At 27.5% G+C, this 59,471-nt stretch overlaps 6 protein-coding genes across 7 annotated transcripts; 2 read left to right on the plus strand and 4 right to left on the minus strand.

The window, feature by feature from the left end:
- Positions 1–1,645: 1,645 nt before the first annotated feature.
- PolE2 (DNA polymerase epsilon subunit 2) lies at positions 1,646–9,255 on the minus strand. 2 transcript variants are annotated; one of them, XM_089224229.1, is made up of 10 exons: positions 8,956–9,255; positions 8,216–8,369; positions 7,938–8,107; positions 7,605–7,857; positions 7,362–7,489; positions 5,374–5,515; positions 4,391–4,644; positions 4,052–4,235; positions 3,713–3,937; positions 1,646–1,903 (listed from the first exon to the last, which is right to left on the minus strand). In XM_089224229.1, the coding sequence occupies exons 1-10, from the start codon at positions 9,024–9,026 to the stop codon at positions 1,742–1,744; spliced, it is 1,743 nt and encodes a 580-aa protein (XP_089080355.1). In that variant the 5' UTR covers positions 9,027–9,255; the 3' UTR covers positions 1,646–1,741. The 2 variants fall into 2 exon arrangements, with proteins under 2 accessions (XP_089080355.1, XP_089080354.1); XM_089224228.1 differs by having other exon boundaries at positions 4,052–4,274; positions 8,956–9,254.
- A 3,862-nt stretch (positions 9,256–13,117) lies between these two features.
- Adsl (adenylosuccinate lyase) lies at positions 13,118–33,572 on the minus strand. Its single transcript, XM_089224230.1, has 9 exons — positions 33,268–33,572; positions 16,276–16,479; positions 15,242–15,366; positions 14,960–15,117; positions 14,468–14,619; positions 14,144–14,361; positions 13,891–14,071; positions 13,399–13,575; positions 13,118–13,333 (listed from the first exon to the last, which is right to left on the minus strand). The coding sequence occupies exons 1-9, from the start codon at positions 33,406–33,408 to the stop codon at positions 13,244–13,246; spliced, it is 1,446 nt and encodes a 481-aa protein (XP_089080356.1). The 5' UTR covers positions 33,409–33,572; the 3' UTR covers positions 13,118–13,243.
- On the plus strand, positions 18,709–20,988 carry Ssk (smooth septate junction protein snakeskin). The gene is made up of 3 exons (XM_015513532.2): positions 18,709–18,983; positions 19,466–19,672; positions 20,180–20,988. The coding sequence occupies exons 1-3, from the start codon at positions 18,933–18,935 to the stop codon at positions 20,402–20,404; spliced, it is 483 nt and encodes a 160-aa protein (XP_015369018.1). The 5' UTR covers positions 18,709–18,932; the 3' UTR covers positions 20,405–20,988.
- Positions 25,377–30,236, plus strand: LOC107167471 (uncharacterized). The gene is made up of 3 exons (XM_089224232.1): positions 25,377–25,773; positions 26,462–26,629; positions 28,092–30,236. Exons 1-3 carry the CDS (start codon positions 25,702–25,704, stop codon positions 28,293–28,295), a joined length of 444 nt encoding a protein of 147 aa, XP_089080358.1. The 5' UTR covers positions 25,377–25,701; the 3' UTR covers positions 28,296–30,236.
- A 1,437-nt stretch (positions 33,573–35,009) lies between the features above and the next one.
- On the minus strand, positions 35,010–38,276 carry LOC149057296 (putative RNA-binding protein 46). The gene is made up of 4 exons (XM_089224231.1): positions 38,070–38,276; positions 35,372–35,615; positions 35,215–35,309; positions 35,010–35,149 (listed from the first exon to the last, which is right to left on the minus strand). The coding sequence occupies exons 1-4, from the start codon at positions 38,237–38,239 to the stop codon at positions 35,020–35,022; spliced, it is 639 nt and encodes a 212-aa protein (XP_089080357.1). The 5' UTR covers positions 38,240–38,276; the 3' UTR covers positions 35,010–35,019.
- Positions 38,277–39,226: 950 nt separating this feature from the next.
- On the minus strand, positions 39,227–54,674 carry LOC107165344 (uncharacterized). Its single transcript, XM_015513530.2, has 3 exons — positions 54,474–54,674; positions 48,147–48,507; positions 39,227–43,501 (listed from the first exon to the last, which is right to left on the minus strand). The coding sequence occupies exons 1-3, from the start codon at positions 54,658–54,660 to the stop codon at positions 43,063–43,065; spliced, it is 987 nt and encodes a 328-aa protein (XP_015369016.2). The 5' UTR covers positions 54,661–54,674; the 3' UTR covers positions 39,227–43,062.
- Positions 54,675–59,471: the final 4,797 nt, after the last annotated feature.

The following is a 59,471-nucleotide window of genomic DNA, read 5'->3' on the forward strand; positions in this document are numbered from 1 at the left end:
AATTATTATAATATATATTGTGTAGGTAGGTACTAGGTATTTCGTTTTTGTCTGAATAATAATTTCGATTTTATATGTGAATAATGACATAGAAATATTATAATTAGGTATTGATTTTTTTTTTAAACAAATTATTTTAAAAATTGTTATGTATATATCGGACTTTATTACCTAGTAACAGTAATAACCGAGTCCTATATAAGACTTATCTACTGAGGACTTTTTTTTTTTTGGTTACATTTTTAGTTATAGGTATATATTGTTGAGTAAGGTTATTATTCACATTAAATTATGAATAGGTTATAGCTAAGTATAGTTACCTTGTTACCTACCTACTTTTAGTAAGTTGTATAATATAATAATAATACCGATAGATCACTCCATTTTACACCCCATGGGCTATATATACTACAACACATAGGTGGGGTTGTAGACCTAAGCCTGTAAGTAATAAACAATTTATTAAAAATTCCAATAAAACTAAATCCTTTGAATATTTGGCATGTTCAAGGGGTGGGTATCTGCTTTTATTAGATACATACCCTGTACTCACACCCATCTATCAAATTATTTTAATTAACAAATCTTGCTTGTCACTTATAATATTTTAGCTACCTACTTCAACAAATAGATAACTCCTTTAAGTCATAAAAAGGTATTTTAATTGTGCGTTAAACAGGTAGGTTCCTATGAGTTTCATTTAAACAAATTTATATTATCAGTAATAATTAATCACATATAAATAAAAAATTTAAATATTTTCTACATCAATATTGATGATTTAACAATTTTAATCCTTCTTTTTAACTAAGTTTTAGAGCATTTAAAATAATCATCGTCCAATGAAATGAACAAAGTTATTAATTATTTATCAATTAAAATTAGATAGGTAAGATGATATTATATACGATGTACCAATCTACCTGACTTAGTTGCATTATGTTTCTGTATAATGAGTACCTATACATACATTGTAATAAATGATAAGAAATCAATATTAAATATTATGTATACCTGCCTATTGTTAATGAACAATGCGTTTTTATTGTTTTTAATGCCTTATTGTTATTATTATAATTATTTTGGAGGAAACATGGTAGAAACTTAAGAATATGAAATTTAAGAAATTAAAAAAAAATTTGATTTAACAAATTAACTACTGTGTATACCTATTTTAATTAAAAATAAATTATTATTTCCATATTTAATAGGTACCGTTATTTGATATTTATTGTATACGTTACTAATTACCTATCTAGTATTTCTTAATATATTGTGAACAATGTTATTGGTAAACTATATCATATTCTCTTAAAAGGAAAATAAAACTTAGTGATTTAATTAATTAATCAAATGAATAATAAATAAGTTAGCATTTAAAACATATCTTTTACATACTGTGTTATCTTCAAAGGCTAGAAGTTTATATTTTGACCCTGTGAACAAGTGAATTAATTTGATTTTAGGTTTAAGAAACATTCCAAATATTGTTTATCAGTAACATCCAGACCATTTATAAATAATTTGAGTAATAGGTAATAGGCAGTCAACATTTTTACTGCATGGATTAGAGGGAAATATTGGGACATATTTAAACAAAATATACAAATTATGATTAGATAAAAATGACTATCTTTACAAGTAATACAAAAATATAAATAATTTATTATCGTATCCTAATATTCACATCACTTTATAATCTCAAATATCACTGCTAGAACATGTAACAATAGACATAAAACTAATTCACTTTGGGACGATTTCCAACTGTTGCTACAGTATCTTCACTGTCCATTAATGTATTATCTGCGTCATATTCATCGTCTGGTAAATTACTGTCTTCAATTCGTCGCTGAGCTGTTATGTACACTGAAAAAGTATACTTATTTTTGGAAAATGATGACTGAAAAACAAAATAGATAAAAATAGATAAAATATAAGTTTCAGTATATAATTCAAAAATAAATAACTTGTGTTTGAAAGTTGATGCACTTAATTTATTTTTCTCTATTAATAATATTTAAAAAAATTACTTTTGTTAAATAAACTTCCAAACCACATTATATAAACTAACAGATAAAAAAGTATGAATAATATCACTTTAAAAAAATATTACATGAACAATAATAATTTAAAGCATTAAAGAATATCTTATTTTTACAGTGCTTCAATGTTTCTATACTTATTATTTCATATGCAATTATCTCTACTTTAATATATAAAAATAAAAGTCTATCATTATATATATCTATACATATATTGATATATAAGTATATTGAAACGTGTTAGAGAAGTTTCAACCATACCGGAAGATTTATTTACCACTAGACACCCAATATTTCAAAAGCTATTTTTTAATTTTACTTATCATTATATTTAAATTGTTTTAAAAATCGTTACAGCAAAATGCACTGTAAAGCATCAAAATATGCCATATAATATGCATTAAAAATCATGAAAATATGCAAGAAAAAAAACTTTGAATTTAATTTAACAAATAAATTCATAATTTTTATTTGATTTATTTGACTAGTATTACTAGTTTATACATTTATAACTTAAAATAATTTAAAACAAGTTAAACACCTTATAATTATAATTATAAGTATCTACTTAATAAACAGAAAATTATTTTTAATTCTGAATATTATTTAATATTATTAAAATGAATAATCATTTCATTTTAGGCATTAAATGTATTATTATATGTTTTGCCAAACAAAATGTCATTTAATACTTTTTGTTTTTGCAATAAATTTTGAATTTTATCAAAACAATCAATAACTATTAAATAATAAAAAAATAAGTTTTCTATTAGTTTAAAACTAAATCAATTTATAAAAATAACTGACAAAAATCCCAAAAACGTGAAAATCAAAAATTATGCAATCAAATCTACATACAAGTTTTTTTTTATTATAAAATAAATTTACAATCTATAAACAACTTAATATAATAAGTTAATGTGATGATATTTACAACACATGAAAACTTGAGGAAAGGGGACATCCAGTGACACTACATCCAATTTAAACTTAGAGGAAGGTAACTTTATTAATATAAAGTAAGTACTAGGCATTATTTAATAAGCCACTCGGCCATTTGCATTTGAAACGATGGAGGGGGTTATCAGGGACTGTACTAGAAGAGAGTTTAGATATGAGCGGGCTTGATTAGTTAAAGGTGTTGTATGAAATTTTTATATTGATGAGAGGCAAGTGAGGATATTAATGGTATGTTGATGTCTTGATGTAAGTTGTCTTGTTGAGTTGATGTCTTCGGTTGCTAAAGAACTAACAAGTCATACCTTAAGATTTTATATAATCTTTTTAAAAAATGTTTTCATTGCTGTTATTAAAGAAATATGTTAATTCACTAATCGGCTCATATAAATTTTAAATATTTTTAATTTATAATTAATAAACAACTGGTTTCAAATTTGACTTTTATAAATCCAAATACTCACACAAATATGAAATAGAAAATTGTTATCATTCAAAAGTAAAAATCTTAAAAAAATGATAATCATAAAAAAATTAATTTGAAATTTTTTTTGTGTAATATTTTACACTAATTTTAAATGATTTCTAATACAATGAATGTTGTGGGTTAAATGGATCCCCCTATAAGTAACACATTTTAACTATTTTCAGATATTAAAATTATAAATTATAATAATCCAAGTTATAGTCATTACTAAATTAATACTTACCGGGTTGAAAAATACGCAACCTGAAGATGATGATATTTTTGAACTAGAACTATTGGAATCATTTGAACCTACAGTACTGTATTCTGGGGCGTTGGAATCTGCTATGCACACTACATCAGGCATTGGGTACAGACTCAAGGAATGTGATGCAAGTGGCCAGTATGTGGGACATACATCCAAAGGAACAGTAATAAGATGTGACTGGCTTTCCAAAGTTTTTATATACTGTATGCACAATGACCAATGTACACATAGGTTATCATAAAACATACACAAATGTTCACAAATTAAAATGAATATCAGTTAATTCAAACATAAGGTGCAATTTAGGTTACTTACATTTTTAATTATATCGTCATCCGACTCAGTTACTGTAGAAGGTTTTTTTTTATCCATTGATCCATGTCTGATATCATAGTTAACAGTTTTTTTCATTAGACCGTCAGATCGAATAATATGTATCTGTTGTGTACAGTATTGCATACGGCATGGATTAGTGGTAAATATACATCGTGGTACTAATCTACGGAATTCTTCAGTTAAGAACTCAGGTATTAAAGGTCTAAATAATAAATTCAATTTTAAGAGCTAAGAGACACAAATTAAACATAGTAATATATGTTCATTTAAATATTTAAAATATATAAGTGAGAACTTAAATATGAAAATATTAAATACCTTGGCAATATACTTGCACCTGCAGCACCACAATAACGATCTCCAGGACCAGATAACAACACAAACAAAGTGTGTTTGCAAAGTCCGGGGGTGTTGTCATGTAAGAAATGGCCGAGTTGAGTCAAATGATTTTTCAATTCCTGGGCATATGCATGTGAAGGTATACGACAAGACAAGTAGTCACCCATCAACACGATGGCCACTGGAGCAAGATCATTGAAAGAATTTAACAATGTATGAAATTTTCTTAGGACCTATACAAAATAAACACTGATAAGTTAAAAATGTACTACTATATCCCTCATATTTTAAAGTTTAAAAGGTTGAAACATTTTAATATAATTTTAGGACAAAATATTAAGTTTAATCTTCCTAAAAATAAATCAATGTAAAATGTTCTACTTGTTTTATTTTATAAGTTGGGCGTACACTAAAACCATATGAAGTATTATTAGTGTTTAACAACAACAAAAGATCAATAGAAAAACAAATAAATAATAAATACTAAATCATAAGAGTTTGTTCAACTAAGAAGTAATTTCTAGCTTCAAAGGAACCAACCTAACCATCAATGGACTTAATGGTTAACAAATATTTTAAATTTACTTATAATGTACATAATCATACTTTGTATAAATAATATCAACTTAATATTTGAAAGCATTAAAACACAACTAGTTAATTGTAACAATTCAGCAATGAGCGACCAGAACAAAATCATTCATTATTATGTGAATTTGTATAGGTGAACTACATATATTACAACATAAAATAAATTTTAGGAACAATAGGAAGAATTTTACTATAAGTCTATAAGATAAATCCATAATTACCTAACCTGAAAAGTCATCATATTATAAAATAGGAATAATTGAACTGAGTTCTTAATTCCATAAATGCAAACATTTTAGTATTTATATATTATTGTGAATCTATCTTCATCAATCTTACTGTATATTATAAAATATTGATGTTTAACTAACCTTAGGATCATCTAAAAAAACATCAGCTACAAATACAATCATTCGACTTTTACGCTTTTCATATTCCAACAATTTTGGATTACATGATTTTAAGTTGAGGTCATTGTTGTCACTAAAATTGTTTGATTCACCAAAATAAATTCTAAAAAAAAAACATCAGAATAATATAGTATTACATAAAAATATGTTATATTTTACAGAAAAGCTAGCTGTACAAAATGTCAAAATATATAATGTATTTAAATTGAGAAAGTTTCATAGTTAAGGAATACTGAGTTAAATTCAAAATCTTACTGAAATAATGAATAATTTAAAGTTTACATTTTTTTGTTCTTTTTATTAAATTTAACAATAAAAAATGCAGGTAAGTAGCTTAGCTGTACAGTAGCTTACAAGTAGGTTACTGTGATAGATGATGTTAAATATGAATTCAATGATATAATATCATTATGCATTATATTGCATACGAAAAACGATTCTGAGAGGAGACGGGAATGTCAGTCTAGGATATTTTATAGTTTCATACTATATTAATTATATTGCTATTATTTCAAAAAAGAAAAATAGATACTTATAAAAGATTCCAAATTAATCAAATCAGATTCATTATGTGCCTGACTAACTCAGTCATTCAAATAAAATTTGTTATTAAGTATTAACACAAGTAACTTGGTTATTTAATATGTAATTTTATCCGAATTTGAACTTAAAATAACTATCAAAAAAAACTCAGTTAGTATAGTTTTTAGATTTTTTTACCGCAGAATTAACTACTTATGTTGAACCTTGTTTTAAATTTTCAATACTGAGCTATAAAAGTTAAAAGTTTTATACATTTTTAATCACTAAAGAATTTTTAAATTGCAAATTGAACAAATTTGAACTTTCAATGGTTAAAAACAAAAAACGTACCTATGTATTTTTAATATTTTACAAATTATTATAAAAACTTATGGGAAACATTGTATTAAACTTTCAAGTATTTTTTTCGATGAACTTTATGAATTTTATTGAAATATATAAATTAAAAAACGGAAAATTTCAAGTGTCTATAAATAACTGAAAAATAATTTAAATAGTTTTAAAATTTTATCAAGTATATGAATTCATAAAATAAACATTTGATGTAAATTTCAAGTTTTTACAGTTATTTATTTTTGAATAACAATAAAATAAGAATATCGGTACAAGAGAAATTGAGTGAATAACCAATGTTGTAATTCAAATGCTCATAAAAATGTCATTTGACTTTTCTATACACATTTTTTATTTGATAAAAGTAGACAAACCCATGAAGATTCTATTATTAAATTTTCAAATCTTAAATTTAAAAAGGTAAATTTTTAAGAATTTCTAATTCAAAATAAATTGCAAATATTCGTGATTTTTACGTATTTAATCAAAATTTGAACTTTCCATGTTTATTAATAAATTGTAAACATGTATTTTTAATATTTTTTAACTACCATTGTAATAATATATTAGGAATCTTGTATTAAATTTTGAAGCTTTATTACCCAACAAATAAAATTTTACTGTCATTTATAAAAAAAAAAAAAATTAAAAATTTCAAATGTCTATAAATAACTTAAAAATATTTGAAATATTATGAAAATTATAACATGTATAGAAAATTCCAGTATAAACATTTGGTGAAAATTTCATGTGCCTATGGTAATTTGTTTTAAAGTTACACCAATTTCTAAAATTGATTTTCTCAAAAATAACAAAAAAGAAGATAGCTTTAATAAAAGATAATATGCATTGTAAAATCAAATAGTGATTAGTTAAATCTGTAAATAATTTTAAAGTTAGTAAAATGAATGTGATTTTATCAGTTGTGCACTACATGTTACAGCTTAAGTACATTATTTTGTTATTTTAATAAAACTGAAATAATATGTAGAATATTTAGTAATATTGATAATTCAATTTTAGTCAGATTAAGGTGTTATAGAGATATAATATTATAAAACATATTTTATTACTTGCTAATTTCTGCACGCTCACATGGTGGTAAAGCCATATTAGTGACAAAAAAAACTTGACGATCACTACAATAACGGCCTTCTGCCAACACACAACAATTCTCAGTAAAATAGCCTCTTTGGAAATCGTATAGTACACAAAGTTAAGGAAGTAATTAAAATATACTTATGTTTTGAACTATACTATAGCTAAAAATGTATCAAAATTAAGATATTGTTTATTGTTTTGACTTAAAAGGATATTGTTGCAGAAATATCAAGGGATATTGCTCCAGTAGGGTCTTCCAAATAATGTCGACCTCCTTCTTTCAATTGTACTAAAATACCTAGCAGAAGTATTGAATTACTTTTGGAACTGCGATCAAATGTTCTACAAGCTCCTGAACTCAAAAGATAATCAACATCACGTATTTTATCACCAATTGTCAATGGTTGATTGAGAGTCCCGTCAGTTATAGTCTTTATTCTAGACATGCGTTGTCTGATGACAGTATATCTATGAAAAAAAAAACAAATATATAAATACTTGAAAATTTACATGAATAGATAAATAAAATATAATACATAACTGTTTACCTGTCAACATATTGGGAAATTTTTGACTGGGCATCACCAAACATAGATGTTTCTGATTTTATTCTTTGAAACTTTTTTGTTGTTGGGCAGTATCTATAGCGAGGTAACTTAAAAGCAGGAGTCACGTGTAATATGTCTTCATCATTAAGGATTTGTAGATTACAACAGAACTATTAATATCAAGATACAGATACATGTTAAATAAGATGACAATATTTATTTTGAATAAGTATATAATTTGGAAATATAAATTATAATTGATAGTCTTGAAAACTCACCTTAAGAGCCTTGCTCAGTAATTCATAGCTTACTATGTTTCCATCATTGGTATTCGAAACGCGTACATAATCCACAATTTTTTCTAACCATTGATCACGATCTTCTCTGGACTCTAATGGTTCTAACTGTTGTACTAAGTATGCACATGCCCTCCTGAAAAAAAAAATGCATTTCCATAAAAAAATGTTTTGTTTATATTAAAAAAAATCAGGATCACTGATTGATGGTAATTTGTAGAAAACTTTATCTGGCTCGTTCACAGACAAAACAATTGATATTTTTTTATAGTAAATTTAATTTAATAATCTTAATTTTATTTTTATTTTGCTTTAATTGTTTTGGTTAAACATGAACAGTGAAACTTCTAAATATCAGAAACTCTCAGTCATTTAAATTTTATCCCCAATTTACTCAACAGAAGGTTTGATTTCCAAATTTTATGTTTATTCCCAAAATAACGTCCACTATTTGGAGGTCTCTGTTACAGGAAGTTACACTAAACATTAAATTTTGATGGCCCCCATTTACTTCCTTAATTCCTAATGAGCCTAAAAAAATATAAGTTGATGATTCTTGGTCTATATCAAAATATTGTTCAAAATATGTACAATATGAGTTATCATAAAGAAAGACCACAGGCAATAGACGCGAACGCTCCAATATACATAGGTACGCGAATTGAGTTTAACTCTGACTTTTGGGTTTTGTCCCAAAAGACATAGGCGACAATAGTACTTACTCTTGAATAGTAAAACCATTGAGTGAGAATGTGCTGACTATGAACTTGCGTAATTTTGTAGTTTCATTCATTTTGGTCTTGAAACTTGAAGCTTATAATAAATAATAATTTGAAAACAAATATAAACAGAGAATAAAAACCGAAAAGATTAGATAAATGATTCCAACAACCTCACACTGTACAGGTTGGTTATGGTTTTAAGTTTATTTATTCGCAATCGATAAATGAAATATGAAAATGTTCAACGACAATTTACTAGTTACTCTTAACATACGGACAATTTTACTGACAAGCGAGAATGATAAAATATTAAAATTTAAACAACAAATAATACAATTATTAATTTGGCGGGAAATTATGATTATGTTATCTTTGTTTTAGGTTAGGTTATCATTATAAAAAAAACAATGAAGGATAACAGATTATGTTCTTTCCTTTAAGTTGACAGTTGTCTAAGCTTTCGACTTTCGAGTTTGGAATTAGCTTAAATGAGAGTTTCCCTACTTCACTTTGAGTTTTAGATCATAATAATATAGTATAAGTATAGTTAGAAATTCTATATAATATCACGATCAAATGTTTCACTTTTAACTTTAAATTATAATATTAAAGCTAATACTATAGATTAAAGCAAACAATTTGTAACTCAAAATCAATTTTTCTGAGCACAAATTTGCTAAATTATACATTAGTAGAACAGATACAATCCGTGCGGTTGTATGGTCCTATTAGGTTAAGGACTTAGAGTACGTAACAGTGGAATTCGTTGTCTCCGTCTTACCATTGCGTAATATAGCAAATTTACGCTCAACAGAACACGTCTTGTAGCTCCTTTAGTTTAAAAATTACAGTGAATCGACCTATTATGAAACTTGATAGTAAGAACATTATCTGTGTTTGTACTTGGTTTTTTTACGATAATTCAATTTTTAAGTGAGTTATATGAACATTTTTAATGTACTGTATATTATATTATATGCTCATAACTCACTTAAAAAATGAATTATCGTAAAAAACCAACGTACAAACACAGATAATGTACTTACCATCAAGTTTTATAATGGTTCGATTCACTGTAATTTTTAAACTAAAGGAGCTACAAGTGTTCTGCTGAGCGTAAATTTGACATATTACGCACTGGTAAGACAGAGACAACAAATACCACTGTTACGTACTCTTAATCCAGAATTCTGTAGACTTAGTAACTTTGATCATATGTCAAGACCGAAGGTCCAAATCATCAATTTATTTAAGTCTCATCTTAATTTATGAATTAAATTTACAAAAAGATGAATGTATAAAATTATCTAAGGATATTAATGATTAAGTTAAATAACGATAGTTAATAATTATATATAATTTATAAACCTTTTACCCCATACAATGTGCATAATACCATTGACTCAATACCACGTATAGCATCAATTTTAATTTTTTTTTTTTTTTTTGTAGCCTGTATGAATTTTGAGTACTTATATCTTAGTTAGTGCTTTAGAAGAGCTTTATAGGTAAATCTTTTTTTATATGTTTTTTTTTATATTATACAATATGTAGGTAAAACGTAAGTAAATATTAGATTTCCTGATTAGGTACCAACTTACTATTCAAAACTTATTACACATGTTAAATAAAAGTCAGTTATACATAGGTTGATTAAGAAGGATGATCATTGATCAGTTAAATGTTGGCCCAAGACAAGGGCACATAATAAACTTTTCCTAAATACACGACTGGTAAATTGTTATACCCTATACTCATAGTATAATAACTCTATTTTTTACTTCTTCAATTTTGAAAGAACTTCTTTCATTTAATCATAACTACCAAACAATGATTTAAAGGGATATTATTTTCAGTAGTACAGTTGTAGTAGTAACTAGTTAGGTACCTTAATTTGGTATAGCACAATAGTTATTAGATTATACCATTGATATGGAATGTAAGGTAACTTAAGTTTGATTGGGTTGAGTTTCTTCCATAGGTTATATATCCTAAACAAATGATTTAAATATTATTTGAAGTTTAAATTTTTTAGAATTTTATTAAAAAATCAATAATTGCTTATTTCTTCAGTTTTAAACAATTTCTGTGATTATTATTAAATAAAATTTGTAATTTTATTTCCAATGAATAAAATAATACTATAAAAAAGTATAGACAGATTACATTTAAATTTTTTGAATATAATTACATTTTAAAACTGAATCATTGTTTGACATAACTTTTAAGCTATTGTCATTGGTTATAGAATAGGCACTAGACAGATAGCCCTGAGCCCATATAATGTAAATATTTGGCGACCACGCGTAAGATCACTAAGATCAGGATGCAACCACTATGGAACGCTAGTTTAGTTGGGATGCAAGGAGGACAGGTGGTATCTCCATCATAGTTGTTTGTTACGGCTATGCCCTATGCGTGAAATGGAGGAGGTGGCTTATCGCGCGGTGCCGATCTAAAAATAGAATAATAATAAGAAACTCAAGATATACTAAAATGATTGGAAATAATAATTTAATTTTTTATTTTATTATCATACATTAGTCATTACTATCTTATTCACTGAGATGTCTGGAAACAATTATTGGCTAGTGCTATATTTAAATTGTGGAAAATCTAAGAAAATATTTCCAATATTAAAAATGTATCGTTTTCCAAAAGACGAAAGAAAAGAAATATGGATAATACATTCAGATAAGTAATTAATTTAAAATTAAAAGTTTTCCATACCATTGCCAATAATTATAGTTTTTTTTATACATATTTTTTTATATTTACACTGGAAACACAAGTTTGTTTTCTATCGATCCAGATAAACTCCATAATAGGTACATTTGTCAAGAGCATTTCCCAACCGAAAGCTTTGTACAGAATTTTACTCAAAATCGTTTGATAGATACTGCTATTCCCTATAATTATCAATCTAAAACACAGCCATCTACATCATCAGGCATTAACCAATATGATGAATCTGAACAGGAGTATAATATAATAATGTCAACACCAGCTTAAACATATACACACTCAAAATCAGACATGGTAGAGTTAGTTTTTCCGAGCCCCCCTTCAACTTTTTCTACACCTCAAAAAATTAAAATAACAAATATAATTGACATGCCTTGCCCAAATTTAAAAAGGAAATCTGATTTGATAGAAATAGATACACCTAGAAAAATCAATTTAAAACAAAAAAACCAAATTAATTCATAATAAAATAACACATTTAAAAATTGTAAGAGTTAATACTTTTAAAATCCATAATAATGAAGAACTCAATAAATAACGGGTTAAATAGGTTATACTAACCTACCTATCGGCAGCTATAATAAATAAAATTGTAGTCCCCGAAAATTCCTATATTATGGTCTATCTGTCTATTCAATAATCAATGCTATTATGTATAATATTTAAGGTTGTTGGAAGCAAACTGTTTTTTCGTGGATGGACAAGTAAGCAAAAGAAAAAAAATATGCTTCCAGAAGTCAAATTTTAATTTAAAAAAAAATATTTGAATTTGTTCACTTCTTATATCTGTGTTTTGTAGGAATTAATTTTTTTTAATACTAAATTAAAAGTGAATTTTGAAAGAAAGAAAATTAATTGGTATTATACTAATTAATTATACAATGAATCAAAAATCCATTTCCCACATAACCTGGAAAAGAGAAAAGGAAATACAAATATGTATTCAAAATTAAAATCTGTCTTTTAGTATTGTGTGTATTTCTCTTTAGTTTTTTGGGATTTCATGTTCAACTTTTTTGATCGCAAAATATAGATATGTGGCTGCTCGTTTCGAACATAACAAATTTCCAAGAATCTTACCCATAGTTTATCTTTTACTACACAAAGCGCTGGGTAATCTGAAACACACTAATGATCAGTTACTACTTACTACACACATCACTCTCTATAGATGTAAAATATTGCATAAATCGGTCCCCTTAAAAATGATTTGGTTTTAATAACATTAAAATTAAACAGAAACATATTATAATATTATATATTTTAAAATGTTTGTTTATTTTTATTTTTATTTCATATTTATTTTTCTAAATAACACTTTGTGCAATTTCTCATAACTTTTAAATGCACAACAAGAGAATTTAAACATATTTCTTCAAGTTTGTGACATTTTTAAGGGGAAAATATAAAAAATAAATATGATTATTTTATAATTATATTATTAAAATATAAGGTCACTACTTATTAAGAAAATCCACTAATTTAAAGTGAGTAAACATTTGAAAGGTGAATTTCATTATGTGTTTATAAAAAGTATTGTGATTTAGATATCTAATTTTGTAGCTGTAGTTTTGATCTTGGAAATGTATTTATTGACCACAGGCTGTACTTCTTCTTTTAGAAAATGTTTTACCTTTCAACAATTAACCATGTTATTAAAATTTAAATAAACATTAAACTCATTGATTGGATATTTACCTGATCAGGTGCACTTCCAACAAAAGTAGATGGATCTAAAAGATGAGGCAATTGATCTAATATTGGTGCAAAATATGGATCTTTCACAATTCTGTCCAAAAGATCATTGTCTTTGCCTTCAAGACGAACTGTACTGGCTGCCTCAAGTGATAAAACTCTTATTTTTTCATGGCATACCTGGAATTTGTTTTTATTTAATTATACAATTGTATACAATAGAAAATATTTAGGTGGTAATATCAACACTTTTGTTTTATTATCAAATAAATATACTAATAAACTATTAAAAAATATTTTTCTAAAAGAAAAGTAATAATTTATGATGTAGTTAATTGTACAAATAATGAAATAAATCAAATAATAAATGTTTTCACGATTGTTAAGAATGTTAAGATCAACAATAGTCTATTATAGTTCTATACTAAGCTATGGCTCACATTATGTAGGATCAAAACTAAAAATATTAATGTTTGTGAAAGGGCTTATATTTACTTGTCTATCTCCTCCAACTTTGACCATTGCAATAATTATGTTTTCTGTAGCCATAAAGGGTAATACTTTCTCAATATTTCTTGATATCACTTTAGGAAATACAGATAACCCTTCGAGGATATTTTGTAATGTCAGCATTATACTGTCTGCAGCCAAAAATGCTTCTGATAAACATAAACGCCTAAAATGTCAACAAAAAAATTTGAAAAATTTTTTTTTTTTAATTGTGGTACAAAAGTAATTTAACACAGACCTATTTGCACTGTCGTCCAATGTTCGCTCTAACCACTGTACAGAGGCAGTAGATAAAGGGTTGTTAACCAGATTCATAAGATACCGAGCAATAGAGCAAACTCTTTCACTTCTCATTGGATTTTGTTTATAAGCCATTGCACTAGAGCCTATTTGAGTAGGTTCAAAAGGTTCTCCAATTTCATTCATGCCGGCCAATAGCCTCAAGTCTGTACACATCTGTATACATTACAAAATACATTGGTATTATTAAATATTTTTACCTGAATAAAATACCTATAATTTGTATGATATAGAATCGCATTATAATATTATTTGGATATACTTTATGGACAGCAGCCCCAAGAATGCTCAAGGATGAAACAACTTCAGCATCAACAATTCGAGGATATGTCTGACCCGTGACAGAGTATGAAGTTGGGAATCCAGCAAGCTTTGTTACCCTGTTGTCCAATTCTCTAACTTTATTGTAGTCACCTGAAGAACATTGAAACATAATATTAGGTATATAATATATACATAAATATTTAAACATCTATTATAAATTTACAACGGACTAGTAGTTATATTAAACTCAAAACTGTGCAGAATAAATCAGGGAAAATGTTTGGGTTTAAATTGTTCACTATCACTGTATAATTCGTTAACAAAATATTATGTGTACAAAATAATACAAACTTAAAATTTTAGAGCATTATCCGTTAATTTAAATCATATGGATATTTCCCATTTCCCAGAATTAATAAGTATACCAGTATATGAATGAATTATGCATAAATCGAAGGTAGGAGAAGAGAGCCTGAGAGTGATAAATTACCGTTGAAAAGTTGCAAGAATGATGCTTGGGTGCCAGTGGTTCCTTTGATACCGCGAAACTTGAGGTCAGCACGAACACGACTAATGTTTTTTTCGCACAAAATCAAATCCTGTAACCAGAGACATGCGCGTTTACCGACCGTGGTGAGTTGAGCGGGTCTGAAAATAGAAGTGCACGATTATGAATTGTTTTACTTTATAATTTAACTTTAAACGCACTAGATTTTCTATATATTATAATTTATAAGTACCTATTTATAATTCATATCGGTAATAAACTTACTGAAAGTGAGTAAAACCCAATGTGGCTAAATGTTTGTGTTTATCCGCGAATTCGCCCAATGTTTTCACGCAACCAGCCAGTTTCGGTAACAGTATATCGAAAGCATCCCTTACAACTATCAAGTCCTATGATTAATAAAAACAATTATTTACTGGTTCTATAAATCATAACTTTTAAGTACACCATTGTAACGGCTGGGGGACGCTCACGGAAAATTTGTTGATTGGGTGCAAAATTAATTTAAGCTTTGCACAATATTCGCATGTTTAGGTATGATATATTTCTACACATGAATCAGGATTTTATAAATCTCAGTAAGTGCCACTCTGTGAATTTACCTAAGACTGAAGTTATTAGTATGTAGATAAGTACCTATACGGGCTAAGCTCCTAAGACTAGTTCTGTGATAGTAACTGATGTTTGCTGGCCGCTGGTGATCATTCGCATATGGAATACCAACACATCGTGATTATTCGGATTTCCTGACAAGTTCTCAATGTTTAGCTACCGAATTATTTAATTAAATCGTTATAAGTTAACATAACAAAAACTAAATTATTTAACTGCTGTTTAATTCAATTTGTATGTATCGAAGCAATACAAAAAAAGAAGGTAGGAGTAGGTAAATTTGTTTTTTTTTTTTTATAAACTACGGCTCAAAATTATATAAAAAGGTATTTTTAAAGTTGTTGATAATTTTTGGAATATCTAATGAATGTTTTTTGCTAAAATAATCACTTAATTGAGAGCGCGTAGCACAAAAACAAAAAAATAAGCCACTTTAGGTAAGTGTAAAAACCATGGTTCATAGACTTTAAGAGCTATTAGCTCATTTTTGTGAAAATTATTTACCTACCTAGATGGCTAGATCTAATATCCTAAATATAAAATATAATATAAATAAAAAAAAAGGTTTTTTGCGTGATTTCACACCGGGCCCCAAAATATTTTTAAACCGGCCTGATATGACCTAAATACAACTCGACGCCCACCTGAGCTAAATAGTACCTACGGTCAACCGCGTTCGGACTTACGGCGTTGTCACCAATGTCGCACGAAGTAGCGCCTAGGTGAATGATGGGCGCCGCGGTCGGACAACACGCGGCATACGTATGCACGTGAGCCATGATGTCGTGTCGAGTGAGCTTCTCTTCTTCGACGGCCGCCGCAAAGTCCAAATTGTCCACATTGTCGCGCAGTTCTTTTAGCTGTTGGTCGGTTATGTCCAGTCCCAATTCCTGAAATCATACAATTCATTTGTAGTAAATTCATTTCAAGTAAAGGAACGTGTAATATAATATTATAGATAGAGATATTTTTGTATAGGTACCTACAAAGAGACAAAAGCTGCTCTACATAAATGCCTCTTCTTTGAGCAGTCATGCAAAGTACCTATGATCAAACTTATTGACATTGTCCCTACAACTGAAGGATAAATGCATTATCAATTGTGTAATAACCTTTCGAGTTTTGATAGGTATAGATAATATATATTTTACTTAACTATTAAAATAATTCAAAACATATCAATAATTTGAAATTTCAATGTATTTGCGTACCTAAGTGGCTAAGTCAAATAGATACAGCGATATTACGGTTAAAATATTATGCTGCTTGACGATTTGACGTAGCAATGTAGCATATTTACAACGCGTTATTCCGTTCGTCAGGTTATTAATTTAATGTTAGTGTAGATTTGCTAAATTTTCATTTTTTTTTTTTTTTTTTTTAGAATTTTATATGGTACCTATTAATAAAATAAAATAAATCCGTACAGAACACTCGTACGTGGTGATACTCCTGCAGTAAGGTATTTATATATTTTTTTATTTAAACAAATAAACCTCGGCTTCTATGGTCATTGGCGTACAAGGAGTTTAAGGTTAACAATTTTTAAAGACACAGTATTTATATATTATAGAAACAAGAACAGATTATAAATTATTTATAAGATTGGTTTTAATTAAAATCAATCACCATGTGACTTATGATATCTGGATGTAAAGCTTATGTTTATGTAGTGACTTAATTTCCACGACACAAAACGATTATAAGACAAAATGTAGAAAAAACAAATATTGTCTTTCTATAACTATAACTAAAAATAATTTTTATGTCTACATACAAATTTCGAATTTGTTTTTACGTAGATATTATAATCGACACTTTAAGGAGTGATGCAAGAGCATACATTACCAAACATCAGTCATCGGAATTCAGCATACATCTGACTATTATGAGTCATCCACAAGTATAACCGATGTGTTATAGGTACATAAGATTAGGTTGCAGGATTAACAAGTAAACCTACGTGTGATACATAATATATTATGAAATATTTTAATTGAACCTGAAATTTCAGTAGTTGCCACCCCTTTTAATTTAAGCCTTTGATGCGTACGCGTGTGTAACCGCGTGTATTGTACGCACTATGGTCGCCTGCATGCGTTGTATACGCCACCAACTATTTTATGCCACCCGAGACCTGAATATCATATTATATCGTCGTCATTCGGTGGGTCATATATTTAGACATACAATACATATATATATATATATATAGGTACATGCAAAATTAATGTAACGTATAATTAGGACTGTGTATCAGGGGACTGCGAAGAAGGTCACAACTCCCCATTGCTATAGAAAAATCCTTATGGAAGAGTATATATATATACTGTGTTCTCATTTTGAATCTTATGACAGGGTTATTGATAATTTTGAAAATGCTAATTGACATATTAATATTAACATCGTAATTCGTAATCCATAACAGTATAGACAATATTGAATGTAATATTGGTGAAACTATAAAAGTTATACAATAAGTTTCTTTCAGATTGGACATTTTTGCATCGGAGAAACTTGTCTGGCCAGATGAAAATATGTTTTATTGTTACAAAAATGTTGTGTGGTTAGTGCCTTAGTGGTTACGACTTACGGCAGCGATTAAATTTCAGTACTCTCGGTATACCTATGTAGTATGTATACACATTACACATACCTATAGGTATGCATTATGCACTCATTTTTTATAAACTAAATTCGAATTAAAAACGCAAACATTGGGGAGTTATTGCTTACTGCGAGTTAAAACACGTTGCACGGGCGTATCAACTTATAGACAACGTATATATTATATTATGGTACCTACGATACAGTAAATAATATATATCATTATATTACACAATATGTGGATACGTAAACATTTTTATGCTTTTTCTTGTGTACACAAATATCTAATCTGGTATTTCATCGTTTTTACATACACTAATCAAGTGCTAATACCGACAATACCGGCATCAGACAGAATTTTGAGTGCCTAGGTATATGATAACGTATAGTACATACCATTATAATATAATTGTATATGTGCCCAGCCCAGCCCATATATGCGATGTGCACGTAGCGTAGTGCGTTCACACCAAACCATCGGCGATAGGTATGGGTATGTCGTCAAATATACCGTCATAAAGATAACGCGGGAACGTGGAGTGGCGTAAAGCTCTCATCCGTCGCGCTCAACGCATCGCGCAATCGGCTGCAGTGGCCGCGAATTGCCATCAGTGGAAATATAATATCTACGAAATTTATTGTGTATGCGAGCGCGATTTGTCACACAACGATTTTAGACCGGAAGACGATTATATTATTTTATACATAGATATATAGTCACTGAAGCGAATTCACGATGGTCAACATAGCAAGCGTGGGCACGGTGGTCATCAAAGTCGTGAAATTGGTAAGTATGATTTACAGGGGGAATACACAATATTCGGTAATATTATGCATTTATTGCTCCTAAAGCGGTGTAAAAAACTTGAAATTCTTCAGAGAATAGTTAATAATATTTCACCCACCCACCCATCACCCGTTCACTATAAAGGCATTTACCTACTGTCATATTTTTAACTACACCTAGCTGCCTTAGCAGTAAATACTAAATTATTATCTACTTATAGTATTACCCAAAATCAGAGGTGACCGCCTCTTGATCATACCGTTCAACGAATACATTTTTTAAAGGGCCGAAAGCTTATATTATGTAGTTATGATATATATTATTTGTTTTAATTGAACAATATGCAATTTCACTATGAGCCATATATATGATATGCATACTAAGCATACACCAATGCTATATACGAATTACACGTAGACAAGTTATTCTACAATCGCAGCCCATGTATATTACAAATAAGTATATTTAAATATATTATATAGGTGTTGAACATAATCATTTTGGTGCTGTACCGAACCGGATATCGTGGTGGATTTTTGGGAGTCGGTGGTACATGGAACCTGAACGAAGAGAAAAACCCGGATGCGGAAATAGTCGCTTCCGGTGTGTTTGTCGGTTTCTTCATCTACACCGTCGTGATCTTGATATCGTACGGGTTCGGGTCAAACCACCAGAAGAAAACGTTAGTGGTGAGTGCAAATATCAAGTATAATAATTAGTGATTACTGATTACACATTAATCGTAGAAAAAGTAACAAATTTGTTGCACTTATACAGCTGGTTATGTGTGACAATAATTTATCGATTTTCCCTCTCCCCTTTTCCAAAAAATTAAAACTTGTAACTTCACAGGTGTGATAGGACATCATCGCATTATATTACAAAAAAAATTGTTGTTTTAATTTCAAGTCATCATAAATTGTCATAAATACGATTGCATACCTACTTACGCATACCCTCATATTGTCATATTATATTTAAAATAAAATATGCTTAAAAAAAAACCTGGGAAATAAAAAATAGCTGGCGCTATAGACAGAATATAAAATATAACAATATTGAATTTTCGACAGAACTAAGTCTATTTTTTAGTTTTTTTTTTTCTAATCAAAATAAGGACTCCACGCGTTGATTCCATTCGTTTTGTTCCTATACTACCTACCTATAATATTATATACTTTTTACTCTTTTTCTAGGATATAATAATGAATTTCGTCGGCATGTTCATGTTTATTGCCGTCGGCGGTATAGCACTTCACTATTGGATTGGTTATCAGAACGAAAACAAATATATAAGCGTGACTTCCGAACGTGCCATAGGCATCACGGTGGGCGTGCTGTGCGTTCTTTCCGGTGCTGTTTATTTGGTGGACACCGTACTGTCGTTTATACATTTCGCCAGAGAAATGGAGTTCGATTAGGAGGAGCGACTGAGGCAAATTTAAGTTAATTAAAATATAGTTACTTTATAAATAAGTTTGGCGGTTTTGCTCTTCGAGTGCATAATATAATATTAATAACCGCATATTCATGCATATAGGTACTCGTATATATGTATATACACACTGAAAATCTGTCTGTTTCAATATCATATGACGTAGACAATCCTAAAGGGTATATTACGAAACATGAAATGTGCACACAAGCAAATAGGCAACATGCATGAGTATGAATGATATTATAGTGTTTTAAAATCGTTCAAACATTATAAATAATATATTATGCGCTTTGTGAAATAATATCAAATAACTAATAATTAACTTTTTTTCTACTCAATATATACCTACTACTGATACTTATTTACACCTAACGACATTCCATCCATGTATAAGTCATAATAATGTTTTGTAAATATAAATATTAAATAGTCTTATATGTAGTTTATATTTATAAAATAATATGTAATATTAATATACCTAGTTAGTTATGTTATAATTATATTTAGATACAATTTATAAAAGTACAAATATATTACACCAACGATCGTTTGTATTTTAATACAGAATCAATTTGAATAATTTTTTTAATACATTTATTATATATAATATATATTATATGTATACCTATACATCATTCACACTAAATATGCATTCAACTGATCAGTCTAACCACGGAAACACCGATTTTAAAATAATGTAATATAACAAGCGCATAAATATTAAGAAATGATCATCGTATGGAAACATTAAACATTTACTGAAGTATTGATCCTTGGAAAAAAGAAAGGTATATTATTTAATCTGTAGTGTTGCAATATTTGTTTTTAATTGACATTCGTCAGTTTTTCTTAGGTTTGTTTTTTAGAAGCAAACGATCGTAGTACTGAAGTAGGTATAGATATACAATGGTAAAAAACAATATAAAGTAGTACCTAAATAATGAATGCCTAGTTTAAATAATACATATCTTCGAAAGCAATAATTACTAAGTAGAAAATATCATGTAGATTAAAATTTCAGGTTAAAACAACTGAAAATCGTTATGAAATTAACGTTCCACCGAGTATAGGTCCTACAAATAAACAACATAAATATATACGTCAAGGACTATACGGGTCCGGGAGGAGTATCGGAGAAAATTGTCCTCTGCAACACCGGTATAACATAATATATTAAAAAACAACCGTGTAAAATGAAACAAAATGTACAAACCAATTAATATTTTATACAATTAATATTGTATTTAGATAGATGCATAGAAAATAGAAATAAAAAGTTTCGTAATCGTTTTTTTACTAATACAATAATTCTGATTAATAAATTAAAACATTATTTATTTATGAACCTACGTAAATTATGGTGATGATAAAATAGGTATAAAACAATAATTGTTTGATAAAGAGTTATAAGAATAAACAATATAAGCACTGTATACAGTTAGAATTATTTATTTAGCTATTGTTTAAGTGTCTCAAACCTAGTAACTTGACTCCAGCATGATCTATAAAATGTATGATTTCTTAAAATATTTTGAAAAAGTTAAACTCAAATTTTCAGAAAAAATAAATCATCAAAATTAAAGTAGCAGAACAAACACAAATTACCCATTCTAGTTTAGTTACCCAGTATATATAATAAATAAAACGATTGTAAAATAATTACAAGTTTAGTCACTAAATATATATTACACCTATACGTATATGATGAATTTATATAATTATATAGATTATGTAAGTAATATTAAGTATAGGTATAATATCATTATCTGATGAACGCAAACCCATTTTTATTGTTTATACTATATTATATTATTGTTGTGATAAAAAAAAAAAACGAATATGATGAGTAGGCAATACAAATACAGAATATTATATATACACATATATATATATATATATATATATATATACCTAACATATAACTTAACATGTTTTGAAGCACATGAAAGATATATTGCCTAATGATTGCGCTATATTATATAACGATAGGTATAAGTATATAAAATCGAGGAAACATAATCAATAAACTCACAAATTTGTCCAAATGTTACATTATGATTCATCAAAGTTGCTTAGCAATTTACTGAAGGTGCAAAACAATAACATGATAATATTACATTATTTTATGGCCAAGGTCGTAAGCTCGATCTACGGAAACGCACTGAGTGTACGTACCTGCCGCAGTTGCTAGCTCCCTATTGGGTGACCAACAGGATTTTTAGCAACATATCCTTGCTACACATACACAAATACGTGTTACAACCCTTCCGACTTAAAAACCTACAAACAAATACACAAAAATAACCCCTACCGTAACACCCCACAACCCAATGGACTATATGTTGCGCGGGTTCCCCCTAAAAAAATTACATTATTTTTCATTCGATTATAGAATTCAATTTATTTTATGAATACTAAAAAAAAATTAAATCAAAACTTTTTTATATTTAAAATAATTAGCCATTATCGAACTAGTTAAAAAAAAGTTGATAATATAATTGAAAACTAGAAAAAAAGTAAGAGTTGGCGAAAACGATTAGAAAATTAAAACAAGTGTATACATAGACACTAACAGTATGGGAGGGGCTAATCGGGTTTAAAGTAAATCCAATGAAAAAAGTTTTTATCGAAATTATAAATATTAATAAAATAAAATATGTAACTAGGTAGGTTAACAAGCTATATATATATACCTACTACAGAAAATATATTTAATATATTTTCATTTTTTCTATAGTTACTATTACAATTTACAGCATTACCTACATAATATGTATAATGTATATTTATATATTATTTATGTGTATAATTTACACATAAAATATACAAATATACATTGTATAATATTATATTATAACTAAAAGTGTTGAAGTATACCGTATATAACCTACACCCACGCCTAGAATTTAGAAATGATATACCTAATGTTTAAAAGTTGGCTGTTATAATAAAAGTTAATTCATACATATTGATATAGTGATATTAATATGCAGTGCTGTAGTCCTAAAAACAGCAGAGGGTATACTATGAGTTATAATATTAAACATATGTTTAAAACATATAAAACATATGTTTAAACTATATATTCATACTATCATTAGGTATCATTTTGGTGGAGGGTAAATAACACAATACACATATAATATTAATTGTACAAATTAAAATTAAAAATAACATTTTTTATTTTTATTTTAATCTGATCGAATACTTTGGTAGAGGGTAAATACTAAATAACACAACACACATACATTAATTGTGAAAATTAAAATTAAAACTAAACATTTTTTTCTAAATAAATTTATTGAAAAATATTCCATAAATGTTGTCTGGATTCCGATTTTGTTAAATTATTTCTTTTCAATATTAATAATAATCTAATGACTTTTATATTTATATTATTTGGTAATTTCATTACAACAGAGAGTATACGACCTTAATCAGCAGGTATACGGAATTTATTAGAAATAACCAGAAAGTATACGGCGTATATCTCCACTACAGCACTGTTAATATGTGATGGCCTAGCTATACTTGATTTAGGTATATATATATATTATATATTCATAGTATGTAATATTTACCCATATTATGACCACACACCCTGCTTAAACTTTAAAAATTACTTGAAATTCATAATAGATTTCAGTCAAAAAATTATATTTTAATTTATATGATAATAATTAAAAACGGTTCCTTTCTCTCTCTATTTCTCTAATAATAATAAAAAAAATGCCGGATAAACAACAGTCACCCTGCGTGCAGTATAGAACATATACTAAATATCAAGCCGTACAAATATATAAAGCAGAGTGGAAAATTACCACACTTCCTGATGCGGGGAACTTTGGAGGCTGTATATTTTAACGACTATTGTTTTATGTGTTTAACAAACTACCAACAACAAATTATTACTCATACAATGTAAATATTTTTTTTTATCTATTGCATATTTGTATCATACATTTGTAGGTGAAATAAATTAAAATACCAAGTACATATATTCATCAGTGAATTATTACTATTTCAAATTAGTACTATTTCAAATGGTGTGAAAGTGGAAATTCTTATGTATAAATACGTATAATATAAATGATATCATTAAGTTAATATAATATATTACAAGTGCGAGGTGTTATACTTTTATATACATTATTCATAATTCTTATCAGTTTAACACTGTTCACTATATGTCCCGATAAAAAAAGGTGGCATTTCCTAAGCGCTCCGATCACTAAATACAGCCCTGTGAAATATATATAGTTTCAGTATTTCTATAATATTATATCTTTTAGTCAAAACAAGTGTACAATACTGATCTATACGTATTATACATTTATATACCCATACACTATACGAATATGCAAGAAAAACGACTTCAGTGCAAATTAAATGAATTGTTTTAAATTTTTCGCAATCCCACTAAATCGACGACTTCGCGGTGGCCGCCCTCAATATTAATGATAATGATTATTAGGCATTAGCGGATTGCGCGAAGGCGGCGACGCAGTTGTAACTATAATATTGTTTGGTAACAAAATAATAATAAAACATTTTAATGGGTTTTTACTGCTTTCTGGTTTTCTCGCAATCTCTGTCGCAGGAAAACATCTCGCGGCGGGAAATATGTTCATGACGCGTACACACAGACCTAAATATACAAAATTATGTACTGTGAGCGCGACCGATCGATTCGTCTCGGGAAAACACGACCGGATGATAGGTAGGTTAGGTTAGGTACATGAAAAGCGTTTGGTTGGCGACGTTCACACCCAGATGGTCCCGAGAGAGACCGAAACGGGAGCGGGGCACGACGGCATCGGGCTGAAGCAATTTAATATATAATATTTTAATATCTTTTTGTTTTATTTGCTTATTAAAATACACGCCCGAAGTCTTAAATATAGTAACTATTTTAGTATTTTATGTATATTATATATACATATTCAGTGGGGGTACCTCTGTGGAAGTAAATACGCTTCCTATTTCACGATCTGCGCCGAGAATAAGTATATAAAATGTTTATATCGAATACGACGTAAAAAACAAAACGGTACAAGCAATAGAGAGTAAAACGCGAAGAAAACGGGCACGTCCGGTGGTAGGGAGTGGTGTTTTTTTATTTTTTTTACATATAAGTTAATTCGGATCAGCGCAGCAGTGGCGGTCGCGTTCCATTAGTTCCAATTAAGTCGTTTCGCGCCCCTGCGGAGGTGCAGTACGCAGCGTGTTTGTCGCGGCAACAGCACCAGTTCGGCAGTCTACAGCAGTCGGCACACGAACATGGCCAACGAGAAATCACTTAAAGAGTCCCTGCTGGCGGCTTCGCCATTCCTGATCAAAGTCGTGGAAATCGTGAGTATAATTTCAATGTATACGTATATATATATATAGGTATTATATACGAGTATGCGCATATAAATCGCTGGCAGCCTGTCTGCACTAGCCGTATATTATCCCCATATAAATTATTTTATATATAATAATATAATACCAGATAGTTTAGAGTTCGTCGAAGAAATTTAAGCCATTTGCTCTAAGATGACCACTGAATGACGTTAATGCAAAAATAAAATAAAATACGTATTATTCGTAAATGTTTTACCGAAAACATCTGATACTTATGACATTTATGTAATTTGGAGCAAAAGAATCAAAATACTATAGAAGATGTACATACTAATTGTATTACTTACAATTCATGAGACGAAAAGTTTTAAATAGGTCATGCGAAATCTATACAAATATTAAGCTGCGAGTCCATAATATGGTCTTTTAAATCCAGGTGGGCCTCGAATTAGTGAGCTATACCTATATGCATATTATAGAAATACGTATACCCCGGAGAATCTTTATATTTTATACTGTAGAATTCGAATAAATCATATTTGCTGTGATGAAAATATGTGGACAATGCAGCGGAAAAGAAAAAAACGGCGCTTCAATCGAAATCTATTTGCCCGGTACTCGCGAGTACCTTTAGGTTTTAATACTAAACAATTGGTCGTATAATTCACGATTTCTTTCGTGTTTATTGTTTCAGATATTGGGCTTAACGAGCATCTGTTTAATCATCAGCCCATACTCGTCGAGGCTGCACACCAGCACTGGTAGAGCGGGTTTCGTGTACTCGGCCCTTTCCGGCGCCGTCCTGGTCGATCTACTCATTGTGGTCAGCCATTTCTTACAACAAAAGATACCGAAAAAGCCGGTAAGTCCTAACATCCTCACCACTCATCACATTGGATATCGTGCATATACGGATGCAGCAAACATATTTTTGGGATATTTTATTTTCATGAATTTTATCTACGCATCATAATTATTATTATATGTACCTAATAGATACACGTATGAGGACTTAAACATCTAATACTTGAGAGTGAATACGCTAAAAAGACGAGAACGCCCTCAATTCAATTTATTAAAGTCTAGACAAATCGTAGATTACAACTAGGACCAAACGCCACCTTTAGCTATACTACAATCCATATGTGCAACTTAGAGGGCTCTTTTGAGGGGAGGGTGCTCTCGTATTATTGTTATTAATCTGTGAAAAATTACCCCCTCTACCACTCACCAAAAAAAAAGAAAAGTTTTCTGCCAAGTTTATAATATATCTTCATAATAAATATAAATTACATTACTATTTAAAATATAGCAACTGATTTAAATTGTATTTAAATTTTTAATGCATATAAGTTATGTTATGACATTAAAACTATATATTTTTAACTGTACTGTATTTTCTAAATTATTTGAAACCTCTTTCAATATTTAAAATAGCAAATTTCTTATTCAAAATGTTTGTCTCATCAGAGAAAACATTTTTATCATCCAATATTATAAACTTGAGTAGCTCTGAATACATTCATGGGGGAGGGGTGCTTAGTTTCCTTATAAGACACCACTTACAACTTAGTTTGTTAGTTTGTACCATTACAAATAGTATATACCTACTATGAAAATGAGCAAGGCCACGTTATAATATTATTAAAATATTCTACCACTGTAAACGTCAATAAACAAGCCGATTGTACAGTGTAATTGGAAGATTTGACAAATGAAATAACTTTAGATCAAATCAATATTTTTTAATACTGAAAATAAAAATATCAAATAGACAATTTTTAAATCTAGTTAAAAAAAATGTTAATTGAATAAACATTTATTAATATAATTATGTTTATTTTTTAAAAATGTTTTAATATTAATATTTTTGTTAAATAAAGTTGATCTAGTCGCAAAAAAATTAATTTAAAAAAGTGTAGGTAAGTTTCTTTATAAGAATTTTACTTGTAAAAATCTCATCTGAAAAAAAACATAAAAAAAACTTGACAGATAATTTTTTTTACAGTAAAAAAATGTCCTAAACTCAGATTTAAAAAATGGTTATAATGAAATTTTCAAAAAAAAAACTACATCAAATTTTAATTTTCCAGTATTAAAAATAAAAATAATTATATATTAAATACACTAAATGAATAGGGCACGTATCAATAAATTATATAGCAGATGAAAAAATTCATTGATTAGAATAAAAATTATTCCATTTGTCAGTCCTGTTACATCCTGCATGGTATCCATATAATAATAAAATATTATACATTTATCCGTTATCGTCATATAGTTTGTCAAAGAGTGTAAGTTGAGCTTTTTGTTTGCATTTTTAGAGTCTAATTGTCTCGTGCTGGTACGGCGTAATGCTGGCAATAGCCGCCGGTATTATATTTTCCGACTGGAGGGCGCTCCAGTTTGCTCTCCAGGTGCGTCCGTCCAAGAACCGAATGGACCTGATGATATCCTCAGCGGTCACGGCCACGCTGACGTCCGTCACGTTTTTTGCCGACTTTGTGTTAACGTTTAGGTATGGATGAAAAGGCGTACACAAAAATAAACGGTTACCTCACCTCATATCGTTTACTCAGGACATAACCAAGAATCGGTTCTATGAAACATGTTTTTTTTTTTTAATCATTACTTTATTTTTTGCCGAATTCCGCCAAAAATCCACGACAATTTTTTTATCATATATAGTTTTTTTTCACATGTCAATTGCACTTACCTATAATAATATACGACGAACCCAATATTGTAACTTTAGGTCCAGCAACTCTACGGCTCGCAGAAAATAGATAAAAAAAATACGTACTACTATAATACTATCTTTATTATGCATTATATTATATGCGAGAAGTATTTTTAGTCGGATAGTTAATGCACTGCAAAATTAAAACATTTTTGAAAACATGTGAGAAAAAGTTTTCAAACTAATCTGTATACCAACTTCAATTATCAAATATAAATATACTATATTATACGTATAGTTCTTAGTGATTAGGTAGATAATTTTACAAAAGGTTTGATTTCTTGAAACTTTATTCCATTATGTATTCATCAAGGAAATTATCTAAATGCTAGGTAATCTATCGTTCTGGCAAATAATTTAGAGGACACCGTAGTTTATTTTCTCCGTATTTGTATTACAAATATACAACATGGAAAATTTTACGTTCATCACAATTATACGTTTTAGTGGTTAAACTGTCATTTCTAAAATTAGAGTGAATTTAACGCTAGTAAAAAAATTTAAAGGTGATAATATTATCTAGGGTATCTCGGAGGATTTTATTAATATTATTATTTTAAAGTAAGTTATATTATGACCATTTTTAAATTTTTTTTTGTAAAACAATCATAATTTACTTATAATACTAACAATATCAATAAATCCTACGAGATTCCCTATATAATATTCTTGCCTTTACATTCTATAAAAGATAAATTCAATCTAATTTTAAAAATTAAGAGTAAAATGTACTATTCTGAACGTAAAATTTGCCATATAGTACGTTTGAAAGTCGGAAACAATTAATACCTAGCTTTGTGAAAAATTAAATTATGTATCGCATCAATCATTAGCTTTCAAAACTCAAATTGTTACCTTAGAGTTTTAACTCAAAGTACAACATAATATTTAAGCAACGTAAGCATTATTTTCCTAAAAACCACAAGATTACCTATATTGTAATTTGTAGGTAAATACCTATATTATATTAGTGCTCATAAGATATGATTAATAATTTTACCAAATTAATCCATTAATATTTTCGACCATTCAGCTTAAACTAAAAACATATAATCGACTTCTTGACCCTTGTGATAAGTTAACTGATAATCACATTATTATATCTGACTTGCGTACATTTCTATATTATTTACTTACACTTTAAGCTATGTCATACATGTTAACTATATTTGTAAGTGATATATTTTTTTATCAACCATTTATACAGTTTATATTATTACATAGGTAGTTTGGTATTCGTGTCTTCAATAAACATAAATTTAATAGGTATTATATAGAATATATAGATATCTATTTAAACAATTACATACTATATCATAGTTATTTTCTGTTTTAGTAAAATAATACTTCAATATGCAGTTTTAATTTAAATTCCATGACCGTATTTCTACTTATAATTAGATATGATATATATTTTATGATTATAAAAATAAAAATAAATTTTATAACAAGCGTTTAACAAACATTTTTATTACATACAACACAAAGTACTTTATTTATAATAATTAAAGTAAAAAAAAAAAAACATTTTAATTGCACACTTATATTGTACCTAAATAAATATAACATACACACATATATATAATGCCTTAATTATTATAACTTTAATAAATTTAACTAAAAATTAAGGACTGATTTTTGAATATATTAATCAATTTAATTATTTAAATAAAGATAATAATGAATGTGTTATGTAAAACTTAAAGGGACATTTAAGTTTAAAACTAGTTCTTTTAGTAAAGTGGAATCATTTGTTGGAATGTTCTATAGATTAATGGTTTTTACAAATATTTTATATGTTAAGAATTTCTATAAAATGTATTCAATGATTATAAAAATTATATTATTTTATATTTTTGCACTGTATTTCAATTTTCTAAAATTAATCTATGGTATATAAAATAAAATTATTTCTCACAATGTCATTAATGTGTTTCAAGATATCACAGAAAATTATATTTTATTATCTTAATGCTAATGGAATATTTATGTAACACATCTAAGCAAAATATAACTACTTTTTTTTTAAATCATATATTAGAATTACATGTATTATGGTATAGACATTATTTAAGACCAATTACAGAAAAGGATAACGAATTATCAATAAGAAAGTGGGATAATAATGATGTAATTTAAGTACCTATATCTATCACATTCATGGTAATTGACATTGATAATCTTTCCATATATCATCCATGTTAAAAGGTTGGTTATTACAACCTGAAGAGTACTGTTTTAATGCATTGATGTTTTGACCAGTAACAGGAGCTGATGGTTTTTCATTATCGGTACTAAAAAATGAAGTGTTTGTGTTTTCGGCTATGGGATGTAACTTTTGGCCTAAAGTTGCGGATAAGGGATATGATGATTTAAAGTAACTTGAACTGTTAATCTTGCTCATTGGATTTGGTATTACTTGAGGTTGTTTTTGGAATTTAGAATTTAGCATATAATTAGTACTCTGTTTAGTGGATAAATAATTCATATTTGACAAAAATGGTTTTTTAAATGTGTGGATTTTTGTTGGTAAAGTACATCCAAAATCTTTTAAGCTGTTGTTATTAGTCCAAACAGTGCGTAATGGTAATCTAGGTAAGCTATTTTCTAATTCATTCATATTACAATTTTCTACAACAGTGTTTGATGCATTAACCTTTTTTACTTCTTGGTGTTTCTGTGAAAATTGCAGACTAACAAACTTTTGATTATTCACATTAAATCTAGATGGATGAGTTTCCATATGCGTAACTGGTGTAAAATTGTTAAATTCCTTGTCATTATTTTTATATTGCGTCAGGTTAACATTTTCTTTTCTGGGACAACTGTTTATGAGATTCGGTTTAAAAGGTTTAAATGACATGGTTTTGGAAGAAGTTGGTGGCAATACATTAATACGCTGATTGCTGTTGTTAGGAATAATAGGAACAAATCGCACTCGGTTACCTTGTGGGTTTATTGAAATATTCTTCTTTAAATCTTCCCACCTTTCCTTAATTGAAAATTAAAAAACGAGAAACTTTTTAATATCAAGAAGGTACATCTAGACAATAATAAATGCTTACATACTCTTTCATTACTACTACGCTAAAACTATACTAGAAAAATGTTCATCTACACTTCTAAAAGTATTAATATTAAGTGTTAGTGAAATTCTAAATAAATTTTCAATAAGTACACCTAAGTACATACATGAATAACTACCTAGTTGAACAATACAACATTTTATTTTATTTATACAGATCAGATTTTCCTAACCTAATTTAAACAATCTGTGTGCTTAAAGCTATTCAATACTCAATTAAGTACACTAATAGTAAATAAATACTGTCAAAATTAATGTTTATGAAAGGTAGACAAGTGAGCACGGCTCTACAGTACAGTAGCTGTCGAATGGTCAATAATGGATGTATTAAACTTGAATAAAATGATATATCATTGTGTACAAAAACAATTCAAAGCGGGGACGGTGTATCAGTCTAATATTTAATATTGGTATTTGATATTAGTAATACCGGTAATACCTAATAGGTGGATAGGTTGAATTAGTTTTTGTAAAAATTCATTGCATTGACCTACCTATAACATTAAAATGATCACTGATCGCGGAAAATGTGCTCTTATTTTTTTCCCCAATATAAGGTAGGTATAAAAAAAATGTGTATTAAATTTTAAAGCTTTTGACTAAACTAATTTTTATCGACATTTATAAAAAAAAACTAAAATAAACCTAATAATATAATCTAAATTTTTGTTTGCCGAGGTTACCAAATAATTGCTATGTACTGACGTCCCGCTAAGAGTATTAAATACGCATTTACGCGTAGATATACTCGAGTGTCCCTGGGGCATATGATTTCACCACCGATCACATTTTGTCAAACTTTGAACGATTAGACCATAGACACATGCTTATCTTATCTATAGGAGAGCCCCAAATAGACCAAAAGCAGATGTGAGCCACCAGAGTCAGTGCAAGCACCTTCACGCCAGACACCATTCTAAATTAATCATTTGGACTTAGAATATTTTTCAATTAAATCATTCTTGTTCCGTAATAGTGTTTTATTCACATAGTAATCAAATAAATATATAATAATTAATGGCAAGTCAAGTTGTTATACTTATTTCCCTCAATCCATCTACCTCAACACCAGTCGTTCGTCCTCCTGTATGCTGGGACGCTACATAATTATATTAAAATATTAACAAATATTCATACCTACTTAATTTTTATTATTTCAAATACTTTAAAAAGCATAGTTTTCAATTTTTACCCCTCAAAAGTATCATATAGTTCTAATTCGCTACCAGAAACCTTAATCAGAGCATTTTTTCCTACTATAAAAAGTATCTCCAGACACAAAAAAAACACACTGCAAAATCAATACATTCATTACTATACTTAGAATCAAAAAAAAAACATTGAATACAACTTGATTTCTGACATATGCTAAAATAAAAATTGCTAATGTATTGTTTGTCTTATGGCAGGTACATACCTATTTGACTACTTACAAGGCCCGTTATAAGGTAAGATTTACATTTAAGTATATCTTTTAAATACCTAAAAAATCTACTCAATAAACTATTGGTAAACAGAAATTCCTAAGTGGCATTGATGATCTATTTAATTGTATTATTTTTATATATAAAGAAGAATACCTAAAAATGGTATAAGTACCTATTTCTAATTTCTAATCTTGAAGAATATTTTTGTCATCAGAGTTCTGATAATGTAGATAAAATATAAAATTTACCTGTTCAGCTTGAGCTAATAAAGTCCAAAGGTTTCTCCATGTAGTAAATTTTTTTCTGTCACTAAAATTGAATTTCATTTCCGTTGATGCATATCTTGTTGAAAGAGGAGACACATAGGTATCATACACAGAGGTAGACATGGTTCGAGTAACAATAAACTAAATTAAACTACAAGATTCGAAGATAAACACAATGAAGATTATTAAATATTATGAAGTTCAAAAAGAAAATTTAAAAATTATAAAATTATTTGAGTAGAAAACTAGAAAAAGCAAATTGTTGAATTATATTATTAAAAACGTGCTTAAATAATGTATGTTGATAAGAGTTATCTATTTTTAATAATTATTTCTTATCATGATTTTCTATTAGCCTTTAAAATTAAAAATCTTTTTTTAAGATATCATTTATCAAAGGACAAAAACATCAAATCAAGTACCAAGTTTAACTATAGTAGTTCATGTACCAAATACTTATAGTAATTTTTATATAGTACAATTGAGTGTATTGCCTATTGCCTATTTAGTTTCCAATTTTCCAGATTGTATTAAAAACTCTTAACTATTTAAAACCATTTTAACTTTAAAACTTCTGTACTATGAATTATGATTTAATTATTCTAAAAGTAGGTAATCAATTGAAGTGATTGCATAAGTTTATGTAATATGTATTATTAGAGGCAATTAAATACAAAATTTTACTGATAACGTCAAGCAACGCAATAAATAATTGACTCAATTTTTATAATGTTTAACTTATTAAAAAGGGTATCTGTCCTAAATACTACCTATATGTCAAGTTTGTCGATCTACCGATAAAATTGTGTCAACTTTTTTTATTTGTGGTAATTATTATTATGAGCATACTATTATATTATATTTTTTATCGTAAGAAAACCAACTTCTGCCAATTATAAGAAATTAGATAAAAATAAAACCAAGTACAATATTCAAGAAAAAAAATTGATGTCTTCTTTACTAGTTATATAAATTTGAAAATATTGGAAAAGTTTCTATCACCTAAATCCCAAAACAATTTTTGAAGACTGATTAACATCTAACAAATAATTATTAACAACAGAAACCGATGATATTGCCATATCGGAGTATATGAATAAAACATTTTTTTTAAATCAATTTAAAGAGACGTGAAATTTATTTTTATATTAAATTGTAGATTTTGTATTGGACTTTAATGTGAACAGTTTAACTTTAAATATTTTTCTTATTTCACAATTTTTTAAAGCCAAGTAGGTTATGTCAATTAAGTAGATATTTGAAGATAATTAATTCAATGTTCCAAATCCTTAATTTTATAGTTTAATTTAAGATTTGCATAAATTTTAGAATACAGATTATTCAATTAAGAACTTACTGCAATACTATGTATACCTTAAAAACACAGAAAAGGTAAAAACTATTTTGTGGTACAAACATTTTTGTTATACTAATAAGTATTATTTAAATATAAGCATAGTTAGGGAAATAAATTACTTAACATGCATTATGTAAATGGAAATATAAAGTTATTTATACCTATATGCGCAAATAAAAATCATCTAAAATTGGTTAGAATATAATACTTTGGTTAGTGATCATTGATTACAATAATTTTTAGGTTATGCTAATAAATTAATAATTGTTAAAAAATTTTTAGTTTAAATCAGTTTAAATATTTCAATATTTATGAATAAAATAGTTAAATAAATATCTACTTAAGCAACTTTCCATTCATGTTAATTCAAGCATCTATTAAACAAAAATGTAACTATTAATTTTTAATTGATTACTTACCCAATTTTCTGTGTCGTTAAAATAGTACATTTTAGCTCCATATATATTAAACGTATCTTTGAGTTTTTTTTTAAAAATTTGCGCTGCTCTAAATTTACAAAAAAAATTGTTAATTACATTTAAACTCTCTAAAATTAATTTACCATACTTTACTTTAATGATTTAAAAGATATGAATAACTTAGTATCATCTTCACATTCAAATTTCAGTAACAATGATGGATGATTGATCACAAAATAGTTAATTTCCTGATATAAAAATTAGTAGGTATTAATTTAGTAATTAGTAGGTAATCATATAAAACTCCTACACTTCTGATGTAGTATTTATTGTTATTTCCCCTTGATAGTCCATAGATCATCATAATTGTATTGCGTAGGCTCTTTTGTACAATCAGTGGCTTATTAGTATCGCTTTCTGTCAAGAATGTTCCGTTGTACGTGTCTATAGCAATGTCAACTGCAGCTAAACTTCTATACATTATATAACCAAAACCTTTATTTAAACCTCCACTGCCTTTTAGTAGTCGTACACTATAAATTGAACCACACTTTCTGAAATATAAAAGAAATTGATTAAATATTTTGAAGTTTAAATGATTTTTAATTAAAACTGTGTTGATAAACAGTTGTTTTATATTACTACTATTATAGGAGCTTAATATAAATAATTTATACCAGGGGAACACTTTCAAATATTACTCTACTATAGAATCAAGAAAATTTGTAATGTATAGAATGACCTTAATTGATAATATTCATATAATATATTTATCAATTTTACCAAAATGTAAGTTTTTTATTGTATATTTTTCTCATGTTTAATGAAACAATTAATTTATTATTAATACAATTTTTAGTTAATGTACATAGGTGCCAAATATAAATTTGAGTTTTCATTTAACATAATTTTAATTTCTGTAGACTTTAGTATAAAAAAATGTATTTAATACATTGTTAAAATATACCTACATAATTATTTATAAGGGATTTAACTATATATTTTATAACTCAAAAATAGTCCCAATCCCAAACAACACAATAATATACCTATACAGTTACACTTTACACACTGTTTAATAATCTGAAACTACCTAAATAGCTGTGTAGTGTTCTATATTGTACATTTTTGAACCTACATATAATATAGTTTTGGAATCCTAAAAATTAAAATCTAAGAAATCATTAGGATTATTACTTATTAAGTAATAACACAATTCCGTCGGGTAGAACATTGCACGGTAGCTTCATTATTGTCGGTTTGATGAAACGTGACTTCCGTTTCACTAATCAAGGTAAAACAAGACGTCTATTGTATGGGTGAATGTAAACCGTCCTGTCTTCAGGGTCTATTTCAGTCCTAATTTTAAAGTATATTGTTAAAGGTAAGTTTGCCTAACATTTTCAAATGCATTACTTTCAGCAAAAAATAATTCAATCGTAAAATAAATTATTTTAAAAGTAATTCTATCACATTAAAATGTACCTAGTTAGTAATATAGACTGACAAATCATTTTCGCTAACAATCGTTTTTTGTGTGCAATAATTTTAAATAATTGAATTCAAAATCAACACATCCATTACATTAACTCAAACGACACTGTATTTAACGTTTCCTATACCTACAGCAGAGCGGTATTCAATTGCTTACCTTTTTTAACTTAATAATAAATTATTTATACTAGGTACTTAAAGAGTGTTTTGTGGACTGTGGTGATAGAAACTTCTGTTTTTCAAATGAGAACCTCTTTTTTACTGTAAATTATTGTGAAATGGGCAATTTTTATGAAAAAGTTGATGACTTGATGTATACTGATTGATGAAGAACTTAGATACCACTGGTACCAAAATTCATTATAAAATTAAGTTTGATTTAAGAACTAATTTAAAATTTTTTTTTCAAAATTCCTTTTTATTTGTCTATTAAAAATCCGTAAAAACGCGTATTGTATTAGATAATAGGTTAATATATCTACATTATACATCACTATAACATTTACACATTATGTACAAATATTGGATGTACAAAACTACAAAAGCCATTTAGTATGTATAAAGATAAACTACAATCAGTAATTTATTATACTGAAATATAATATTTTAAAGTTCTAAACTAACAAAGTTGGGTTTATCCACAGTGGTAGGTTTAAATAACAATATATTTTTGTGTGGGTACTGAAAAGTATTGGTATTATAAATAAATTGATATTCATCTTAACATATATCGACAAAAGATAAGATGAATTATAGTTAATGATAACCCAATACTCAATTAAATACAAGTATCATGACTTTTGGGTGAAAACGAATGAATATTTGCTATTTTTTGGTCGTATTAGTTAACAACAAAGATAAAAATAAATTAATATAATAGTTATAAAGTCTATTAAAAGAATATTGCGCCGCGATTCCGCATCATAAAAAATTTGCTAAGTGCGAAAAAAAAACGAGAATTCATCAATAATATCATTGTCCATATGTCTATTGTCTAATATTATGAACATGAACAAAAAGCGATATTATAATTTATAAGGTGCTGCAGTACATCAGCTGATGTATGAGGTCATAATTATACTCAACGGTGTTATCTCTTTGGAATTTAATCATACGAGAACGGGACTGACTGGTGTAGGACTACAATAGTAATAATTATTATTAATATACTCGTACATCTAACAGAATACAATATTATTATTCCAGCTAAAATTTTTTTTTTTTTTTGTTCATTTTTGCAAAGAAAAATCCTCACACATTGTTAAAAACGGATCAATCTTGGTAGAATAAATTACAAAAAAATGTATTTATTATCCCGTGGGGTGTGGGACGTCCCTCAATCGTAATTAGTAATTACTAACTACCACAATTCACAAATTCTGAACTGTTGAACGACGATGTTTTTCAACTACTCACTTGCGTCAAAATACATAAGTGATTTAGGTACGTCTCCCCGATGTAACATAGCGTCTCTATACCTACTATGAGATAGGCCTGGTGGCTGGTATACTTACTTGGCAAAGTTGACGAACTTCTCAATGGTGTAGTGCTGTGGCAGGTTTCCTACGTACACCTCTCGATCGTTGTCGGGTTCTGGGTCATCGCGCTGGCTGATCGGCTTGTACACTATCTGTGAGTTGATGGTCATTATGGCGTAGTTCATGTCTACCAGTAAGTCGGCCATAACAAAGTTAAGATGATTTTAAATAAAATGTATAGTCTGGCCGGATGGTGGATAGGGAAATAGCAATATTGTCTACGTAGAGTGGTCAAAGCGAAAAACTGGTGTCGGACTGTGCGCAAGCGAAGACCTTGAAACCAAATGAAGACATCGGCGAATGCGAATCCCTTGGGCGGCTGGCGAACATCGGACGGGCTCAGCAGACACGAGAGGGGTTGACCTTGGCAGCCGCGGTTGTCGTCGTGATGTCTGCCACGTCTGTCTACATCGTTGATCGTGGCGGCGCGGGGGACCAGACAACGCGATAGTGTCCGACGGTGACACGTTTTTATTTATACATTGCATATTATTATTATTATTATTGAGTATTGACGTTATCGTAACGGAATCTGATGTCGATCGTGTTTTACTATTATACTATTTCTATAACAATAATAATAATAATAATACGAGATCAACAATATCGTACTATTAAAATATTAAGTGTAAAATGTATATTATCAGTATTATTGTTGTTTTTTAGTTTTATACTATCTATATAATGTATAATAACTTATAACATTTTTATTTTTATTTATAAACTCAGCTCAAGCGCTTATCGTTTGTGGGAAATGTACATATTATGAGTAAAATATGCATACCTATTGTATAGTACAGTCCAAATGACCAAATCAAATCGCATACAAGACGGCTGATACCTGATGGGGGTCGTTCATCACGCCCAGGTGGTTAACAGATTTTTTGAGAGGGGTTGCGGCAGATAGATGATAATTATTTGTATTACTCAATCCAAAATAAAAATAAAATAGCTTATAATAAGATGTATATGACAAAAAAATGCTTGAATAATAATAGCTTTATTGCCTGTATCATTATTTATTTTATTCGTATTACACATTAGTATATACGTTATACTATTACCTAATTTTGTATATACATTTATAGAGTAAGTACAATAATATATTAATTGGACTATTGATTAACATTTGTAGTAAGTAAATTAAAAACTATTAACTTCTACAAATAATTAATACAAAATTGTTAGGTATATTAAGTAATAGTAATTTTACAAATTAAAAATACAGCTACATAAATATTCAACATATTTCTAGATAATTTTATTTATTCACAAAGTACAAAATACATTAAGAAATATCAGAAGATAGAGGCAATAAACATAACAAACTAGAGTATAAGCCTATATATTGATATCTATAAGTCAGAAGTCTATAGTCTCTGTGTTGAAATTTTTAAGTACATAACGCCAAATAAATAATTGACAAAATTAATCGTATGTATACAGCTAGTTCACAATATAAAAGTTTAATTTAGGTAGTTATATAATATTATACATAAAAAAATTTTATTTTTATTTTCATTAAGTATTAAATAATTTTGTAACTCATATGTAATTTTGAACTATTTATAATATGTGTTGTATAACAATAGCCAATATAATAATATAATTATTATGGCTTATATTTTTGAACATCTTTAATGAGTTACCCAAGGTATCCAGAAATTTAATAAAATAAAAAAAAAATTAATTAAGTTGTGTTTGAGTATTTCCTTTGATAATATACTAATAATAGTAATAATTAATAACTGATAAATAATATATATACACTCTTTGCAGTTATCACATCATTTTTTTGTACAATTATAAACCTATGCACTATATTATTATATTATTTGGGTTATATAATATTATGCACTCATTGTACTCTGTTTAAAAATCTTATCTATTGTTTGTAATTTTTAAATTATTAAATTATCAATTGATTTACCAATTTAATTCATTATTATGTATTTGTGTACAGGTAATATCAGGTATATTATTATTTATTTTCATAGGTAATATATAATTGTAATTTAAAAATATATTTTCAATTGTAAATTGATTATACTATAAAATAATTTTGTTAACCATTCAATTATTATTTGGTAATGTTTAGGATAGGAAGTAGATACCTATTATACCTATGTATTATTAATGTAATTGTTGACTTAAGATTAGTTAGCGTGACTTATAAATGTCCCTTAAAATTCATCTCAAAACCCTTGAACTGTTTAATGTAATAAAGACGACTAGACTTTTAAATATATTGTCATGTTTATGTAGAAACGACAGAACAATTCTGGCAAAAGGCCAAACAACATTGTCTCTAACTTAGAGACTCTAAGATCAATATAAAATCGTCTGATAACCTGGACTGTTCGCAATAATTGTTATAGTTATTTCTATCATTATATTTTTATATTAAATTTGATTTCCCGAAAATTATTATAAATAACCGGTATTGAATAAAAAATAGCCATAACTGTGTAGTTTAGATATCACTTGTTCAATTCAATATGTATCCAACACAGAATACAAATTATTAGTTAAAATAATTTATCTTAAGTATTACTCAAAAATGTCACAATTCTAAGTTGTACTTCGGAAGTATTATTTATATTTTATACCAAACATGTTTGACAAGATAAGATGGCTAAAGCTTGATTTTAGAATAGTCTATTTCATAATCAATGGGCAATGGCTAAAGGATAACAACGATATGACAATAAAGCTAAGCTAAAGCTAAAATACAGTATATTTTGAATTATAAAGGTAGTAGGAAGGTATCAAAATGACAATGACGTTTTAATATTTTTATAATTTGTTGATAATTTCCGTAAGATGTTATTTATGGAAACGTTAGTGATCGATTTCTGCTCAAAAGGATATTATTTTATTAGCTCTCATTACTTATTATAATATTTTATTGTGCTTATACATGCAGTCGGTTCCTACAGAGCGGCAAATAAAAACAATTATATATTATTATCATCGTATTTTTTCTTTGTAATAATAATAAGTAATAAATAATAATAATAATAGTAAATAATAATAAGTATTTATTTTTAAGGGAATATAATATAATAATATAAATATAATAAAATATAGTTTACTAATGAATTATTTTGACTCAACTCATGTCTTTATATTTAATATTAAGTTAGTATTTTAGTAATAATAAGATACCGTCTAGTTCGATTTGTATTATGTATATAAATATAAATGACATAATTCTTTATGAGGTACCTTAGTATTAGACAATATATGTTTATGTTTATGATATAATAAAATACCTATGTATAAATTTGTTCGACGTTATTTAATTATAATCTATAACAGGGGTTTCCAAACTTTTTTAATTGAGGGCCTTATAAATATCAATATTTTTTAATGAACCAAAAGTATATATAAACATATAATTTTTTATTTTATATAAATATTTAAAAAATTGGTTATTATAATCTACTTAAATAGACTTAGTCATATCTCATATTAATTATGATATAAATGAGAATTGGCACGTGCGTGTGATAAAGATTTTGGGTATTACACGTCATATTATTTTTTAATTATTTACCTACTGTCTTTTGGGAGGACGGTGAAAACTTGTTTGCGAACAGTAGTTTGAAGACCCTGGCCATATCTATTATTTCCTAACTAAAACGAACAGTTTGAGCGGTGCAACATGATTGCGGACTATTTACCTTTTTACCTGAAAAAAACATAACACGATTGCGCACCTTAAATATTTTTTCTTTGAGCAAACACAAATATTTTAATAAATTTACCAACATTAATAATAACTTAATACGTATACCTATTTTAAAAATAACTCTTATAATATATCACAGTAATTACGCGTCAAAAAAAGGAATAATATGCCGGTATTTATTTAAAAAAATAAAGAATTAAGATGTACTCATAACGATGACAATAATAATAATTACGTAATATACGTTGAAAAAGCACAGCCACTAACACTTATCAGTTATTATCGGTTATTAGAGTAATAAAATATTATTAGACGCCATATAATAATAGTATCCACTGGCCGTAGCAATTGTGTATACGTATACTATACTATTTATAGGTGGGTTTCTTAAACTATAACCATTTATTTCAAATTATTTAAATATTTGTGTTTGCTCAAAGGTAAAATATTTATAAGGTGCGCAATCGTGTTGTTTTTTCTCAAATATTAAAAGGTAAAAAGTCCGCAATCGTGTTATGTTTTTTTCAGGTAAAAAGGTACAAAGTCCGCAATCGTGTTACGGCCAGTTTGAGCGGTAGGTTAAAACAAAGAAAAAAGTGAAACGTGCAATATTAGTGACAAAACTCAAGTCATAAAACATTGAAAAGTAAAAATAAATAATATAAGTTAATAAGTTATAGCATATTTTGTAAAATAGGTTTATTTTAATGTTATTGGTGCTCCCGTGTCACAACTGTTTACCAACAGCAAGCAACGTCGCCTGGTTACCGTGACGGCCATTGGACATGGACGTTAGCTAGATGGACACTGATAATAGTGTAGAACTATAAACTATTATTTTTACGAGGAATAGGATATCACAAAGGTGGAGCGATGAGACCTAGGGCAATTGTTTTAGGTTAAGTCTCGGAGTATAAATATTATTTATATAACACTCAAAATCTCATAAAAATGATGCGTGAGACCTGGAACAGAGGCCCCACTGCCCCTTATTTAATGTCTTCTTTGCCATAACATATTGTATTATACTGTACCTAGTGTGTATGGTTAGGTCAGGTGCGTGAATTAATTTTAAAATTAAAATTAAAATTCTTTTTTTGTCGTATAATATACCTAGTAAAAAACACTTTTTTACACAACGGCCATCGTAACGTTTAATTTCTGAATCCCTCCTACCACTTTTGAAAATCTTATAAATACTTACAGCTCGCTTGGCTAAATAAATAGTGTTTATAGGCCACATATGGGCATGTACCTAAACGATGGTTACCGCCGTTACCGGTTCAACAAATAACGACGAACCTCGGGCAGGCTAGGTCGCCTTATTTGCGCCCTTTGACTGTACTTTTTGGCATTTTTAAGCAAAGCGTCTTTTAATTCATGCGGTGTCGTCGACACTTCCACCCCTGCATCGCAATTCCCCCAGTGGTCGGTTTTGCACCCCGGACGGTCTGTGGTCTTGGGTAATATTGTTAGCTCGATGGACAACCTGACACAATCTGGCCGCATCGTGGCACGTGGTACTACGAACTGCTCGTGGCCTGCGCACGGGCCCCGAGTGCCAAGCTCGTAACACTGTCCATCAGTCCACCGGGCGAGGGAAATCGGCTGCTGTCGCTGATGCTGCGAATGTGACTGTTGCGTCAACGGTGATGACGAATCGGTCAGGCGGCGCTGTTCCTCGACGCATTCGTCCACGGTGCAGATTCCGTGCCTATAAACAAACGTGCAATTTTTTTTAAGAAAAATAACATTGCACAATTATTATAGTACAGTGTTATATCATGGTGTTTACTAAAATATTTTTTAATTTATTGTATATGAAATTATAACTTTGAAAATCAGTCCAAGTTGCGGGCAGATAGTATAAATAATTATGAGTTTATTATTTTTATTTTTTTTATCAAGTGGATTAAACATAGAGATGCAGCTAAGATTTTCCTGGTTCTTATTACTATACTATTTAGTTGTATTGCTTTTTTAATTATTAGTTGTACTGTAATGAGACATAGTAATGTATATAAAAATATAACTTCATGTTTGTGAAGAGTGGTAATGGCCTTGACAAATAAATAAATTCAGTTGTATAGAATTTTTTTAAGAGGACGTGATACCCGCATGTATTGTCTCCGTCTTGAAAGTGCGTAAAACCGAGTTTCGAGTAATTTAATTCAATTTAAAATTAAAATATGATAAAAAGCCTATGAGATTGACTAGATAATAATCTTATCTTTAAATTCTATAAGAGTTCAATTCATTCTAAATTTTTAACTAACGAAGCTAATAAAGCTAAACGTGATCTGACGAGGATACAATTTGCCATGTTACACACTTGTAAGACGGATGAGATAACGCAGTGGGTATACGTCCTCTTAAAACTGATATCCAGTCCTCTTCAAAATATAATAAAAATATTCCTGGCTTTAAATGTATACTTAATTTTTGTTAATAAATATATTCTCATATCAATGCAACTCTATTATCTTGGCTAGCGATTTATCCTCTAATATGGTGTACATTGTATATACGTATTAAAATATGCAGTATTATACGGAAGTACTTGTGGCGTTCACCATGACCAACATTATAGAACACAAATATCTTGAGACCATATTTTAACGGAACATGTCTTCGTATAGGCGTATAAAATAGCTAAGAAAATACGGATACGCACGATAAGTTTGTTACATAAACATATTTGGAATAACTACCTATACATGAATTCTTTGGATTGTTGTGGCATAACTTGAATACGTAATTTTGAACGTATTGTTGAAGAAAGATAGGAATTTTAAAACTGCGTTCCCAATTCTTGTTCGTGAAAACTTAATAATATTTCAAAAGAGGCTAATCGATTGTGGATGCTGCCTCATCGCGCATATAACATAATTGCAAACGTTCTCTTTTAGTTTTAAAGCTTGTTAAATTAGGTAAAATAAATGATAATAATTTAAAAACTGTTAAACATATAAATATTTTGGTTTTGTAAGCCACAAATATTATGCTCGGTTCATTATATTGGAATATCTTTAAATATCATTTTATTATAATTTTGTATCGTACCTACCTAATTAACCTATACATCATTATAAATATTTATTAATACCTAATATGATATTTGATATACGTTATTGATATTTAATATATTTAATGGTATTTTTTGCTTCTTGCATAATCTAGTAGTTGTGTAAAGCTTAAAATGTATTGTGGTATAAAAATACGATATTTAGGATATCTATACTATATATGTATTTTTAATAGGTATTTACCCAATGCATTTGCTTATTTTACAAACATTGATTTTTTAATGAATAATTAAGTAAGTTATAGGTATTACCTATGTTATGATGTAAAAACTATATCAAGATAAAATTAAAAGTAAATGCATTCATCAAGTAATATTTGAACTTCAGAAAAATCAATAGGTACCATGTGTATATAGTAGTCCAAATATTTATTTTAATTGATTTTAGCATATCATATTTAATGACTTGCTCGTAAAATAATATCTTTGTTAAAAATAATTGAATTTCTGATTACTTGCATTAAAAAAGAAGTGTTAGTATAATTTAATATTTGGCAAATTTACAGAAAACACTCAACAGGAAATCAAAGTACCCGTATTAGCTTTTAAAATTATTTACAATCGAAGCAATATTATACAGGTTGTCCCGTGAAGATTTACCCATTGCGATATCTCCCAAAATAATGGTGATATCGATATTCTGGTTTTGTAATAAGACTCAAAGGGATAAGAACTACAATTATTTTATATTTTAATGTTTTGGTAAAAAAGTTAAAAAATATATTTTTTTATTTAATTATTTCCAAAAAATTGACTATTGCAATTTTGTAGAGCTTATATTTCTGAAAATATTGACGTTTAAAAATTTTATTTTCTTTAATTTCCCGATTTTTAATTTTTTTTTTAGTTTCAAGAAAAATTGCGAATTTTTTAACGCCATAATGATTTCAAACATGTGATCTATCTGCCACGCCGCAGCCGCGCGCATTCTTATACGGCCGGCCGAATACTTTCCTTATTCCAAATAGTTATACATTTATAATCATATTTTATTTCTTGAAAACTAGAAAAAATATTAAAAATCAGGAAATTATTGAAAATAAAATTTTGAAACGTTAATATTTTCAGAAAAATTAACTCTACAAAATAATGGCTATCTTTATTTTTTTTTTTTGGTAATAATTAAATAAATAAATATATTTTTTACATTTTGTACAAAAACATTATAATAAATTTAAAAATGAAATAATCGTAGTTCTTATCCTCGTGAATCATATTATAAAACCAAAATTTTGATATCTCTATTATTTCGTGAGACATCGCAATGGGTAAATCCTCGTGAGACACTCTGTATAACATACCTGATATTATTACCTGCGGTAATATTATACATAGATATCTAGTTATATTTCAAAAATAAAAATTTAGTTCGATAGTTGTATGACATGTGTATTAAGTATTTACAATTTCCTCAACTTCAGAAATAATATTACAGTTCAAGGTCAAACAATTTTCATACAGGTAGATAATATACAAATATAATAAACCAAGATTATGGTCTGTCACATTATCTGAAATAAATGGTTCATATAGGTATTGTTATATAAATCATGCGTTTTATATGATATTGGGACAAGAGTGTACATATTATATCATATACAGTGTAGTATTATAATGTATAATCAAGTATGTACATATAAGGCTAACAACTAAACTTAGGACTGTGTCATGTGTGTATTTCCCAAAAGTCATTAGTCTAAAACGTGGCTCAGTGGTTATTAGGTCAATCAATTTGAAGACTACGATCATGCGAATAATAATATGTCGTTATTAATAATAATAATAACTATTATAAAAGATTATTACTTTTGACCGTAAGTATTCTTTATTGCCCGAAATCGCCTGTTTTTTGCATTAATTTTTTGTACAAAATCAATGAAGCTAATTTCGTTCAGCAGATTTTTAGTTAACGTTAATACTTATCATTGGCTTAACCTAACGTTGTACCACTTGTACCTAACTATATTTTACGTAGTAGAACGTTCAAAACCCAAATGCCTAATATATTTTAAGTTATAGTGTATATCATTTATAACGACAACATACAACAATTAATAACTTAAATATATTATATATAAATGGCGTGCATTACAATTATTCACCAACCACGTAAGATGTAAACGATTTCAAACACGTACCTAGGCACAGACGTTATTTATTCGTGTAATATCATCATTACTAATCATTCAGTTGCAGACTCACGATTTGAGAATTTTTATTTGTTTGTTTTATTGAAAGTCGGCTAGAGTAAAAAAATATTTCTCTAAAGTATTCTAATAAAAGTTGACCACTTACGATATATTCATGTAGCATATTATTACACCTCAAGTTAGATTAGGAAAAGCTTAGAATATTATTTTATATTTGTACTTGTTTGATATTTAAAAAAATATAGGTAAGTAGGTATTTATTTTTACTACAATACTGTTTACAGTAACAGTATAATATGGCAAAACTATTTGTAAAAGTATAATACCTCTAGAATCTTATTTTTATCATAATAACTACTTTGATGATCTAACTAAAATAATAATATCTTATGATATCTCATATTCACATTTTTGAAAAAGAAACTTAAAGTTTTTTAAATATTTCAAAGTTTGAAATAATACATTTAAATATATTTTTATACGGTTTTTTTTAGGGTTTCTAGACTTTTTATTACTTAAACATAAACCAATGGAAAAATTAACTTTGTTTATATTGAATTTTTGACGAAATTATTTTTATGGTAAAACTTCCATTAACAGAATAAAGATAGGTACTAAGGTAAATCGCTTCCACGTTCTGTACCCCAGTTAACGTGCTAGAGCATGGGCGTCCCCAGTGAGGGCAACACGTGGCACTTGTCCCCCTAGCGTTTTAAATATTTTCAAAAGGAAAATCTGTAATGCGCTCATTTAGTAAACATGGATTACTTTTAAGATATTATATAAACATAGTACCTAAGAATGAAATGTATAGAAAAATCTTTATTTATTGTTTAAATTAATTTTGACCCTTCTAGAAAAATGTCTGGGAAGGCTCATTTCCTAGTCGGCTAAAGATTTACCACTTACCGACTGCTATGCTGTCTCTTAGATCTTACAGTAGTTTTGAGCATAGTAATATACGATATTCTCGTATGCCTTTGCAAATTATTATCTACGATAGTATGCGAGTATGACAAAATAGTAATGGTGGAACGATAGCAGGAAGAAAATATTTTTAAAAACAAAAAACGAAATTGGTGCTATATACAATAATAATTATAGTCATTGACTATTGCACTGACCTGGTGCCGTAGGGAATTATCACGTGATTCCTGGGACACGGACCCTTAGAGTACACAGGATAGCACGATTGTGAGTGTTGGTCAATGCCGTGGTCTGCAGCCGAGATGACTTGCACGTAAGGGACTTTACCACCGTCTTGACACTTGCAGTATCCATCGCCATACTCATCGGTGGCCAACACGGTGTCTGAGCTGGCGCACAGCCGATTACGCCGAGCTGCTTCCTCGTCGTGGCAAAACCCGTCCTGTGGCCAGTACACGTCCGACTCGCTGCATCGGCGTCTCGTGCACTTAGCCTTCAGCGGACGCGCATCCTGCGGTTGGATGTTGTCCGAAATTTTTTCCAATACCAACCATTGTCCTATACACATACCATTCATAATAACACGCATGTATAATAATATAATGATATTGTATCATTTGTATCATTAAGACCGGATGTCTGTCGGACGGACAAACTCTGCTCAAAACTATCACTTTTCTGTAAGCGCGGTGGATTATACTTTTATCTAGTTACTACTCATATAAATATATAATAATAATAATAATAATGGGGGATTGAAACTTTATGTATTTGTATATTCAAAATTTGATTCGAAGCAAATTGAAAATACGTTTCTTGATACATACAATATAAAGACAAAAATGTATGTATTGCATATTTCTGCATATTTTATGATATTTATATGATTTTGAAAACCCATTTAGAGATTTAAATCATATTAATGTTAACTATGTTTGTAATCCACACAAACTATTTTTCAATAATTAAAAATGTTTAATTTATAATTTAAATAATTTAAAATAAAATTCATCATCCGTCTATACAAGGAATTATACTATTCCGAGTATTATGACATGATTTCAGTCGAATCTTTGAGTAGATGTCGTGCACTAAGTCTAAACATAATTGAAATTTGTTATTCAAGTTTATCCAGGGAAAAAGTTTACGAATAATTTAAAGCGTTTTATCAAACAATATCGATTTATTTAATTTATTTATTTTAATTAACTTACGCCCAATGGACAATTTATTTAGAAAGAGTATACAGAGATTTATATACAATGTTATGTACTTATATGATAATTAACAAAAATTAGTAGTTTAAAATGGACACAGATAATAAAAAAATAGATACATAAATATACATAAGTGTCTCAAGAAGAAAGCAACGGTTACAACGTATTATTGAAATTTCGAAGCATATACGATGCATAGGATGATTATGACTATAAGAAGAAAAGTGGGATGGAACGTAAGGAGCAGCGTGATCTCTGGTAGGATAGGATGGAACACGAAACTGGAAAATTAATTTTCTTTGAATAATAAAGTTTGACATCAAAATGTAAGTCAATTTAACTAATTCATCTTAATAAGTACTGAATGATGACTAGCACCTCGCTAAACCGTATCAGAAAACTACATATTGATAAATTATGTTTTTATTTTTATGCTGCAAAAATATGAGTAGGGTTGTTGATGGTTGAAAATTGTTTTATTAACGTTTAGGTATTTATGGGTCCATGACCAAACCATCACTGTAATTCCCCCTTATTACACATTATTATCGTTCCAAATCCAATCCAATCTTAGATAGGTATATTTAATATTTATTGTTAGGGAAAATAAGGACGCTGCTGCATAGACTAGAGATTTAGATTTTTTTTTAAACATTAAATATTTGTTATAAATTTATAATGTATAAAATTAAGATATCCAATACATTCATACACAGTATTATAGTACATCAGTCAACACCCAATAAACAATATATTCAATGCATTCAATACCTTCTAGTTTGACGCTCCTAACTGTAACTATATAAATAATAATAATGCATTGCAAACCCTTTCAAGTCAACTTGTCTTCGGCGTAACTGTTTATTTTATGCAGTTGGGTTAAGTGTGTAAGATATATTATTTGAAATATAGCTTAGTAGTTAGTACCTACATATATTATATATGCATATATATTATATATTATATCCTCCTTGGAAAGTTTCATAACGTGTTTCATTTTTTACTTCTAAATGAAACATTACCGCCTAAAGGTACGTGTGGTTTTGAATATTTATCTCCTGCTTATATAGTTATATCAACCGTATCATTTAATCAGCGCCTATATGCATCTTACATTAATTTGTTTATGAGTAAATATTGTTTAAAACATGTATGTACTTATCATAACAATGTGTGGGTGTATAATATATGGTTTTTGAAGATTACGAAAATCAAAATAATGTTATTTATTCTTTAAATTTGTCCTTGTAATAATTGCTATTTGTTTCGAACAGATTTTTAATTTATACTGCGCCTTTATCATCGCAATATGCAATGCGTGTATCTAACTAAGGTTATAATATTGAAATTTATTTATTTTTATCATATACGATATTGTATTTCAAATGATTTTCTATGATTATTATTGGAAATATATATGGCTATCAATCGTACAGCATAGTTGATTTTTATATTAAATTCTAAAATAATAACTCATAAAATCATCCAGGTATAAAAAAATTAGTAAAATAATATAATTAATAATAACAATAATAATAAGATTTTTTGTTAGGAGTGAATATCGATTTAACGAGATAGGTACAACAAAATAGTTTACATAAAAATATCATGTACGAGTATAATATTGTATCTTAAGCATTTTTTACGTTATCGTATGACAACTATATCTAAAGTTCATTGATACTAACTACATGCTAGTGGTTACACAAATACAAGATAAAAATATGTAATCAAAGCAAACGAATATGGATTTAACTGCATATTATATTATATAAATTATAAGGTATATATTCTATAAGTATTAAAAATAAACACCTACTTAATTAATTATTTTAAGAAGCTAAAAAATATGTTTATCTACTAAATTCCTCTTTGTATTGTTTACATTAATTAAAATACTGTAAATTAATTAATTATAAAAATTTCAAATATTTTTTGGAATTGTTAAGAAATTAGTTTAGATTTAGAATAAGAGCAATTTTATAATAATATACAAGAATTGAATAAAAACAATTTATGAACTAAAAATACTAGTCGTTATTAAATATTTAATGTCTTAACAATCAAAATATTTTAACTAAAAAAATATCATTGTGAACTTTTGAAATTTATTCATTTTGTTATGATCTTAAAATAATTCGTTTTTGTGCACATCATTTTTCAATATAAATTTGAAATAGTTTTCAATTATTCATCATAAATATCTATCAATAAATAATAAATCATTATTTTTATTTTTTTAAGTTTTATATTTAGAAATAATGGTTTTAATAAATTATATTAAAATATGATATTTTGATCGATATTAAATTATTGTAGATTAAAATGTGATTAATATGCGTTACATACTACATAGTATAGCATAGCATAGTTTTATTTCGCCAAGCTTGAATTAATATAATCCAAAGCTTAAGGAGTATTGAGTTAAGCCTTGTTATATTAAGTACCTACGTTAATAAATTATAGTTCTGTAATTCTATCAATGTTTTAATGCCCAATATACCGTATGGATTTAGGAGTTAGAGTTCGGTCAAAAACATTTAACTTTGTAGTTTTGTAAATTTAATGTATATTAGAATTGATTTGATTTATTCTCTTTCCTCTTTATATGACTTGACGATTTACATTAAATCGTATTAAAAAAGAAATGCAGGGAATTACAATGGAAAAATACTTTAACACCATTTACTACAATATTATCCCCCCTCATATTTTGATTTTTTGTAAAATGTGAATGATTTTTAAGTTTAAAGATATTTTTGAGATTTTATCGAGTAGATATTGTGAAAAATCCAACTATTAATTTTTTATCATAACAAATTTCTCCACGTATGGTTATTGCAGATTAGCCTACACTGTACCTACCTAGTACCTATTTTCTGAGTTAGAAACAGAAATTATTCATTTGTTTTAATAACGTAAGCTATAAATGTAATAAGAGTCTATTGTAGGTATATTCTCTTTGGGCGCTATTTTAGTTTGTATAATTATTTATTGGCGGAAATTGTTCAAGAATCAAGGTAGAAAATACAAGTTGGTATAAATAATATATTTACATGCAAGCTTTTAGGTTCTTGGTTATTTATTTTCATTTATACTACATGTGATTCGCTTTATAGACTTATATTGGGGAAAACAATACCCATAAACTATATGTTAAAATTGGGATTACGACAGTTATGTACCTACTTACAATCTCAGGGCATGCACATGCATTTTATAGTTCTTTCAGTATACTGTGTATTGAATGAGCATTGTTTGGGCATATTCCCAACTACTGTAAGCCAGGTAGGTAGGTATGCTATTTTAGACTTTGTAACACAATAAATTAATCTTGACAGTTTATGATAATTTTAAAGGTATACGATTAATTTTATCACAAAAGTTGTTTTAGAACTATAAAAACTGCTTTAAATTGTCGAATGAATCATTTCTAATGAATTTTTAAATATTATACTAACTTACTATGTGGTTTTTATATTATATAATATTTATTTAAACGACTAAAATTATTTGTATCTGAATTTGATAAATATGTAGTATAATAAAATCTTTAGGTTACTTATTTGTATTTATTTTTGTAAAATATATATTATGATTAAGAATATTGTACTTACCTACTTACATGGTTTAATTTAATACAATTTAATATTTAATTAGGCAATTCATTATTTCTTTTTAGTTTTAAGAACTAGTTGCTACATTTTTATTATTTAACCATTATTATACGGCTACAAATACTAAATGTCTAACATTCAGTTTTTTTCGTTCTACATTTGCACGTTGTTAAAGTGTTTTAATTGTCTAGGACTAAGGAAATCTTCAAGGTTCTTAACAATTTTAATTGTCTAATTGTTAACTCATGCGCTTATCTTATTTCACACAGTTTAATCTTTGTTTTTTTATGTAAATGTAAATTAATTACGATGATTGTTTAGAAATTAATATGAGTATAGTAGGTACTTAAATTTTGGATTCGTTAAATAAAATAAATTTCGTCTTAAGTTACAGATAGTAAGTTCAAACTCATATAGTTATGAATGTTTATGTTTAGGTATGACACAGAATTTCAGTAGCAATCATTTTAGGTTTCGTTTTAGTGTTTTACAATAATTTAATTAATTAATTTGAAAAATAAAGAAAATTATTCTTACTCGTTAATATGATTTTTATGTATTTTCTATTGAAATCTTTTATGAAAATTATTAAATAAAATTGTATTTGCAATATTTTACATAAACATTCACTAGATTATATATTTTATTTTAAATAACATCTAGCCTTATCATAGTTTACATAAATAATAAATAAAACAGAATTCAATAGTAATAACCAAATAGCCAATAGGTATATTCTTTTTAAGTTATACTTATATCCAAGTCAGAACTTATAACAACTAATAGACTACGTATCAGTTCAACCATAAACTAACATACCAATATCCAACGAGGAAGAACGTAAAAAGCATAACATACCTTCCAACCTGTACGAAATTATCGGTCCCGACTGCCTACCAGAAACCATCATATCTTTCCTCAAGGCATTAAATTTAGAAAAAAGCATATAATAATTAATAGTAATAAGTCACTAATATTGTATAAACTGTTTTTTTTTCTTCCTATTCTATGTAAATATTTATAAGTATGTAATTGTATAAAACTCAAAGCTAATGGCCTATGCCGCCGAAGCTGTAACGTTCAATAAAAAAAAAAAAAAAAAAAATAACATACCAATTTCGTTATATTAATCTTATCGTGATCAAATAAAGTAAATAAATACATTTTTTATGAAGTATCAACAGTTTTGATGGGAGGAGATTAAGGCGAGTGTACAAAAACCAACGGTGTTAACGATCTTGTTGTCATTGTATATAGGTGCTTATATATTTAAAGTTTTTTTATTTAAATATTTAAATGTTTAAATGTTTCTCACATTAAAAATAATAAATAAAACATTTCGTTTTTTTTTAAATATTATTTTTTGCATACAAATATTAGGTAACTAATAGTATTTTTTAACTTTCACTTTACTCGATGCGATATGTTATATACATTATACCTACTTGAATATTGGTCTTTTTTGTTTGTTTTTGTAATATTTAATTTAAAACGCATATAAACATATTTCATAGACCTACTCCACAGCTATATTATCTAGATGTTTCTCCATTTTGCAACTCATTACTGTTTTTATATTAAATTTATTTTTGTATTCTTTGTAAAAATATATTATTAATCATTATAAATAAACAACAAGTAACGTAAGAAGGTATATTCAATACAATAAAAAAAGTGTCTTGTCACTAACCCTCATCGCACGGTCCTTTAGTCAACAAGTCCCAACAACGGTCTTCGTAGATAATTTTGTTCATCGACAAACACTTTTCGTAAATGTATTCCGACTGTTCGTGCGGGTTTTGTGGTATAGTCAAATCAGCTAAATAATAACCGAAAACATCCGTCAACGACACGAATACAAGTAAAGGAACGAACATGATGGTGTTAGGTTTATATCCTTAATATTTTTGATCGTTAACTGTGATAATCACTTGTTACGTTAACTGAACTACTAGTAAACCAAATCAGTATGAAATAAACGTATTAAACAAAATAACCTTAAAATACAATCTGAACTCATGTCGTAAATACAATTATGAAAAATCTGCACGAATCGCACCGACAGCGTGCTAATTCGAAATGATCGGACGAACCACGATTTGTATTTTACGGAAATATCACGCTACTTTATACGTGAATTATTTTATGTTGATTCAGTTTCATGCTTATATTATGTAGAAATCTCCCTTCCATAATTCATATAGTATAGTTTCAGTTACATTTACAGTGTATGCAGCGTGGGGGCCTTGAAGCTTCCCGGGTTTTCGAGACGGTCACCACTCACCAATGACTATATTATCATCGTGTACAAAATTGGCCAACCGTATGCCTAACAATATTTTATTGTATCGGAATCATAAATCCTAACCGAAAACACAACTTCCGCAGTTCTCTCGCACTATTTTGAATTGTCTGTGGTACAGTATAGTTATATACACAGCACGTTCCAGTGTGATATGCTTTAATCGTTTTCAAATTTCTCATATTGTTATTTCTTCTTTCTATACACTTACCTACTAAGTTTTGATATAATATTTGTACATATATAGTACAATAACAGTGTAGTACGTATCAAACTATCTTACCTATCTGTTAATTGTTATTTGTATACGCCGCGTAACGACCTCATAAATCAGTTACGACAATGCAATGTTAATGTACGTTTAACTAAAATTGCTGAAAACTCGAATAAACTAGAAAATTAGTTTACCGTTATATTATGTTCAGTATTAGTAGACAATTATATTTATACTATTAACACCAGTAAATACATAAGTACTAAAAGTTATACTGTACCTATACAGTGATAGTTTTATTTTTATTGAAAGGTACCTAAAGTTATTAAAAATGTAATTCTTTATTTTTTGTTATACTTATTGTTAGTATCCGGTTACTTGTTGTTTAGTTGTTATCAATTTTATAGTATTAAATCATTTTTGTCAGAGGATTAAATTTTTTATTAGTGATTCGTCGAAAATTAATATTGTTCTTTCATATACTAGCTGCGAGATACATCTAAAAGTTTGTTAAAGTTCTATAGTTACAAACAAACAATTTTAAATGTTAAGCTACCTGTAACATTACAAAGTTTGTAAATAGTTGTTAAATTATAATATTGATTATTAAAGAGTTTAAAACTCTTTAATATTTTATTTTAGTTTTATATGATATTTTATTCCAGATTAAAAGTTAATGGAATGCCAGGGTCCATGGAGTACCTATAGGTAATAAGAAGTATTGATGAGATCATTTTTTATGATTTAAAAATCTAAGTACTTTAGAGTAATTTTTTTAAAATAATAAACAGAATATACATAAATAATTACTTATAAGTAATAAACTAATAATATATAATTGTATCAATATATATTTTTTCTTAATTCAAAAATTTTAAAGCATAATTTAGTAATACTAAATGTACCTATAATGATATATATTATAATGTATCTTAATTGCTAAATATATTTTATTAGGTTAATATGATTAATTAGGTATATAAATAATACAATTTTAATTACGGTGAATTTTGTAAACTTTATCATAATTCAGCGGGTTTTCAATAATGAGTACATTACGTGTTTGATTAATAATATGTTTTTTTTGTATTTTGTTTTAGAAATTTAAAACTACATAATAATAAGTAGCACAGCTGTTAATAAAAATGAACTAAAAACTATTGCTTTTTTTATCAAAATAAATTATTTATTTACATTTAGTTTATATTAAATTATAGAATCATAGTACTTTTATTGAACATTTAACATTTTGTGAAATATTTCACATTTTTATTTTTATTCGATTAAAATGTTTTATTTTATAAACTTGTCATTTACTATAAAAAATAATGTAATTTATTCATTCAATATGATTTTTAAAATAAGTTATTCTAAATAAGTTGATCAAATATGCAAAAATTCGAGTTATTTTGGATATTGAGAAATTAACCATTGTATCAGATAAGTATTATATTGTATAAAATAGTATAAATATTGTAATTATTTTAGATTTTGAGCAGAGCAATGAATGTATTGATTTTACAATGATGTGTGTGTATGTTTTTTTTATGTCTGTGTACATGATAAGTTGTTGAATAATGTTTTGATTTTCAAATTCAATAGCATTTCCAGCTGGAAAGTGAATCTAGTTGGTGTATTGGGGAGGTCAAATTTTGAAATTCCCAGTAGTTTTCAAAAGCACTGAAAAAAACAACATTTTTTTGAGAAAATCGATTTTAGATATTGATGTTACTCTATAACAAATTACTGTAGACATATAAAATTTTCACTGAATGTTTATAGTTTATACTAGCATATTATATACCTGATTAAACTTTCAAAATATTGAAAATCTTTTGAAGTTATTTATAGACATTTTAAATATTCAATATTTTTTTTTTATATATAAATGATAATAAAATTTTATTCATTTGGTAAAAAAGCTTCAAAATGTAATACAAGGCTTCTAATATATTGTCATAAAATATTTGAAAAATATTAAAAATACATAGTCACAATTTTTTTAATCAGCGTTGATAGATCGAATTTTGATAAAATACGTAAAATCACAAAAGTTTGCAATTTATTTTGAATTGGTTCATTAAAATTTATCTTTTTTAATCTAAGATTTGAAAATTCAGTAAAAGAATCTTCATGAATTTGTCTACTTTTATCAAATTTTATCAAATTAAAAATGTCTACCGAAAATTCAAATTAAATTTTTATGAGCATTTGAATTACAACATTGATTATATTCACTCAATTCTTAACCTAACCTAATAACTGTAGTAGCCCAAAATTTACATCATATGTTTAATTTATTAAATCCTATACTTGATAAAATTTTCAAAATATTTCAACAATTTTTAAGTTAATTATAGACATTTGAAATTTTCGTTTTTTTAGTTTTTTATTATATAAATGTCGATAAAATTGTATTCATTGGGTCAAAAAACTTGAAAATATAATACAAGATTCCCCATAAATTTATATAATAGCATTTGAAAAATATTAAAATTACATAGGTATTTTTTTTATAACCATTTAAAGTTGAAATTTTGACAAAATGTATTGAATTGAAAATTTACAAATACTTTAGTTGTTAAAAACTTATAAAACGTTTAAATTGTATAGCTAAGGATTGAAAAATTTAAAACAATAGGTTCCACGTAAGTAATTAATTCTACTGCAAAACAATCTAAAAACTATACAAACACAATTCAACCTTACTCACTTATGTAACCTACTATACTATCTGATATCTATACTTATCCGCTTTTTACTATTAGATAGATACCTATAATTGATATTTTGTATAATGATTTTATTTACCTTTATGTTTATTCTACTTAGAATGTTATTATGTGTAAGTTACTAAAATAAATTAAATTACCTGATCTGGCTGATCTTAGTCTAACTAAAATATAATTTTTATATTGTGTAATATATAAATTTACTGACGTCATATTTTATATGAAAAGTTACCCAATCAAATGACAAGATCAGTTGTAATATAATAAACAGCGATACGAGATTTACCATTGCTGATATCACCTAAAAATCAGAACGTGACGAAAAATATCAAAAGTATATATAAAAAAGATACATTTGTAACTTTTGTGCCCAATTAAAACTTTTCGGGTTAATTTTATCATCGTGGAATTATAAAATTACCCGTTGTTCAACTGTTTTAGGAATAAACTTTTGACATTAAATAAATCCAAAAACTTTTTTTAAATAACTTAATATATATGTATTTTCAATCATGACTAGGCATAGTTGTCACAATAATACATATTACATCTTTCACGCATATATTATTTTTAAGTTTCTTAAATAGGTAGTTGTATAAAATATGTATATAATAGTACATATAATGTATAGTTACAATCAAATCAGATACATTTTTATTTGTTAAACATTTATCATAATTATTATTATGACTATCGTATAAATCAATGAAAATGTAAAACACTAAAATATTATTTTTATTTTATGAATCTATACAGGGCGATTTTTTTATCATGAACCACTCATTATTTCAAAAAGTATCAATGTTTTTGAAAATATTTTTTTACAAAGTTTCATGTTGTTAAAAAAACAACGTTTTTATGAAAAAATTATATTTTTTAATATTTTTTATCCTTATAATTTTTTAAGTTTTTTACTTTTTTGAATGGCAACCTAGAGTTTTAATTTCATATCCCAAAGCAGAATATTTTTCTAAGTATTTTGATACGTAAAAGTCGAATTTTGGAAGAGTAGTTTATGAGTTATAAGTATTTAAAGTTTAGATTGGCGGAGTGGAGTGGTACGGGGTTACCCCGCAAAATGTTTGTCCACTACTCCGCTTGTCTAAACTTTAAATACTTATAACTCATGAACTACTCGTCCAAAATTCGATTTTTACATATCAAAATACTTAGAAAAATATTCTGCTTTGGAATATGAAATTAAAACTGTAGGTTGCCATTCAAAAAAGTAAAAAACTTAAAAAATTATAAGGATAAAAAATATTTAAAAATATAATTTTTACATAAAAACGTTGTTTTTTTAACAATATGAAACTTTGTAAAAAAATATTTTAAAAAACATTGATACTTTTTGAAATAATGAGTGGTTCATGATAAAAAAATCACCCTGTATAATATTATGTATAAGAATTTGAGTTAAGCTTTAAATTTCGCTCTAAA

Source organism: Diuraphis noxia, unplaced genomic scaffold (genome assembly GCF_037042655.1).
Source record: "Diuraphis noxia isolate RWA-SAM2 unplaced genomic scaffold, SU_Dnox_SAM2 contig0003, whole genome shotgun sequence".
Classification (NCBI taxonomy): domain Eukaryota; kingdom Metazoa; phylum Arthropoda; class Insecta; order Hemiptera; family Aphididae; genus Diuraphis; species Diuraphis noxia.

What these genes read in the sequence shown, in the direction of transcription:
- LOC107165344 (XM_015513530.2), bottom strand. Translation starts at nt 54,660, where the DNA reads ATGTTCGTTCCTTTACTTGTATTCGTGTCGTTGACGGATGTTTTCGGT. An exon ending in TAAAGGACCGTGCGATGAGG is followed by an intron (nt 48,508 to 54,473) that starts GTTAGTGACAAG and finishes GTATGTGTATAG; the next exon opens with GACAATGGTTGGTATTGGAA. An exon ending in ATAATTCCCTACGGCACCAG is followed by an intron (nt 43,502 to 48,146) that starts GTCAGTGCAATA and finishes GTTTGTTTATAG; the next exon opens with GCACGGAATCTGCACCGTGG.
- Adsl (XM_089224230.1), bottom strand. Translation starts at nt 33,408, where the DNA reads ATGTCTACCTCTGTGTATGATACCTATGTGTCTCCTCTTTCAACAAGA. An exon ending in TTGGGTTTTACTCACTTTCA is followed by an intron (nt 15,118 to 15,241) that starts GTAAGTTTATTA and finishes TTCTATTTTCAG; the next exon opens with ACCCGCTCAACTCACCACGG. An exon ending in ATTCTTGCAACTTTTCAACG is followed by an intron (nt 14,620 to 14,959) that starts GTAATTTATCAC and finishes AATGTTCTTCAG; the next exon opens with GTGACTACAATAAAGTTAGA.
- Ssk (XM_015513532.2), top strand. Translation starts at nt 18,933, where the DNA reads ATGGTCAACATAGCAAGCGTGGGCACGGTGGTCATCAAAGTCGTGAAA. An exon ending in TCATCAAAGTCGTGAAATTG is followed by an intron (nt 18,984 to 19,465) that starts GTAAGTATGATT and finishes TATATTATATAG; the next exon opens with GTGTTGAACATAATCATTTT. An exon ending in ACCAGAAGAAAACGTTAGTG is followed by an intron (nt 19,673 to 20,179) that starts GTGAGTGCAAAT and finishes CTCTTTTTCTAG; the next exon opens with GATATAATAATGAATTTCGT.
- LOC107167471 (XM_089224232.1), top strand. Translation starts at nt 25,702, where the DNA reads ATGGCCAACGAGAAATCACTTAAAGAGTCCCTGCTGGCGGCTTCGCCA. An exon ending in TGATCAAAGTCGTGGAAATC is followed by an intron (nt 25,774 to 26,461) that starts GTGAGTATAATT and finishes TTATTGTTTCAG; the next exon opens with ATATTGGGCTTAACGAGCAT. An exon ending in AAAAGATACCGAAAAAGCCG is followed by an intron (nt 26,630 to 28,091) that starts GTAAGTCCTAAC and finishes TTGCATTTTTAG; the next exon opens with AGTCTAATTGTCTCGTGCTG.
- PolE2 (XM_089224228.1), bottom strand. Translation starts at nt 9,026, where the DNA reads ATGAATGAAACTACAAAATTACGCAAGTTCATAGTCAGCACATTCTCA. An exon ending in CCCTTGATATTTCTGCAACA is followed by an intron (nt 7,490 to 7,604) that starts ATATCCTTTTAA and finishes TGTGTACTATAC; the next exon opens with GATTTCCAAAGAGGCTATTT. An exon ending in GAGCGTGCAGAAATTAGCAA is followed by an intron (nt 5,516 to 7,361) that starts GTAATAAAATAT and finishes TTTTTTTTTTAG; the next exon opens with AATTTATTTTGGTGAATCAA.
- LOC149057296 (XM_089224231.1), bottom strand. Translation starts at nt 38,239, where the DNA reads ATGGCCGACTTACTGGTAGACATGAACTACGCCATAATGACCATCAAC. An exon ending in ATAAATACTACATCAGAAGT is followed by an intron (nt 35,310 to 35,371) that starts GTAGGAGTTTTA and finishes TTTTTATATCAG; the next exon opens with GAAATTAACTATTTTGTGAT. An exon ending in ATATCTTTTAAATCATTAAA is followed by an intron (nt 35,150 to 35,214) that starts GTAAAGTATGGT and finishes TTGTAAATTTAG; the next exon opens with AGCAGCGCAAATTTTTAAAA.